Source organism: Myxine glutinosa, chromosome 1 (assembly GCF_964187855.1).
Source record: "Myxine glutinosa chromosome 1, kmMyxGlut1.1, whole genome shotgun sequence".
Taxonomy (NCBI): Eukaryota; Metazoa; Chordata; class Myxini; order Myxiniformes; family Myxinidae; genus Myxine; species Myxine glutinosa.
The window spans coordinates 367,594,549-367,666,637 of record NC_136261.1 but is presented as its reverse complement, the minus strand read 5'-3'; the positions used below and the strand labels follow the sequence as shown (position 1 = coordinate 367,666,637).

The following is a 72,089-nucleotide window of genomic DNA, read 5'->3' as shown; positions in this document are numbered from 1 at the left end:
GGTCCCGCACATCCAGGACCTTTCCGCCCGTTTGGCGGGGCAGGTCATTTTCTCAAAAGTCGACCTAATACGGGGATACCACCAGGTACCTGTCAGGCCGGCCGACATCCCAAAAACGGCCGTCATCATGCCGTTTGGCCTGTTCGAATTTTTGCGGATGCCGTTTGGCCTCAAGAATGCGGCCCAGGCGTTCCAGCGCTTGATGGATGGCGTGCTGCGCGACCTGCCGTTTCTTTTCGTCTATCTGGACGATATCCTCGTCGCCAGCACGTCCCGTGCCGAGCACCTCCTCCACCTCCGAACACTGTTCGGTCGCCTCAGCGAGCACGGCTTAATTGTCAACCCGGTCAAATGCCACTTCGGCGCGACGACCGTTGACTTTTTGGGCCACCGCATCACCAAGACCGGGGCCGTGCCGCTGCCGACCAAGGTCGAGGCCATCACCACGTTCCCGCGTCCCCGTTCCATCAAGGCCCTCCAAGAGTTCCTCGGCATGGTGAATGTATATCACCGATTCGTGCCCCGCGCTGCTCAGCTCATGCGGCCCCTTTACGAGGCCCTCCGGGGCAAGCTGGCCAAGCATGACATTGTTTGGTCCGCGGCCATGGACGCAGCCTTCGCCAGCGCCAAACGGGCCCTCGCCGACGCAACGCTGCTGCCTCACCCGGTGCTCAACGCGCCCATCGCCCTCACTACGGACGCCTCCAACTACGCGGTGGGCGCCGTCCATGAGCAATGGGTGGACGGGGTTTGGCAGCCACTCGCTTTTTTCAGCCGGCAACTCCGGCCGAACGAGTTAGACTACAGCACATTCGACCGCGAGCTGCTCGGGCTATTCCTGGCCGTTCGCCATTTCCGACACCTCCTGGAGGGCCGCCCGTTCACGGCTTTCGTCGACCACAAGCCGTTGGTCTACGCAATGGCTAAGGTCACGGAGCCGTGGTCGGCCCGCCAGCAGCGCCACCTCTCCGCCGTGTCGGAGTTCACCACGGACATCCGGCACGTCGCCGGCAAAGACAATGCCGTGGCCGACTGTCTTTCTCGGGCCAGCGCGAACGCGGTCCACCTCGGCGTGGACTTCGTGCTCATGGCGGCCGACCAGACCACCGACGCCTCGGTGCAGGCACTCCGTGCGGCGGACACGGGCCTCCGCCTGGCCGACATTCCCTTCGTGGGCACCGTCCTGCTCTGCGACGTCTCCCAGGGCCAGCCTCGCCCCATCGTGCCCGTTTCCTGGCAGCGCCGCATCTACGCCTCCATCCACGGCCTTTCTCACCCGGGCCGGAAAGCTTCTCAGAAGCTGGTGTCGGCGCGTTTCGTCTGGCACGGCCTTCGACGAAACATCCGCGACTGGGCCAACGCCTGCACGGCCTGCCAGCGGGTCAAGGTCCACCGCCACACCCAGGCCCCGCTGGCACCTTTCGCCATGCCTGAACGGCGTTTCGACCACGTCCACGTGGACCTGGTGGGTCCCCTGCCCCCCTCGCGGGGGTTCACCCACCTGCTCACCATGGTGGACAGGACCACCAGGTGGCCGGAGGCTGTGCCCCTCGCCTCCACCACCACCACCGACGTGGCGCAGGCGTTCATCGCCACCTGGGTCGTGCGCTTCGGCGCACCAGCGGACATCTCGTCCGACCGCGGCCCACAGTTCACGTCTGAGATTTGGGGCGCGGTCGCCCGTTCGTTGGGGGTCACGCTGCACCGCACCACGGCCTACCACCCCCTAGCCAACGGGTTGTGCGAGCGGTTTCACCGCTCCATGAAGGCCGCACTCATGGCCGGCCTTCAGGACGACGGTTGGGGCGACCGGCTGCCGTGGGTCCTTTTGGGCCTTCGCACGGCCCCCAAGGAAGACCTCCAGGCGTCCGCCGCCGAGCTCGTCTACGGCCAGCCGCTCCGCGTCCCGGGCGAATTCGTGCCCGACGCTACCAGTCCCTGGTCCGCCGCTCGCCAGCGCTCGGACCTCCAGGAGGCCGCCCGACGATTTGCCCCCGTGCCGACGTCCCGCCACGGTGGCCCCCAGTCCTACGTCCCCCCGGCGCTTCGCACAGCGGAGTACGTCTTTGTGCGTCATGACGCGCACCGGGGGCCACTCCGGCCGCCGTACGACGGGCCCTTCCGGGTCCTGCGACGGGGCGACAAGTCTTTCATCGTCGACTTCGGCGGCCGGCCGGACCGGATTTCTGTGGACCGCCTCAAACCGGCGCACATGGACGTCGACCGACCACCACGGTTGGCCCTTCCTCCGCAGCGAGGCCGCCCCCCGTCCACAGTTCCCCCCGCTCGACCACCCACCACCACGTCGGACCCCTCCCCACGACCCTCCAGGGGTCGCTTCGGCCGGGTCATCCGGACCCCCCTTAAATTGACCCTGCCGGTGCAGGTCGATTCTGGAGGGGCGTGTGTAGCGGTTACCGCTGGATGCACACAATCGCCTTGCACCGGCCAGAACACGGCCAGACGCGCCTCTCCCGGGCACGCCCGGACTCACTGTTCCCGGGCACGCCCGAACCTCCCGGGCACGCCCGGTCTCGTCTTTCCTGGGCATGCCCGCTCTCGCCTTTCCAGGGCTCGCCCAGAGCGTCCGGGCATGCCCGCTATCGCCTTTTCAGGGCTCGCCCAGAGCGTCCGGGCATGCCCGCTATCGCCTTTCCAGGGCTCGCCCAGAGCGTCCGGGCATGCCCGCTACCGCCTTTCCAGGGCTCGCCCAGAGCGCCCGGGCACGCCCAGCCTCGACTTGCCAGGCCGCAGCCAAACACGCCCGGGCAGGTCCAGACTCGCCTTTCCAAGGCTCGCCCTTGACACCCGGGCATGCCCGGTATAGCTTTTGCCAGGCAAACTTCCCGACATAAATGTGTATATATATTGCTGCCCGATAAACGGGCTTGTGAGAATACCTGAGCTGTTTTGTTTCAATAAAGCAACTCGGACGAATTCCGTCTTTGGTCGCGTCAATTCTTTCGACTCGCGTTGGAGCGCAGCTCCTTCACTTCCTTTAATATGCTCATTTTATTATGCTCACATTAATGTGCTTACTTGAATATGCTCACTTTAATGTGCCTACTTGAATGTGCTCACTTTAATATGCTCACTTTAATGTACCTACTTGAATGTGCTTACTTTAATATGCTCCCTTAATGTGTTTACTTTAATATGCTCACTTTAATATGCGCACTCAATGTGCTCACTTTAATACGTTCACTTTAATACGTTCACTTTAATATGCTCACGTTAATGTGCCTATTTTTATGTGCTTACTTTAATATGCTCACTGCAATGTGCTTACTTTAGTACGTTCACTTTAATATGCTCACTTTAATGTGCCTACTTTAATGTGCTTACTTTAATATGCTCCCTTTAATGTGCTTACTTTAATGTGCTCACTTTACGGTGTTCACTTTAATGTGCTCATGCTATTGTGCTTACTCTAATGACCTTCCTTTAATGGCCTCACGCTGTGTTTACTCTAATATGCTCACTTTCATGAGCACACTTTAATGTACTCACTTTAATACGTTCACTTTATTACGTTCACTGGTATGTGCTTACTTTAATGTGCTCACTATAATGTGCTTACGTTAATATGCTCACTTGAATGTGCTCACTTCAATATGCTCACTTTAATATACTCACTTTAATATGCTTACTTTGATACTGTCACGTCTGAAGCTTCCGTTAAAACAGGAACCTCGGCACCGAGTTAGACTCAGGAGATTTACCAACCGATATTGGTTTACGAGTTATCAAGTGACCACTATATTCGTCATGTGTGTGCGTCTGTCTGTGTGTCTGTCTGTCCGCAGCACAACTACCCGATGATATCATCCGATCTTGATGAAACTTGGGTGGGAGGTTGATATCATGATCTAGTTGTGTCCTGCCTAGAGTGGGCGTATTGCGCCCATTGTGAGCGGAGCCACGCCCGAAAAATATATTTTTAGGGGGTAATCGAGTTCGAGCTACATCTTCTCCGAGGGAGTTGATGGAATCTGACAGGGGTTTCGGTATTTGGTTAGGCCAATGTCATGTGTCTAGCCCCACGGAGCTCGATTTTTCATTTCCGCCCCAAGGTCAAGGTCACAAGGTCACGAAATTTAGAAAAGTCAATTTTTGATGGTTTTATTACATTGTTCGCTTCCTGATAGGGTGAAATGTCGTACATGTTTTTATATTATCACATACATCATGAAATACAAGTTTTCCAACAAATTTCAAGAATCTTCGACCTTTGAAGGTCACAAAGGTCAAATTTTCAAAGTTGTCGGAATCGAACCGAATTTTCGGTATTGTGTAGTTAACTAGTCTCATAACAGATAATACATTCCTATCTATATATGTTCAATGTCGGTTTTGACCTTCGTTATTGAATACCGCTCGCTCGTGAACCATCGTCGTCTCCTGACTTGTTTTATTATTTATTTTATTGCGTTTATTTAATTAATTCTAACTTTACTCTTCACCAAGGTGCTTCAATTGGACCGAAATAATGGCGGGAAATGGGCACGGAAACAGTAGCTGAAACACGTGTCTTACCTTTTAAAGGATTTATTTGTAAAATAAATAGGGAAGAGGGTAACAAGACGCTATAAAAAATGGAACAAACCAAGCGAGTCAAATAGACACAAAGAGGTAAATGGGGATACTCAAACTTGTATGTACGATGATTGGTAATAAATCAATTCCTAACCCACTAGGCCCCACATATCACACACATACAACAAAACAATTGTAGTTGAGACTTCCCTTATCTGGTGCGAGTGGTGCGTAGGGTGAACGCAGGCTGAAAACAGATCACTTTGGGGACCAGGTGTGGGATGATTCCGAAGCCAACACGAGCACAATGAAGATGGTGCTTGGTGTAGAATGCCAGCGATGATTCACCTCCTCCACTAGGCCTTGTGGGCCTACCCTGTCCTTTAAGCAAGGCCTCATTCCACACAAAGCTTTTATGCTCTCCTCTCTGAACAACGAGGCCTCTTCTTCTTTGTAACAAAGTCTCTCGTTGTCCTCCTTCCTCAAGCGAGATCTGTCTCGATCTCCTCCTTCACGCATGGTTCTCTCTCATCCCCTCCTACTGGGCGGAGTTCCCTGCTCTGGCCTTTCTGCCCATGGGGGCGGAACCTTTAAAAAATAAATGTTAATGGCACTTCGTCTCCATGGCACATTGTGTCACCATGGCTGACACATACAAGCCAGACAGATTGTGATGGCTAGACAGATGAGAAATTCTCAAAGTCTCTCATAAGAAGTTTGTGCCTACTAATCCTGCCTACCACATGAGGTGTTTACGCCCACATATAATAAGGTCTACCCTGTCTATAAATTACATACGCTGCCTCCTCAGCATCACATGTAACAAACAACTTAACCTGACAGGTCCCTGCTATGTGTCAATCTAACAGCTACTCGAAAGACATGGACCATACCACACTTACCATGGTCTAGCTTTGGATACCCACACCCCCTTCCACATAACAATACTGTATGCTTACTTGTTGTAATAGCTTACTCTAATATGTTTACTTAAAAATGCCTACTTTAATAATGTATTCTTACTTTAATATGCTGGAGGAAGACATGAGGCAGTTATGCCATTGCTGTTGTTTGCGATTGCTCTTCCCCTCGCACCCACCTTTGCGCATGCGCATGGTTACTCAGCAGCTGGGCCTTGGACCAAGTGGTGTTACATCATTTAACCTTTATGTGATAACCTGACCTCTTCGTTAATGGTGCCGTCTGTTTGTCTGTCTGTTTGTAAAGAGGATATCTCAAAACGTTGTGGACAAGTTCGGACGAAACAAGGTGGATAAGATTGTTAGGTGATAAGAACAAGCGAATTCGATTTTGGTTCAGGTCCGAATGCAGATCCGCCCTATCAGTGGGATACAAAATGTAAACTGTTCAACCTGGTGGAGGTAATTTGTATAGAACCTGGATCTCTACCGAGTGCCGATCCAGTTTGTATAGAATATACTACCTCCACTCAGGGCCGGGCTTACAATGGCAGGCACCTCGGCACCGGGCTCACAATCCGAAGGGGCCGATAATAACCAGGACAGATTTTTTTTAAGTGAAGAGAAGAGCGGGGTACCTTGAACATAGGGGCACCTTGAACCACAGGCCTCAATTCCCTTAAGCCCCTGTCACACCTTGACGATTTAGCCAGCGTATGCCGACGTATCAAAATTGAGTGCTGGTGTGAGTCATACGCTGGCATACGTCGACAAATTTTGTGCATGCACGAAATTTGTCGACGAGCTCGGCGTACTACGACGTATGCCAGCGTGCTTCAGCGTGCTCTTAACGTAGCCAAATTTTTCATACGTCGGCATACGCTGGCTAAAACGTCAAGGTGTGACAGCGGCTTTATAGTGGGGGGGCCAATGTTTTCCCGTTGAATTCAAATGTTAATTTGTGGACACTGGTTGGGTTGTCTTTAGGGATGATAGAAGTTGTAGAAAAAATATGTCTCCATTTTTTTCAAGTTCTTTATAGCGGCCATTTTGGATTATCAAAATGGCGTTTGTTGAAAACCGAAATTGTCATTATCTTGGCTTCTAAATGACCTAGAGTGTTAATTTTGGTGTCCAAATGTACATATTTGCGGATACTTAATCCAATAAACACACATTTATACACCTACATATGATCAAAAGGGTTCTTATGGCAGCCATCTTGGATTTTCACGCACTTATGCCAACACATATATATATATTTTTCCATCATTTTCACTTCTAAATCACATAAAGGCTGGACTTTAGTGTTCAAATGTACACTTTTAATGTCTTTGTGCAATATTTTTAGTTGGCAGTGTTCATTGTTACATTGAAGGATCTCCATCCTTGCGTGTAGCTGATTGTGAGCCAGCCATCTGACGGGCTTCTTCAGCAAGCCTACTCAGCTCTGGTGCTGTCAGAAAGAACCTTTCGCGGGCACTGGCATTCTGGGTAATGCCCACAATACCCCCTGTCACCTTCATGATCCTGTTGATGTGCTCCAGTGCATGGTCCACACCTACAGCACAGAAGGGGATTTCATTCTTATGGACACTGAAGTTCCCATCCATGAACTCTTGGTAGATCCCTGGATCTGTCATCTTCAGGGCCTTCATCTCTGCAAGGTACCGGGGAGTCAGCCTGGCATATTTCTGTTTGTCATGTGCAAAGAAGTATATGCACATCTCATCCAGTGAAGACAGGTGAAGCTCAAATTGTCCATCACGGGTGGCACGGATGAATGTGTATATCAGCATTATCATCCGCATGTAGCGTCGCACAAACTTGAACAGTGGACTCTTGGCTTCTTTCCTCTCATCAAACTTTGCCATGGCCTCCAGGACTTCGTTTGACTCGAGGACAGCTAGCATGTTGTTCTGCGCGCTTGTCATCTCCTCTCGGTTGTGTAGATGACAGCTCTGGGCAACCTGTTGTGCTGACTGGGTACATGGGCCCCTCAGATGGGGATGCTCTTGGAAGAATTCGTCCACATAGAGGTCGAAGAGGGCTTGGACAGTGGTGATGTGGGCCTCCAAAGCCCTCTTCATGTGCTTGGCTTCCAGTATTTGTCTGGTCGTTGTTGGGCCATAGATATCAGCCTCAGACCAAGCCTCGTCAAGACCACTGTCCTCTATGGCATTCCCAGCAGCCCTCAGTGCAGCCATCACAGTGTGCATCTCCCCTAGTCGCAGTACCCACTTGCCTTTGCAGTCATCTCTGGTCATCTCCAGCTGTTTGGCTCGCTCATACAGGGCCATGTCTAAGGTGATCACTGTCTTCCTATCGGGACCCATGACCATGCAGTTGATTTGCTGTGTCTGTTTCAAGACTGTTATCAGTGTTTGCCATTCATGGGCTGGTGCTGCTACCAATGGCAGGGCGTTGACCTCTGTCAGAGGCTTCGAAGAGGAGAGCAGTGAGTTGTAGGCTGTCCAAGTTGGGATATCGTGATGCTTGATCCTACTGCCAGGTGGTTGTTTTGGATCGTGGACGAGTGACCCAACAGGGTCAGCATGCTGGGGTTCTGCAGCTTGCAGCTGGTCATCTGGTGGGATGATGTCGTCTTGTACGTCCTCAGCTTCAGCTGTTCGCATGATTGTGCGTGAAAGTAGCCACACTGTGTCCGTCGCAGAGTACGGCTTGGTGACATCTGGGTTTGACCGTGTCTTGAAGCTATACGTGGTACCTGTGGCAGATTGTTTGTTTGGTGCTTGGCAAGGAACAAAGTCTGGAGCAGTCAGAACCTTGAGTGAGCGGTGTCTGGCCTTTCGGTCATGTAGTGTCAGTGTTCTATGTTCATCTGTGGAGGGTGCATGTTCCCGTCGTTGGTAGAGTGCCCAGGCTGTAGCATGGAGTGTCCGCTTCCCATCAGGTGTGTCTTCATTGAAGTCACTGTTGTCCACTGCAAAGAAGACAAACGTCCCTATGCGCATGGTTCTTGGAAAGTATACACCCTGTTCTGTCGTAGACTCTATGACTGAGTTGGCCAGCTGTGTCTCCAACCGCAAGATCCGACTATAATCAACAGACAGACCGAACCCATGCAGGAAATCCAGAAGCTTCTTGTTTCTGGTGGACTGATGGACTACAATGGCAACGGCAAGCTGCTGTGGCCATTCTAAGCGATGGCGGAATGGTGCATCTGGCTCTTTGGGCTTGTACGTGACTTGGCGTTTTGACTTGTAGCCGTACATGATGTTCTGACTGATGGTTATAACATCTCGATGAATAGTGGCTGAGCGCATAGTCTCTGGCTCAATGCTCGTGGCTGGTCCTTCCAGTAGCCAGCAGAGGAAAGCATAGAGTACTTTGGGTACATGCTTTTCAGCATCATCAGTGTTCATTTCTCCTTCAAATTGCCATGGGTGCTTGTTCTGACAAGCAATGGCACTGCGGAGAACAGAGGCACTCTCAAACAGTTGTTCGATGTTTTTTTCATTTGTCTTCGTCATTGCATCTTCGACAGCTGCATCACGCACGGCAGTGGAGAATACACAGTCTGACTCGTTTCGACGTTTTGGTTTCATGAAGTGAACGTCATCAATGTGAGAGTTGATTTTCTCCTTCATGCCTTGGGTAGTAGGTGATGGGACATTGTGCACACCATTATTGTCAAGAATCCTGGAGTAAACCGACTTCAGGTCAGACATGTTGAGAATTTCACCAGCTTGGAGTAGAGAGCGAACAAGGCTGACAAACTCAATGTCTGCGGCTATTTTGATAACATTAGTTTCTTGCAGTATGTGTTCTTTGTCATCACTTGATGTCCCACTCTTGGGAGCACGTTGGACATTCTGCACCCAGCATGGGAGATGATACTTGACGTCGATCGCATGAGCATCATGTGCACTGATGGCAGCACTCAGCTGAACTTTCCACTTGTGGTTGCTGCCTTCTTCAACAGCTTTCTTCAGCTGTTTACCTGCGTTGAACGTGCATACAACATGTACACTTTCCTTAGTGACCTCTTGACAGAAGAAACAAAGGTCTCTGTTGAATGGAGTTGATGATGAACGTGTGAAGCGAAGAGTCTCGTCTTGCGTAGAACCTGAGGTACTTGCAGCGGCAGGTGCAGAAGAAGGACGTCCACACCTCTTATGAAGATGCTGGGTGTCGCCATGTTCGCAGGCTTTCTGGTGGCGAACTCTAGCACGCTCCAGGTGAGCAGTGTTGCATGTAGATCCATAACATGCCCGGTGCCACTTTGCTTTATTGTTCCTCAAGTCAGTGGCAGTGAAACAGCTTAATCGTTCGCTGATCTGTTTGAAGTCGGCATCACCATATCGTGCCCTCTCCTGGATGAACTGGAGAAACTTTGCATATGAGCCCAGTGCTGGCTCAGTCACTAGTGCACCTTGGGGATCCTGGCACTGAATGCAAAGTGTGAAATCAGTTTCTTTCTTGGTTTTCTTGCTTTTTGGCTCCATCATAGCTCAGGGTCACGAATCTGGAACATACAAATAACAAATAACAATTAAGATAGATGTGCATTAAGTTAGATTTTGGACACTGGTTCGGCTGTGCCATAAAAACCTATTTTTATCCCTTGTAGGTTATTAAAGAAGGTTTCATTCAATTCTCTATCCCCAAAAATGTACAACTGGACACCAGAATCGAAACTCTAGGTCATTTAGAAGCCAAGATAATGGAATTTTACGTTTTCGACATCCGCCATTTTGAAAATCCAAAATGGCCGCCATAAAGAACTTGAAACAATTGGAGACATATTTTTTCTAGAACTTATATCATCCCTAAAGACAGCCCAACCAGTGTCCAAAAATTAACAAGCAATTTCACCGGGCATTTCAATCTGCTACATTGGCCCCCCCACTATTAGTATAACTCTCTTCATATAGATGTCTTTAGTGTATGATCACCTTGGGCCAAATCGATAAACTACTATAATCATTAGTGCTTGCCTTTTGGTTTTGCAAGATTACACTTATTTTTTCGATTTAAAATGGCCGAAGTAAATTTCATGGGGTAAGTTCTTTAATCCTATAGACTATAGAGTATAGATAGTAGGGTCATATCCAGAACTCCATGGTCATGGGAAAGCATAAGTTCGTTTGAGGATGGATTTTGGTACTTTGGGGTATTTAGGAAAAAATGAGCTCCTATGCCCCTCCCAAAAGTGTGGGCCAACTCCACCAGAGGGCAAAATCCAAAATGGCCGCTGGCGGCCATCTTGGAAATTACACAATTACATAACTCTTGAGTAAAATAACTTAGACATGAAATAAGTGTCGTTTTTGACTAATTTAATGACCAGGAGTCCATTCCAGTGGTTATTCTTTCATTTCATGGTCATCTTCAATGTGAAATCCAAGATGGCCGCCAACAGCCATATTGAATATATGAATATTTCACATCTTCCAAACCAGTTAACGTAGGAAGACGATTAAGGTATTGTTTTCAAGTAATTATATGGCGGGAAATTCATTCCAGGTGTAACTTGTCAACGTGGAGGTCATCTTCACTATGAAATCCAAAATGGCCACCAGTGGCCATCTTGGAAATTTTAAAAAAGTACATAAATCTTGAGTAAATTAACATACAGGCATGAATTATGGTGTCTTTTTTACTACAAATTAATTCCAGGTGTTACTTGCCCATTTTGAGGTCATCGTCAGACCTGAAAATATGATCTAGTTTGTTTCTAACTCATTTTTATGGTCATATTTGCAGCTTATTCAATTTTGAAAAGAATATAATATGTTCAGCATTAATCCAAAATGGCCACCAATCTGAGAGTTATTTACTGTTGGATTGAAGCATCTTGAATATGGACACCCAACTTGAATTTAATAGCCATCATGGTAATGCGCGCACGCTGTTTGTTCCTACATTGTATATATCACCTTACTGGTCATTTTAATCCGAGAAGAGTACAACCAATGTTTCAAATTTAAAGTTTTATGCATCGCTTTCAGATTCAGAAGTGTCATCTGATGTTTCTGAGTCACTGTCCGTTTCACAAGACGATTCTCCATCAGAATCAGAGTCGATTCCACTGCGAACAGAATGAGCAGATAGAGCTAAAGCTAGTGGTTGAGTGTATCTTACAGGACGACACTTGCCATCTACCAGCTGCCAGCCATGCTGCAGAGGAGACGGATGTTCCTTCAATTCAAAATGCCGTTGAATATATGTCAGGTAGTTGGCTCGAAGCAGGTGATGTGTCAGACTATCATGATCAGGGGGAAGGCGAATGGTGCATTTCTTTTTAAGACTTTTCCACTTCAGAGCTCGAGCCTGACTTGCACTTGTACTTTTCTTGTCGCCATACATGTACTTTAGAACAAAGGCCTTCAGATCTGAGAGCACATCAGCTTTGAGTGGCAGGCTCTCGCCGCATCTCTGAAGAAGTTGTCTGGCTTCTGGGTCTGATACCTTATCAACTACAGACTTCTTACCATGTCCATAGAAGCCAGGGTTACTGTCACAACCGCTAATGACATGCAGAGGAATGATGACATCTGCAATGTCTTTATCACAAAATGCCTTGCAGGAGAGATTATCTTGCTTTCTCCTTATACACAACAACCCTGGAACGTGATGGGAGACATATGCCGCCTGGACATATATATCGGTGTCCTGACAGTCAATGATGACGGGATCCTGATAACCTTGTGTCCGAAGTGTGGTATATGTTGATATTAGGATTGTATCGGCATCTGAGTGTCTCAACTGGAATGCATCCAGGACCTAGTCAGACAGTAGATTGCTGCAACTTGTTCCAACGGAGTATACCACTTCTCTCTCACTATCAGAAGCAGCTTTGCAGAATGCATCTTTGATGAAGTGTTGGAGTCGGATTCTATTACTGGATTTGCTGAGCTGAGACTGGAAATCGCGGGCTGATGGGAATGGCTCATCAGTTTTCATAAATACATTTGGAACCGCTCCGGTTTTCTTTCTGCTGTCCAACTCATCATCCTTGACAGATTCAGGGTGATCATATGGATCGTTGATGCAAAATATCTGTGCAGCTGTAGGATGTCGACTCATCACCAGATGAACAACTTTGTTAGCGTAGTCACCCCAGGTGTAGCAGGTTTCCTGTTTCTCTCGGTCCTCAACAGTTGGTGTAGCCATGCGCCATATTCCCATATCCACCACAGCTGTGTAAGGGGTTGTAATGTTGGTAGACTGCAATGAGAACTTCTCAACAAGCTTGCTCTTCTGTATTTTTCGGTATGTACCGTTGACATTGAAAATTGTGAGGCATTTATCAGTGACACGATGCTCCAGGATAGTTGGTAAATCAACAAAACCACCTTTTTCTGCAAGGCTGATGGCAGCTGCCATCGCTTTACCCTCCATTTCTCCAGCTCACACATTAAGATTCTCACCAGATGGTTTGGGGATTACCATACCAGCAAAATTGAGCCTGGCGTTTCTCTTGATGAGGTCGTGGATAGAGGCTTTCTTTGAGTATACTCTGTTTTAGAGGAAGTCCTCTACCTTGGTTTTGCTGTCCTGGTGAGTAGTCGAGGTCATTAACCAGCTCATCTGAGGCATGGATGCCAGATTGTAGAGTGCAGAGTGTTGGCAGGGAGAGATCGTAGGGATTGCAATCAAATTCATCAAAGCATGAAATCAAATCTTGAACAGCCTGCTCATCAATCCGTACACAAGTTGGTGCACATTCTGAATGTTTCTGCTTCTGTTGTTTGGAATGTGCATGCCACTGCGCACTGGCTCTGATACGCCCCACATTGTTTGAATTTCTCACGTTCACCAGGAGCTGCTTCTCATTCTTCAGAATGGAGTGCCACCCAGCCTTCATCTTGGAACCTTTGTTCATTGTACACTCAATCCAGAGATCTAATGCGAGGTTGGAGAATGGTTTGCCAGTCATAGATTGAGAAATTTGGAAATTTTGTAATTAATTTGTAAGTGTAATTTCCAAGATGGCCGCCAGCGGCCATTTTGGATTTTGCCCTCTGGTGGAGTTAGCCCACACTTTTGGGAGGGGCGTAGGAGCTCATTTTTTTTCTAAATACCCCAAAGTACCAAAATCCATCCTCAAACGAACGTTATGTTCTCCATGGTCATGGGAGTCCTGAATATGACCCTACTAAGATGCAGCAGAAAACTTGGGTGTGTCAATTTAAACCGACAGTGTAAGAAGATTTCACTAATGTAAAGGAAGCCAGGATATGCATTTTAAAGAAAAAAACATTGATGAAGAGGTACGATGCCATCGGCTTCATGAGAAACAAGCCCTACTGAATGTTTTAACTAAAGATGATGCTCTCGGAGTGCGAACACAACTCCGAGTAAAAGGTTTATCTACCTCAGAAACTTGTTGTAAAGAGCTGTTTAAATGAAGATCAAATATTGATATGTCCACATATGTTAAAAAGATTTTAAAAACATTTCACGGGGTGTACTTACTTTTTCCACATGCGAAATTTGCATTTATGTTTATTTAAATTATACAATGGACTACAAAATGTAAATGTTTGATGATATTTGTTATATTATATCACCTTTATCTATCAATATTGTTGAAATGAAGATCAAATAGCTGTATGTTGAAATATGTTGAAAAAGTCAAAACTTTACATGGGGTGTACTTACTTTTTCATGTGACTGTATATATATGTATATATATATATGTATATATGTATATATATATATATATATATATATATATATATATATATATATATATATATATATATATATATATATATATATACTTTTTGGCCCCCTCTCAATGGTGAACAACAGCATTATCATATCCGAATCCAGATTTTCACCAAAATCGAATCAATTCGGTATTGTTACAATCCCAACCTGTCCACCAAGTTTCGTCCAAATCCATCCATAATTTCGAAATGTCCTGGCCACTTCCGTATTGTCTACGGATAACATCGCTTAAGATTAACAACTCAAACGACGAGATTTTCTAATTTCTACAAACATACCCGGTCGATGCGTCCTTGGTGGTTGTAGTAATACAAATCGAGATGGTTTCATGCTACACCAATGGCCGAAATATCTGAGGATTTCCAGAAATTGGACAAGGTTTGTCCGAAATATCCAGGTGTGGATGAGGCCAAGAAAATATTCGCTTTTATGTTCGGAACATTTTACAGAGAGTTGTTATGAAACAACGGAGATGTACTCGTACCAGCTCTCCGACGAGCCTCGGCTATGTATACAAAAAAAACCACAAGGTATGTCCCAATAGTACGTAATTCATAGACGTAGTCACAATGTAACTGATGTTCAAACATTACGTAATTAAGAGACTAAACTTGACCCAATATATGCAGATTAAAGGATTTTGTTTAAAATAAAAATTCACCTGTGTTTTACTCAGTGTTCAACAGAAAAGTTTGCGTTTAAAATAGAAATATAACTTTTATTCTTCATGTTCTATAAAGCATGTGGTTAGGTGGAAAGAACTGGGAAGTGGCCGTGTGCTGTGTGCAAAAAGGGTGTCGGAGTGAACTCCATTCAATGCAGAATGTGCGCCGAGAGGGTTCATCAAAAATGTAGTGGTCTGAGAGGGTCATTAACCAGTGTGGCAGCTACATTCAAGTGTAAGGTGTGCACAGAGGGAGCTGCAGATGGAGGAAATGTTGTTGGATCTTGGAGACGGCGTGAAGCTGGAAGGTGTGAAAACATTTTGCTACGTCGGAGACATGCTGAATGGAGAAGGTGGATCAGACTCGGCAACGGTTGCTAGAGTGAGATGTGCATGGAAGAAGTTTCGGGAACTGAGTGGCGCGCTGACGAGGAGGGGTGTCGTTGAAGCTGAAGGGAAAGGTGTATGCTGCATGTGTGAGAAGTGTTATGATTTATGGGAGCGAGACATGGGTAATGAACGTAGAGCATCAATGAAGGCTGGAAAGGGTGGAAATGCGAATGGTTCGGTGGATGTGCAGAGTATCATTGAGAGAGAGGAAGACAAATGATGAATTGCGAAAGATGATGGGAATAGAGCCTGTGATGGATGCTGTGAAGAGGAACAGGTTGAGATGGTTTGGTCATGTGTTGAGGAAGGATGAAAGTGACTGGTTGAGAAGAGTGATGGAAATGAATGTAGAAGGAAGTAGAGGACGGGGAAGACCGAGAAAGACTTGGCCAAAGGTGGTGGAAGAAGAAATGCGGGCAAGGGGGTAAACAAGGGGAGATGCAGAAAATGGGGCCAAATGGGGCCAAATGGAGAAGATTGTCATGGGGACCGCAAGGCTAACCCCCGCTCTAGGAGGGAAAATGGCCTGAAAATTCCTGTTGTTGTTGTTGTTTGTATTCTTCATATTCAATATATAATTTTTGGTTTCAAAAATAAAAACACCGTTTTTAAATAAAGAAAGAAAGGACATTCAATGTTTATATCAACAATTTATTTTATGTTTTTTGGTTTTTAAAAGGGCTCAAATGTAATTTAACAATGTAACAGAAACAACTGGGACAAAATCATTGCCGGTGAACAAGTTCATGGGCTTCATGCAGCACATCAAAATTAGACAAACAATTGCATTCTCAAAGATTTAGATCAATCCTAACCTTGGTAGTCGATTATTTAGAATAAAAGACAAATCAAAATACAGGATAGAGTACACAAATTATATTATTTATTTATTCAAACATCAGGGCACAAAAAAAGAAAACAGGAAATATTTATATAGTTAGGAACAACTTTACTAGTCAAGAACCTTCACTAGTTAGGAACACAAGCAGAGCAGTGGAGCATCTTATACACACACCTGCTCTTGGAAACCTTTACAAGGTGAGTACCTCCTCCGTATGCACTCTTTGATGTCGAACTAAATGCGATGGACGATGGAACGCCATTCTGCACACTGAACACTTGTGGCGTTTCTTCGCCATATGCGTTTTCTGATGTTGATACAAATTTGACAAAAACTTGAAGGACTTCTGGCATTCTGAACACTGGTAGGGTTTCTCTCCGGTGTGCAGAACTTGATGTTGAGACAGGCTTGAACAAGAGGCAAATCCCTTATCACACACAGTGCACCAGTATGGTGACTTACCCGTGTGTGTTTTTTCATGTTGGGACAAATGTGATGAAGAATTGCAGACCTTCATGCATCGTGAACATTCGAAAGACTTCTTGCTGGTGTGTATTTTTTTATGGTCAGATAGATTCGATGAATGCGTGAATAGCTTGTTGCACACAGAGCACTTGTAGGGCTTCTCTCCGGTGTGTATTCTTTTATGTTCACGTAAATGTGATGAATAGTTAAAAACCTTCTTGCAAAAAGAACACTTGTAGGTTTTCCCTCCTTCATGCATTTTTTGATGACAATATAAAGATGCCGAAGAAACAAAAGCCTTGCAGCACACATAACACTCGAAGGATTTCTTTTTGTCATGTGTTTTTTCATGTCGAGATAACGTTGATTTACAAGTAAACGCTTTTTTGCACACAGAACAAATGAAGGGTTTCTCTCCGGTGTGTATTCTTTCATGTTCACGTAAATGGGTTCCCTCATTAAACAGCTTATTGCATACAGAGCACTCGAAAGGTTTCTCCAGTTGGTCGTCATCTTCATTTGCGGAATGTATTTTTTGATGTATGGATAGATGTGAAGAAGAAGTGAATCCCTTATTACACACAGTGCACCTGTGTGATTTCCCACTTGTGTGCGGTTTTTCACCTTTTTGTAAATGCGATGAAGTGGCAAAGTCTTGGTTGCAAGCCGAAGACTTTTTCTGTTTCTTACTTTTATGGCTCTCCCGTCGCAGGATCCTTTTACACCTGCTGCAGTTGCACGGCTCTCCACACGTATTCAAATACCTGCACCCTGAATAAAAAGTAGGTGCATGAAAATCTGTAAAGCTGGGAACATGGGGGCCACCAAGGCCACCAGCAGCTGGAGGTATCCAGGTACTCTCCCACTCTCATGCATTCCCAGCTATTTTAGGCAACAAAATTTTCAACCCGTCAATATTTATAGATGTAAATTCATAAATGTCAAGGTATATGGACACTACAAGTAATAATAATAATAATAATTAGAATTGCCACTTTACAACTGCTGGCATTGATGGTCGGGTAATACAAAACTTCCCACTTTGATCGGACTTCCCACTTACAGAACTGAGGGAAGATCTACTGTAATCTATATACCCCACATGGGTTGGGTACTGTACCTTATTGTATTGTTGGAAGAGCCGCAACGCCGATGCTTTCAATATTTGATGGTCATTTTAACAATCGGTTTGTTTGTGTTTCACACAAAATGAAAAATGTAAAGGTAGAGCATGGCGATTGTGATACATATGACAGGTTCGACGATATGTTCGGCGTATAAATCAAAATGGCGGTGTGTGGAGAGTCAGCCGCCGTACGCCGTAATGACATCAGACAATCACATCACCCTGTCATGTGACCAAATCCTCACCACTGATTGGTATACATTTGAGGGGACATACATACATACATACATACATACATACATACATAGACGTACAAACACTGTTCTAGATGGCTTTGCCCTATGGGCTATGCCGTAAAAATACACGAGGGGTCCTCGGGGCCTTTGGTGGTCTTACCATTTTTTCAAAACGGGTACTTTTGCTAGTTATACTATAACAGAGAATTGCCATATTTTAAAATGGTTTGTAGATCAAGCGATAGAAAAGTAATTTGCATCAGACGTTACCAAAGCAACAATAACCCAGAGCTGGTACAGAGGCAGGTAGGGATGTCAACCGTACTGTACTCTTTTGACTGACCCTCTAACACGTCTGACTACATACACTACCGGTCATAAGTTTTAGAACACCTCAATTTTTCCAGTTTTATTGAAATTTACGCAGTTTAATGTCTCAATGTACTCTTAAATTAAGCATAGAACAAATAAACAATGAGATTAAAAAAAAAAAGAAATCATAGAATCATTTTGTTTAACAAAATTTAATTTAAATTTTGGACTCAGCAAAGTAGCCACCTTTTGCAGATATAACTGCTGAACACACTCGTGGCATTCTTTCTACAATGGAAATCAAATATTGTTTGGGAAACTCTTCCCAACACTGTAGCAGAAGTTCCCACAAATGTGTTGCACTTGTAGGTTGCTTTGCTTTCACCCTTCTGTCCAGTTCATCCCAAAACAGCACGATGGGGTTTAAGTCTGCAGACTGTGCTGGCCATTCCATGATTTGAAGCCGACCGTCTTGTTCTTTTCCTCGAAGGTAGTTTTGACATCGCCTGGAGGTGTGTTTAGGGTCATTATCTTGCTGTAGGATGAACCCCTGACCAACTAGGCATATACCAGAGGGTATTGCATGGCGCTGCAAAACGCTGTGGTATCCCTTTTGGTTCAGGGTGCCAGTCACTCTGTGCAAGTCGCCAACTCTGGATCCAGCAAAAGAGCCCCAGACCATCATGCTTCCTCCTCCATGTTTGACAATTGGTGTCACACACTGAGGAACCATCCTTTCGCCTACTCGTCAGCGTACAAAAACCTGCTTGATGAACCAAAGATTTCAAATTTTGATTCATCGATCCATAAGACCTTCTTCCAATCTTCAGTAGTCCACTGGTGGTGCTTCTGGCCCAGGCAAGCCTCTTTTCTTTCGTATTTTGCCATCTTGGCAATGGCTTTCTTACTGCTACTCGACCTGTCAAACCGGCAGCTCAAAGTCTTCTCTTCACAGTTGAAACTGACACTTGCTTATTTCGACAAGTGTTAAGCTGTGCTTGAAGCTGTTGTCCTGTGAGCCGCCTATCACGCAAGCTGTTGACTCTCAGAAACTTGACTTCTGATTCTGTTATGGCTTTGGGTCTGCCAGACCTCTTCCTGTCAGAGTTTCCTCCAGTTTCCAATATACTACTTCCTGCAGTGCAATATTGTCCAAATAATGCTTCAGAGGGTGTAATAACAGTCTGTTTCAATACTGCTTTTATACAGACAGGGGGTTTGTAATCAAGTATTCAGCAGAGGTTGGGACACCTGTAGGAATTGTTTGCATCAACTTTCAAGGCTTAATTTACTTACATTGCTGCAGAACAGCTGTACGTTGTTAACCCATTACTTGTTCCCTGAAGAATGCCTTTTTTTTACAATATAACTGTGCAATTTACATTACTTTCCCGTTTTTGCCAACCTAAACCTTTTTTTTTTTTTACCTCGAGCAGTTTACTGCTTACCTTTGTACCATTTCAGGTTATTCACTGGACATTAAACTGCGTAAATTTCAATAAAAACCGCAAAAATTGAGGTGTTCTAAAACTTTTGACCGGTGGTGTAGGTCATGAAAAACATCAGTCGTACCAACACTTACTTCTAGATCTACAGGAATAATCCTTAATTTCAGGATGCATGTTCAGATGCCCATCAACATTTGTAATAACAAAGAGATGTCCATTCATATCTTCACATTATCTCTATGAATGTAAGTGCGTGTTGATAACTGATCAATTGAATCACAGCCACCGTTCATGGAGAATGTGCACATGCCGACATACACGTTCCCCACGAACGTCTATGAGGCCAAAAAAAAAAGTTTTGGTTTCTTAACGAGCTGGGTGTCAGAGTATCTACATATCACGTCATTGCCTGCAATCTGGTCACAAATTTGACTTTGATGGGACCCGTGTCCGAGACGAGACGGCCAATAAATGACACGGCTCTTCACATGCCATGCTTCCAGTACCAGCAGAGGGTCAATTTGTCCAAAGCGGCCTGAAGGACAGGCATGATGCCTAAAGCTTTCGATATTTGATGGTCATTTTAACAATCGGTTTGTTTGCGTTTCACACTGAATGAAAAATGTAAAGGTAGCGAGCATGGCAATTGTGATATATGACAGGTCCTACGATATTTTAGGCCTGAACAGCATGTAAATCAAAAAGGTGGCACATGGAGTCAGCCGTCGTACGACGTAATGACAGCACAGACGTAATCACATCACCCCTGTCATGTGACCAGATCCTTAGCTCTAATCGGTGTATGTTTGTGAAGGACATATATACAGTACATTGTTTGAGAGTCTTGACGGCTTTGCCCTACGGGTTGTATAAAAATATGCTTTCTTACAATGTTATCATTGTTGTTGTACACCGCACCTTTCCTATGCCATCTCCAGGTGCTGCATAACGTCATTGCCAAGCACCGAAGGGGGCTCGGCAATGACGCACGCTGAAAGGGAGTACTCTGTTTTCACTCTGGTTGTTACTTGCCGGAAAAGATTCCGGCAAGTATGTTGATCGGTTGGTTTGTCTGTCTGTCTGCAGTACTACGTCTACACCGTTGCATGTAGAATCACCAAACTTCACACACATTCGTCTTGCCCTGGAATAGACTGTGCCCAATTGATGACGTCATCGGTCACGTGGTTCGGCCGCCATCTTGGAAAAACCGAAAAACTTTGCACCTCTATATCTCCGAAAGTGCTGAATATAAAAAAATTGAGACATGGCTCATTGTAAAGAACTCTCCATGGGGAATAAAATATGTTAATGATGATGTGATAGGTGCCTCCATCATGACGTCATAATTCGACAAGTACAAAACTTCATCCAATCAAGATGAAATTTCTTGAGTATCATCAAGGAATAAATTAGTTTAGAAAACAAATAATGATGACATCATCGATCACGTGGTTCGGCCGCCATATTTGTCCAAAATGGCCGATAAAAAAGTACATACCGACAAGTCCTCGGTCTGACCGATTTTTCATTTGTTTGTTTGTTTTCTTGTTTGTTTGTTTGTTTGTTTGTCCGGGTGATATCGCAGACATCCTTTGAGCTAGGAAGCTGAAATTTCAGCACAATAGTGAGCAAGTACTTTGTTTAAAAACTGTATTTTTTTTGGTTTTTTTGATTAATCAATTAATTCGTTATTTAATTATTAGTGATTAATTAAGGACTAAAACATTTCCTTTCTCTTCTGGCCATTATCTCGGGCACCTTTTTGTTGGGAAGATGATATTTGGACATGCCAATGACAGTGATTTGGCTGTAAAAGAATTTTTTGATTTATTGACTAATTAATCAATTAATTATTTAATTATTCGATTAATGGCTAAAAAAAATTTTTGTTAGCTTACAGATTCTGATGAAATGGTGGTGGTTTATGTGTTCTATTAGCGAATTGATTAATTGTTTCATTTTTTAAATGATTGTTATTTATTTATTTTCATTATTATTTATTTATTTTCATTATTATTTATTTATTTATTTATCATCTGGGCAATATCTCAGGCACCTTTTGAGCTTGGAAGCTAATATTTGGACATGACAATGACCAAGTGATTTGGCTGTGAAGGATATTTTTGATTTATTGATTAATCAATTAATTATTTAAAATATATATTAATGACTTATTTAATTAGATTTCTAAAAGATACATCTTCGGATGAAGCACTGGTGGTTTCGTAATGCTATTAGCCAATTGATTAAGAAAATATTTTATCATAATCTGACCGATTTTAATTATGCAATTCATCAATCAATTATTGTATCCCTCTCCCTCCCAATGCAGTTTCTATAAGCTGCACTGCGGTATTGCCGGGCGCCAGAGGCGCCCAGGTAATGCCGCGCTGGAGGATATTTAATTACTTGGCATGGGGGCGGTGTACTTTGAATGTATCTGTACTTGTTATTACCCTCGCCTGAGGAGAGGTTATTGCATTTGAGTCCGTTTTTTTGTCTGTTTGTCCGCACAGAATAAATATGATTTTCTCTGCAACCGTTGGTCCGATTGACAGGAAATTTTCACCATAGGAGCAACTCCACCTGTATAATTTAAATAATTATGACGTCATAGGTCACGTGGTTTTGGCCGCCATCTTGGAAAAACCGAAAAGCTTTGCACCTCCATATCTCCGAAAGCACTGAATCGAAAAAATTGAGACCGCTCATTGTAAAGAACTCTCTCTCCATGTGCAATAACATCTGTTAGTGATAATGTCATGGGTTCCTCTATTATGGTCATAATTTGACAAGTACAAAACTTCATCCGATGAAGATGAAATTTCTTGAGCATAATCTTGGAATAAATTAGTGGAGAAAAAAAAAACAACGATGTCATCGGTCACGTGGTTCGGCCGCCATATTTGTTTGAACAAAAAAGCTTTAAAAACCACTGAAAATACATCCTGGCGAAGGTTTGCAATATCTGCTCTTTCTTGTTTATTTTGTAATTGGAATGCCATGCCGTGGAAGGACATGGCACGTTTAGAAACATGGCACTTCTTCTGGAATATTTGTAATTAATTATCCTAATCAACTGAGGAGATCATGACAGTCATTTTGATGGATCACATTCCACACCAGAAAGCTCCAATAGAACGCAATAAAAAAAAAAAACATGACTGACACACGCACACAGAGCCGCACGCGCACACATAGCCGCACGAGCACACAGCCGCATGCGCACACAGAGCCGCACGCGCGCAAAGACACACGAGCGCAAAGACACACGCGCGCAAAGACACACGAGCGCAAAGACACACGCGCGCAAAGACACACGAGCGCAAAGACACACGCGCGCAAAGACACACGAGCGCAAAGACACACGCGCGCAAAGACACACGCGCGCAAAGACACACGAGCGCAAAGACACACGCGCGCAAAGACACACGAGCGCAAAGACACACGAGCGCAAAGACACACGCGCGCAAAGACACACGAGCGCAAAGACACACGCGCGCAAAGACACACGCGCGCAAAGACACACGCGCGCAAAGACACACGCGCGCAAAGACACACGCGCGCAAAGACACACGCGCGCAAAGACACACGCGCGCAAAGACACACGCGCGCAAAGACACACGCGCGCAAAGACAGACGCGCGCAAAGACAGACGCGCGCAAAGACAGACGCGCGCAAAGACAGACGCGCGCAAAGACAGACGCGCGCAAAGACAGACGCGCGCAAAGACAGACGCGCGCAAAGACAGACGCGCGCAAAGACAGACGCGCGCAAAGACAGACGCGCGCAAAGACAGACGCGCGCAAAGACAGACGCGCGCAAAGACAGACGCGCGCAAAGACAGACGCGCGCAAAGACAGACGCGCGCAAAGACAGACGCGCGCAAAGACAGACGCGCGCAAAGACAGACGCGCGCAAAGACAGACGCGCGCAAAGACAGACGCGCGCAAAGACAGACGCGCGCAAAGACAGACGCGCGCAAAGACAGACGCGCGCAAAGACACGCGCACAAAGACACACGCGCACAAAGAGACACGCGCACAAAGACACACGCGCACAAAGACACACGCACACAAAGACACACGCACACAAAGACACACGCACACAAAGACACACACACGCACACAAAGACACACACATACACAAAGACACACACGCACACAAAGACACACACATGCACACAAAGACACACACACATGCACACAAAGACACACACACATGCACACAAAGACACACACACATGCACACAAAGACACACACACGCACACACACACACACACACACAGACACTTATTCATGGCTTTCCAAGCCAAAAGTATCTCAAAAGCTGGAATATGCTGATCTCGGCATTTGAAAAGATCCATCAAAAGACTACAGTTCAAAACTACAATGCCACTCGGTTGAATGTATTATACCTCCGCCAGGCTGAACAGTTTATGGTTTCTATCCCACTGATAGGCCGGATCTGGATCCGGACCTGAACCAAAATCTAATCGGCTTGTTCTTCTCACCTAACCAACTCGCCCACCAAGCTTAGCCACAAGTCGTCCACAAATTCAAATATCATGCAAGGTATCGTTTTTGGCTCCATCTCTCAAAGGTGAAGAATCACCTTCAGAAAAAAAATATATATTTATATAAATATTGTATCCGGATCCAGGCCTTCACCAAAATCGAATCGATTAGTCCTCATCACATATGCAACCTGTCCACCAAATTTTGTCCAAATCCGTCCACAATTTTGAGGTATCCTGCTCAGACAAACAACCTGACAGGGGTGAAAACATAACCTCGGTGCATCTTCTGTGGCGGAGGTAACTCCAGCTTCAAATAAAATTGCAAGCACTTCTCACAAAACGATAATCTTTAATCTCTCGGTTCTCACCTGCCCCCTGCCAGTTTGAGAATCTGACAGTTCGCACTTTGACGACCATCCACTTTTGCATAGAATCGGAAAGAGCTGGTCTGCGGGCCATTGACGTACATGTTTAAGAGTAAATATGCCTCCGTCGACTGGCATTATGTCTTCAGGTTGTCCGTCCGACTGTCTGTCTGTCTATCAATCTGTGATATGTTTTCGTTACCGCGATAACTTGAGAACGACTGAAGGGATCTTGGTCAAACTTGGTGCAGGTATGTATGAGGTAAAGATGAACCGATTCGATTTTGGGGTCACGAGGTCAGAGGCTAAAGGTCAAAGGTCATTAGGTTATAATCCTGTTACCACGATAATTTGTCAACCAGTGATGGGATTCTGACCAAATTTGATAGTTATATAGCATGATGTAAAGATGAAGTGATTAGATTATGGGGTCAAGAGGTCAAAGTCTGTAACATGTCTGTAACTTGAGAACGGCTGAAGTGATCCAATTCAAACTCGGTACAGGTATGTATAATGATGTAAAGATTAACTAACTAGATTTTGGGGTCAAAGTTCAAAGTCCGTAATAGGTCCATAACCTGAGAAAGGCTGAAGAACGGCTTCTCACCACTTAGAAAGTTTTTATCCACAGCACAATAGAATACTGCTCTCCCCTCTGCGCTGGTGCTCCTGCCTCACATGTACAGTGTATTCAGAAAGTATTCAGACCCCTTCACTTTTTTCACATTTCGTTATGTTGCAGCCTTATGCTGAAATCGTTTAAATTCATTTTTTCCCTCATCAATCTACACTCAATACTCCATAATGACAGAGAAAACAGGATTTTAGAAAGTTTGCAAATTTATTAAAAATAAAAAACTGAAATATCACATTGACATAAGTATTCAGACCCTTTGCGATGACACTTGAAATTTAGCTCAGGTGCCTCCCATTTCTCTTGATCATCTTTGAGATGTTTCTACACCTTGATTGGAGTCCACCTGTGGTAAATTCAATTGATTGGACATGATTTGGAAAGGCACACACCTGTCTATATAAGGTCTCACAGCTGACAATGCATATCAGAGCAAAAACCAAGCCATGAGGTCGAAGGAACTGCCTGCAGAGCTCAGAGATAGGATTGTGTCGAGGCACAGATCTGGGGAAGCCTACAAAAAAATCTCTGTTGCATTGAAGGTTCCCAAGAGCACAGTGGCCTCCATAATTCTTAAATGGAAGATGTTTGGAACAACCAGGACTCTTCCTAGAGCTGGCCGCCCGGCCAAACTGAGCAATCGGGGGAGAACGGCCTTGGTAAGAGAGGTGCCCAAGAACCCGATGGTCACTCTGGCTGAGCTCCAGAGATCCTGTGTGGAGATGGGAGAAACTTCCAGAAGGACAACCATCACTGCAACACTCCACCGGTCTGGGCTTTATGGCAGAGTGGCCAGATGGAAGCCAAACAGTTCAATCTTGGTCTCATCAGACCACAGAATCTTGTTTCTCACAGTCTGAGAATCCTTTAGGTGCTTTTTTGCAAACTCCAAGCGGGCTTTCATGTGTCTTTCACTGAGGAGATGCTTCCGTCTGGCCTACGTCTGGCCACTCTGTCCCTCAAATATTCCCACAGGCCACACAAGATCTGCCAGCAACCCTTTTCTGGTGAAACTGCCAAAATCAAGACTCTCTGCTCACCTTCACTCTTTCATTCCTCTTTTCTCCCACCTCTGGAACAAACTCCCTCACCCTCTTCAATCCCACTCCTCCCTACAGGTCTTTAAAATAACTGTTCACCACCATCTCTTATCTTCCCCCACACAAAACCTTGATCTTTTCTACCCCCGTTAATACACCCCAAAACCGCCTCTTTCAATCCCCAACTTATTTTCTGAAAGTCCTAGTAGTGTTCATTTGTTTTATACCATGTCTGCCTCCCCTCTCCCTTCCACAGATCTACCGACGTCCCTGTTCTCCACTGTTCTGCTTGCATGCTTCCCTCCCCTCCCCCCCCCCCCCCCCCCCACCCCTCTTTTGTCTCCTGCTCCCTTCATTGTATGTTTAATGTGTTAGCTCTTACACGAGCCTCGATTCTGTAAACAAGTGATCCAATTCAAACTTGGTACAATTATGTATAATATTGGAAAGATTAACCGATTATAATTTGGGGTCAAGAGATGAAAGGTCAAAGTCTAATAGGTCTATAACTTGAGAACGGTTAAATTGATGCAATTCAAACTTGGTACAGATATGCATAATGATGTAAAGATTAACTGATTTGATTTTGGGGTCCCAAAGTCAAAGGCCAAAGGTTAATGTCAGGTAAAAATGTGATAACTTGAGAAAGCTGAATGAATTAAAATGAAACTTGGTACAAGTATTATAATCTATATAATAATACCGTAAGGACTCGACTTTGTTATCCCTTTTACGCCGCACCCAGTGACCCGATGCCCACGGCACAAATGGATTTACGATCTACGAACCGCGCTCTTTGCTTATCACGTACAGCCATACTCGAAAAATCTGAATTAGCCGACGTTGGGACCCAAAAGCATCCGATTAACTGCCGATACGACGCCATCGTATTGGCGTCTGCTGGGCGAAGGCGAAGCGAACCGTCCGCTGATTGGACAGTCGAGTGGTGTGATCATGGGTGGTGTGAACCAAATGGTCTTTTTATTCCCTTGAACATTTTAAATTAGGATATATAAGGAAACGTCTTTATCGTCATTTTAATAAAGTTAAATGGAGTGACGTTGGGATACTCGGGGTGCGTTGCATAAATCCTCGTAACTCAGAGAGGTGTAGCAGGTGGCGAGACCTAAGGAAGCTTAAAGATAACGAGCTGAAAACAGACGAACGATATGTCAATCTCTTTCTACACCGAACGGAAATAAAAGTATGAGAGCGGGAAGGCATGGCCTGAGCACTTCGAACAGAGAGGACTGATTGGACTTAACATAAGGAGAAAAAATTGGAGCTTAACGGAAGAACAAGATCCCATGAGCGCTCCCCTATGCCATCCATAATGGTACACTCTATCCATACACCACATCCTCCCTTCCGTGGATGTTCCACGGGTTTCACGTCTTTATCGTCATTTTAATAAAGTTAAATGGAGTGACGTTGCGATACTCAGGGTGCGTTGCATAAATCCTCGTAACTCAGAGAGGTGTAGCAGGTGGCGAGACGTAAGGAAGCTTAAAGATAACGAGCTGAAAACAGACGAACGATATGTCAATCTCTTTCTACACCGAACGGAAATAAAAGAACGAGAGCGGGCAGGCATGGCCTGATCACTTCGAGCAGAGAGGACTGATTGGACTTAGCTTAAAGAGAAAAAATTGGAGCTTATCGGAAGAAGAAGATCCCATGAGCGCTGCCGTCACTTATCGAGGTGTGTTGAGGTCTGAAGAGATGAGGTGGTTTCTAGGAGCGATTTGCACCTTTTTGCTGCTTGAGGTGAGTTCGGTTCGTGTTTTGTGACTCGTAGATTTATTATTCAAAACACGGTCACAGTGGCGTCAGGCACTGTGACCGTGTTTGTGACTCATATTCGCGATTACCACAGAAGCACATCGACGGGGAGTATCTTATATAATAATAGCGTAAGGACTCGACTTTGTTATCCTTTTACGCTGCACCCAGTGACCCGATGCCCACGGCACTAATGGATTTACCATCTATCCCCTATGCCATCCATAATGGTACACTCTATCCATACACCACATCCTCCCTTCCGTGGATGTTCCACGGGTTTCGGCTAGTGATGTAATAATGTGGGTGGAGGCATATCGGTCTATGTTGTGACGTCAGAGTGTCGTTGGAGTTTATGTTTCTTGCTCTTCCATAACCGGTGGGTACCCTGGTTTAGAATAGGTACACCGTATCCCTGCGTGTCGTAAGAGGCGACTAAAGGGGTTGGCGTCAGGAAGGGCATCCGGCCATAAAAACATTGCCTCAAAAGGAGAACCATGACAATTACGACTACATATGGGCAGGGTACAGCCCTAAGTACCCGGTGGGGGACCCCACTCCCCCTCGTCAAAACTCAAAGTGGGGAACCCGATCGAAGCAAGGGTCGAAATCATTCCATTTATGATGACGAAACGTCTGATGCACGACGTGGAGATCGGTTTCTGAGGTTTGGGACATGGAATGTAGGGACAATGACAGGGAGATCAGGAGAAGTGGTGGAAGTATTGGTCAGAAGAAGAGTGGACATATGTTGTGTGCAGGAGACGAGATGGAAGGGAAGTGGTGGGAGAATGGTGAAGGGTAGGCAGGGAAAGAAATACAAGTTTGTGTGGCAAGGGTGCCCGGAGGGCATGCATGGCGTTGGTGTCCTGTTTTCTGAGGAGTTTGTAGACAGTGTGGTGAGTGTGACTAGAGTGAGTGATAGGTTGATGATGGTGAAAATGATGATTGGAAAGCTCTTGGTGAACATCATCTCGGGATATGCTCCGCAGGTTGGTCGGAGCGATGAAGAGAAGGACAAGTTCTGGTGTGCTATAGAGAAGCTGATGGAAAACGTGAAAGATGAGGAAGTTGTTGTGGTCGGAGGAGACCTAAATGGACATGTGGGAAGGAGCATGGACGGTTTTGAGGGAGTTCATGGGGGTTACGGATATGGTGTGAGAAATGGAGAAGGTGAAAGGATTTTGGAGTTTGCTGTTGGAGATGATTTGTTGATTTGTAATACTCAGTTCCAGAAAGAGGATAAAAAGCTTGTTACATACACGTCAGGTGGGTCGTCGACGACAACGGTTGACTACCTGATGGTGCGTAGGCGAGATAGGGGGCACCTCCGGGACACAAAGGTGATCCCGGGGGAGGAGGCTGTTTCACAGCACCACTTGGTTGTCTGCGACATAAGGGTGAAAGGTGCGAAGAGAGCTCGGCGGGTGAAGTACCAACCGAGAATGAAGGTGTGGAGGTTGAAAGAGGTGACAGTGAGGGAGGCATTAAAAGAGAGGCTGAGTATGGTAGAGGGTGATGTGGTTGAGCTTGAAAGTGGTTGGATGTCAATGAAAGCTCGTCTGTTGGGAGCCGTTGGTGAGGTATGTGGATGGACAAAAGGACCACCGAGGCACTCGGAAACATGGTGGTGGGATGATGAAGATGGAAAGAAGATTGACGAGAAGAGGAAGAAGTTCAAGGAGTGGCAGAAGGCGAAGGGTATGGGGGCAGAAAAGGCAGAGAATGAAAGTTATAAGGCAGCCAAGAAGGCTGCAAAGAAAGAGGTAGCAAAGGCACAGGAGGCATGTAGGAAAATGTTCGGAGAACGCTTGGATTTGGAAGAGGGTCAGAGAGGTGTGATGTGATGGGGGTGAGTTGCATGAAGGATGAAGTGGGACAAATCGTTGTGGACCCAGATGGAATTAAAGGAAGATGGAAGAGATATATGGAAATACTGTTGAATGCAGAGAATGAATGGGATGACAACATGGAGAGTAACCCAGTTTTAGGACCGGCAGAGAAGATAACCGAGAAGGAAGTTGAGGAAGAGATAAAAGCAATGAAGAGTAGAAAAGCGGGATGGCCGACGGGAGTTGTAGGAGATATGTTGAAGGCAGCGGGAAATTGGGGTGTGAAGAGAATGACAGAGATCTGCAATCTGGTGGTGAAAGAAGGCGCATTCCAGTGGATTGGGAACTGAGTACCCTCGTCCCTCTATACAAGGGGAAAGGTGACCCTCTGGACTGCGGCTCATATCGAGCGATAAAGTTATTGGAGCATGGAATGAAGGTATTGGAAAGGGTGTTGGAGAGGAGGATAAGGAAGAAAGTGAAGATTGACGAAATGCAGTTTGGATTTATACCAGGAAGAGGAACGACGGACGCACTTTTTATTGTGAGGCAATTGCAGGAGAAGTACATGGAGAAGAGGAAGAAGTTGTTTCTTGGGTTTGTTGATCTGGAGAAAGCATTCGATGGGGTTCCACGTGAAGTTGTGACATGGGCATTTAGGAAGTTCGGAGTGGAGGAATGGTTGATCAGAGTAGTGATGGCAATGTACAAAAGAGTAAGCAGTAAGTATAAGTATGAAGCGGTAAGCAGTAAGTACACAGCGGTAAGTACGGTAAGTACGAAGGTAAGTACACAGCGGTAAGTACGAAGGACGGGAACAGTGGTGAGTTTGAGGTGAAGGTGGGAGTGCATCAGGGGTCGGTACTAAGTCCACTACTATTTGTAGCTGTGATGGAGGTGCTGGCTCAGAACGTAAAGGAGGGTTTACAGTGGGAGTTGTTGTATGCAGATGATCTGGTGTTGATTGCAGAAAGTATGGATGGACTGAAGGAGAAGATGAACAAGAGGAAGGAATGTATGGAGACAAAAGGTCTGAAGGTGAATATCGGAAAGACGAAGGTGATGGCAAGTGGTAAAGCATGTGGTGAGGTGGAAAGAACTGGGAAGTGGCCGTGTGCTGTGTGCATGAAGGGTGTCGGAGTGAATTCCATTCAATGTACAATGTGCGCTGAGTGGGTTCATCAGAAATGTAGTGGTTTGAGAGGGTCATTAACCAGTGTGGCAGCTACATTCAAGTGTAAGGTGTGCACAGAGGGAGCTGCAGATGAAGGAAATGTTGAGTTGGATCTTGGAGATGGCGTGAAGCTGGAAGGTGTGAAAACATTTTGTTACCTAGGAGACATGCTGAATGGAGAAGGTGGATCAGACTCGGCAACGGTTGCTCGAGAGATGTGCATGGAAGAAGTTTCGGGAACTGAGTGGCGTGCTGATGAGGGGAGTGTCATTGAAGCTGAAGGGAAAGGTGTATGCTGCATGTGTGAGAAGTGTTATGATTTATGGGAGCGAGACATGAGTAATGAACGTAGAGCAGCAACGAAGGCTGGAAAGGGTGGAAATGCGAATGGTTCGGTGGATGTGTGGAGTGTCGTTGAGAGAGAGGAAGACAAATGATGAATTGCGAAAGATGATGGGAATAGAGCCTGTGATGGATGCTGTGAAGAGAAACAGGTTGACATGGTTTGGTCATGTGTTGAGGACGGATGAAAGTGACTGGTTGAGAAGAGTGATGGAAATGAATGTAGAAGGAAGTAGGGGACGGGGAAGACCGAGAAAGACTTGGCTAAAGATGGTCGAAGAAGAAATGCGGGCAAGGGGGTTAACAAGGGGAGATGCAGAAAATAGGGCAAAATGGAGAACATTGTCATGGGGACCGCAAGGCTAACCCCCGCTCTTGCAGGGAAAAAGGCCTTAAAATGCCTGTTGTTGTTTGTTTGTTGCTCTTCCATGAGCTTCGGTCTTATCGGAAAATGAAGATAAAATTGAGGGATGGTCGATTGTACCAGAAAGATTGATAATACACAACCAAAGAGTAACTGGAACAGCAGCTGCTCTTTTCAACCACCAGGTTTCCTTGGAAGAGTAATTTATTTAATTAAATACATGAACCACAGGTTTTGAAGCACAAACTACACATTTTGAGCTTGGCCATCAAGGTATTCATGCATGCCCACTTCAACACAAATCCATTTCACAAATATATTTGTTTGCAAAGGAAAAACAGAAAATACTTCATACCTCGTTCTACATCCACAGGGTCCAAATGTTCAGGCTCAATTGTCACTGTTCTCACCACTCCTGAAGAGAAATTGCAAATGTGTTTACAGACAACATTGACAAAGTTTATGAATTTTTTTTTTTTTTTTTTTGTATAACAAAGTCGAGGCTCGTGTAAGAGCTATTGCATTAAAAAAAACAAAAAACAGAAACACAAATAAAATATATAATAAAGGGAGTGGGAGACAAGAGAGGGAGACAGAGGGAAGCACAGCAACAGTAGAGAACAGGGACAGTGGTAGATCGGTGGAAGGGAGATGGCTGGGGCGGGGTACACGGGATAAAACAAATGGACACTACTTGGACTTTCAGGAAAGAAAACTGAATTTGAAAAATGTGGATTTGGGGTGTATTAACGGCGGTAGAAAAGATCAAGGTTTTGGATGGGGGAAGATAAGAGATGGTGGTGGACAGCTGCTTTGAAGACCTGGAGGGAGGAGTGAGATTGACGAGCGTGTGGGAGTTTGTTCCAGAGGCGGGGAAAAAAGAGGAATGAAAGCGTCTGAGGGCATAGTCCAGAATCACAGAAATGTTGCTCCGTGATATACTTTTCGCCGAAGACTGCGCACCCGGCAGTCATAATCTCCAAAGATATGCAATTTATTGTCAACTCATTTCAGAAATCTGCTTGTCGCAATGGCTTTGCGATTAGCCTCAAGAAGACCGAGGCCATGCTTCAGCCGAGGCCAGAAGCAGACCAGACTCTGCCATAAAGCCCAGATCGGTGGAATGTTGCAGTGATGGTTGTCCTTCTGGGAGTTTCTCCCATCTCCACACAGGATTACTCGAGCTCAGCCAGAGTGACCATCGGGTTCTTGGTCACCTCTCTTACCAAGGCCTTTCTCCCCCGATTGCTCAGTTTGGCCGGGCAGCCAGCTCTAGGAAGAGTCCTGGTTGTTCCAAACTTCTTCGATTTAAGAATTATGGAGGCCACTGTGCTCTTGGGAACCTTCAATGCAGCAGAAATTTTTTTAGGCTTCCGCAGATTTGTGCCTCGACACAATCCTGTCTCTGAGCTCTGCAGGCAGTTCCTTCGACCTCATGGGTTGGTTTTTGCTCTGATATGCATTGTCAGCTGCGAGACCTCATATGGACAGGTGTGTGCCTTTCCAAATCATGTCCAATCAATTGAATTTACCACAGGTGGACTCCAATCACGGTGTAGAAACATCTCAAAGATGATCAAGAGAAATGGGAGGCACCTGAGATAAATTTCAAGTGTCATCGCTAAGGGGATGAATACTTATGTCAATGTGATATTTCAGTTTTTTCTTGTTAATAAATTCGCAAAACGTTCGAAAATCCTGTTTTCTCTTTGTCATTATGGGGTATTGAGGGTAGATTGATGAGGAAAAAAAATGAATTTAAACGATTTCAGCATAAGGCTGCAACATAACAAAATGTGAAAGGGTCTGAATACAATATCTATATATCTATATATATATATATAGATATATATATATATATATATATATATATATATATATATATTGTTGTGGATATGAGGATTGTATTTTTTTTATTGTGTGTTTTATTAATATTGCTTTATTCTGGACCCTCCTGCCTCCAGTTATGTATAAAGGTCAAAGGGCGTCCCATAATTAGTCCATAAAGCATACACGTCAGCCAATCATAGATTTCCCCCTGGTTGATAGTTATATCTTTATTATGTGTATTAGGGTAAGGCCTTGTCTCCCATTAAGATGACACTCCATTGCACCAAGTGAAATAGAGTAGATTCCTTTCACATTCCCCCTTCATCATTGCCAAGCCTCGATTGCCAATTACATCCCCTCCAAAACCACCATTGAACATGTGCTCGGGTCGGGGAAGAAAGGCGTGCCCGCCCGTCGTCATCAAGGGCGGAGCCAGAGGGTCGCGCGACCAACCAGGGCCGAGGTGAGCACACCGATGGGCGTGTCCTGAAGGCCGGCGGCTTGATCGCCGGAGGCGCTATAAAAGCGCGCGCGCAAGGACGTTGTGGAGTGGAGTAGTTGCTGAGTTGTGTAAAAAGATCATCCAGAGAGAACCAACTGTAGGAGAACCAACTGCGAGAGTACATTGAGATCATCCAAGGAAGCTTTGTACACAGCAACGGCTGATCAAGTGGGCCGATGGTTGTTCCGGAGCTGGTGCTTTTCCGAGCAGAGTCCGAGGCTGGCATGTGAGCAAAAGAACATAGAGAACATTAAGGAGATCATCATCCAGGGAAGCACAAAGCCTGTTGTAGTCCTGGCAAAGCACGCGACGTCCACAGCAGCAGCAGCAGCAGCGGCGGCCACAGCAGCAACAACACTCAACAGCCGCTTGGGGCCTGGACGGCGGTTTTGAGCAGGGCCGCGAAGGAACGGCGGCTGCCAAACGCGCCGATCGTGCTGCAGGACCCCTAGGACCTTCCTTTCCCTCCAGCCATCCACCTCCTGCCTTTCCATCCTTTTGGTGTACGTGAGTTTGTTCTGTTTGTTTTGTCCCTGGGTAGTTAATTAAGCTCGTATAAGCTAGCGTTGCACTGTCTCTAAAATCTTCTGTATATTATTTTCTTATCTTTCCTTCTCCTTGGTTATTTTTGGGTGTAAATAGAAATAAATTATATTCGTATTTCCAACCTTTGTCTTCTTCTTCTTCACATCCGCGTCGCCTTAGTCTTTTCCCTATTGAATATCTGTGGCGCGATCCGGCCAACGTTCGGGGATCGGGTTAATCGGGGTAACTGTTAGGCCGCGGTGCCATCCGCTCGGCAAACCAACATCCTTATCCGCGGGCCGTAACAATATATATATATATATATATATATATATATATATATATATATATATATATATATATATATATACACACGATGTTTGTGGTCGACGCTGTGGGTCCCGTGTTGGACAACACAGTCATCGCACAACCCATAATCCTTGGTGAGCAGGCCAATGAAAAGAGATTTGTCAAAAATGACGACTCACACCATCTATATATATATAAAACACAGTTTGCTTGTTTGTGTGTTACCTATAGACTCCTAAACGGAGGCTCGCGTACTTGATTTTTGGCATAGACATGGCCCACCTAAAAATGACCTCCGATGACAAGATCCATTTTTTTATTTATTCATATTTAACTTCGCGCATTTCAGCGAGGAACATTATACACTGAATTGCAGCCTGTTCTACAGCAGCGCGCTGATTCGCTCAGAGCGATCACGTGATGTTCCATCCTCGCCGCCAGACGTGCTCACGTACTCAATTTTTGGCATAGACATGGCCATTGGGCCTGGGAAGGACATGGCCCACCTAAAAATGACCTCCGATGACGACATCCATATTTTTTATTCATATTTACCTCAGCGCATTTCAGAGAGGAACATTATACACTGAATCTCAGCATGTGCCAGAGCAGCTCGCCGATTCGCTCAGAGCGATCATGTCATGTTCCATCCTCTCCGCCAGCCCACTGAACTGAAAATATATAGAATGTCCATTGCCATTCACACCACACAGGTGAAGATGCAGCTACCGGGCGCCATCTTGGTTGGCACTCGATGCTGGGCGATGATTTCCGTCATGTATTTGCACGTAATTCAGAGCGCAAAGCGATTGCGTTTTTTCACCTTTTGTGTGATCGTGTTTTGTGTCGATTTTGTGCGATATGAATTCAACTTCTTTGAATGAAACAGCTGTGAAACGTCTTTCCACAAGACTTCCGTAACCGATTGGAGCAGTTTATTGCCGCACAAAATGGCATTTTAACAGTTGTCTGGCTTTTAAAATCTGGGACCCGTTCAAAACAAACGAGATCCGCGAAGCGAGTCAGTCGAGTCGTGCTAACCAAGATGGCGACACGGCGGCTACACTTTTCACTGAGTATGAGCGTTCTATATATTTTTAATTCAGTGCGCCAGACTCGCTCACGTACTTGATTTTTGGCATAGACATGGCCATTGGGCCTGTGCCAGAGCAGCTCGCTGATTCGCTCAGAGCGATCACATGACGTTCCATCCTCGCCACCAGACTCGCACCATATATCACGGTGTAATTTGTGCGAGGCTTTTGTCCGAGTGAGCTTGAGTCGAGAGGGCGAATGTACGGGTTGGGAATTTACGGGTCTCCCTTCCCCCGCCCGGCAACGCCGGTACTGGAGGGCGTCATAGGATCAGTGAGTCTCCGAAATCCACTTCGTGCTGTTGTCGCGAAGATGCAGAACGATGTCACGATTGTTGTACTGCTCTCCTACCATGAGAACTGCAACGTCATTGTTGACTGGCCCTCCCCTCCCCTTCCCTTCCCTTCCCCTCCCTTCCCCTTCCTCCTCCTCCCCCCCTCCTCCTTTCCCCCCCTTCCCTCCTACCCCCCCTCCCCTTCCCTCCTCCCCCCCCCCTCTCCTCCCCTTCCCCCTCCCACCGTTCCGTTCCCCTCCCCTCCCCCGCCCGGCAACGCCGGGTACTTCTGCTAGTCATCAATAATTCAGCCTTCACCTTTGGCACAACCAAGGACCAAAACATAATAACTGTGATTGTGTAAAGGCACAGAAAGGATGTTGGGCAGGATAGCTTAACATGTGAAGGTATAGAAGAACCACCTTTAGAGGCCATTTTTCCCTGTAGAGCGGGGGTTGGCCTTTTTTGGGCACCATGGGTCCCCTTTTTGAAGCAATGTTTTACGGCCGGATGCCCTTCCTGCCACCAACCCTGTTAGTCGACTCTTGCGACGCACAGGGAATTACCAGTGAACTGGTGCTCAATTTGCCGACCTCGGAAGGATGACAGGCTGAGTCAACCCCCCTGGTGTTAATTCAGCGATCGACCGGGATTCAAACCCAGGATCCTAGGATCCCGAGCCGGCACCCTAACCACTAGGCCAACACCAGGCTATCTTAACATGTGAAGGTATGAAGGTATAAATTGCTGATGGAGTAGTTTACCATTACGCCTTACCATCCTCTTGGTCTATTGCCTCCTCTTCCAGACCACCTGAGTCCTCATCCTCTATCACCACTCCTGAAGAGAAATTGCAAATGTGTTTACAGACAACATTAACAGCAAGTTTTTGAAATTGTGTTTTTATTTTATTTTTATGAATAACAAAGTCGAGGCTCGTGGAAGAGCTAATGCATTCAAAAAAACAAAAAAACACATGAAATATATAATAAAGGGAGTGGGAGACAAGAGAGGGAGAGAGAGGGAAGCACAGCAACAGTGGAGAACAGGGACAGTGGTAGATCTGTGGAAGGGAGTGCTGGGGTGGGGTACACGGGATAAAACAAATGGAAACTACTTGGACTTTCAAGAAAGAAAACGGAATTTGATAAATGTGGATTTGGGCAACGGCGGTAGAAAAGATCAAAGTTTTGGATGGGGGAAGATAAGAGATGGCGGTGGACAGCTGCTTTGAAGACCTCAAGGGAGGAGTGGGATTGAAGAGGGTGTGGGAGTTTGTCCAGAGGCGGAAAAAAAGAGGAATGAAAGCGTCTGAAGGCCAAGTCCAGAATCACAGAAATGTTATGTTGCTCCATGATCCACTTTTCGCCAAAGACTGCACACCCATCAGTCATAATCTCGAAGATATGCAATTTGTCAAATCATTTGTGCAATCTGCTTGTCGCAATGGCTTTGAGATTAGCCTCAAGAAGACAGAGGCTCTGCTTCAGCCGAGACCAGAAGAGTTATACCATCCCATCCATTACAGGTCAGTCATGTGTGTCCTTTGGAAGATCGACACATTGCCTTCGGCATGAACGTGACATTTGCCTGGACACCAAGATAAGTGTCTGCAGTACTGTTGGCTTATTGACAATCCTGTATGGATGCAAATCCTGGACATCCTATCGTCAACGTATCAACCACCTTGATCAAAAACATGTGATGCCTTCGTAAGATTATTGGCTTCACCTGGGGAGAAAGAATACCTAACGCCTCAATCCTAGATTGTTGTCGTATCCAAGGAGTATTTCCTGATGCAAGCCCAGCTTCGCTGGTCAGGACACCTCACACACATGAAAGACCATAGAATCCCAAAAGCGCTTTTCTATGGACAACTTAAATTTAGTAAACGGTCACATGGTGGACAAAGAAAGCGCTACAAGGACATCCTTAAGTCTGAACTCAAGTCTTGTGCCATCCCAGTTGTCACCTGGGAACATCAGGCCACAAACAGGTCAGCTTGGCATAACATTTGCTGCAAAGGCCTGGACCACTTTGAATGTGGGAGACTTGCCATCGAGAGACAGCAGAGGCAAGAGAGGAAAACCTGCCAATGTCCATATCTGCAAGGACCAGTATGTGTATGTATGTATGTATATATATATATATATATATATGTATATATGCGATGCTTGTGGTAGACGCTGTGGGTCCCGCATTGGACTACACAGCCATCGCACATCCCATAATCCTTGGTGAGCAGGCCAATGAAAAGAAGAGATTTGTCAAAAATGACGACTCACACCATCATCAATAATTCAGCCTTCACCTTTGGCACAACAGAGGACCAAAACATAAAAACTGATTAAGTGAAGGCACAGAAAGGATGTTGGGCAGGATAGCTTAACATGTGAAGGTATGAAGGTATAAATTGCTGATGGAGTAGTTTACCATTATGCCTTACCATCCTCGTGGTCTATTGCCTCCTCTTCAAGATCATCCTCTATTTTGATGAGGTCCTCATCCTCTATTGTGATCTGCAAAATTTTAAATCCTTCCATCTTTTCACCATCCTCGGCACAATCACCTGCAAAAGGAATACCAGAAGCGCAATCAACACTGTCGGACTACAAGCAAGCCTGTTCAGTCTTGGGGGAAAAAAAAATTGGTTAACAAATTCCAAAATTCACCAAAACAACAAACACCATGACCAAGGAAAAGTTTTATTATATGAACAATGGCAGTTTCAATGGTAAAATTACACCAAGGGTAGGTTGTGTTACATTGTTTAGATTTCAGTATGAACTCAAGAATGCAGCCTTGGAGGGACATTGGAGTTTTTATGAATAACTAGCAGAGTTACCTGGCGCTACCCAGAAAATAAGTAGTCAGGTGTGTGTAGTGCAGGGGTCGAAATTATCGACGGCATCGACGGCAAAGGCCGGCGTGCCCAAGCTATTTGCCGTGCTGCCCCCCAACTTTTCATGATCACTATGGCAGAGAGTTGCAGTGCCCTTTTTCTTCAGTTGCTGCTGTGCCCTTTTTGTCAATAAAGCATAATAATAGAGACCAAAGTATGAATAAAGTAATGACGAAAACAACAAACTGACTTCGTCGGCTTTCGTTTTCTCAGTGCATGTCGGAACATTAGCGTAGTAAGCATATACATTGTCTGGGCTACCTCGTTTCCCGTTCTCTTACTGAATACAGAACGTTGCAGTCCTACTATCGTCCTTGGGTACGGGAAACGAGGTTCAAGGGCATCCCATAATTTATATTGGCCCCGCCTACGACCATTCGTCATCCAGCATAATCAATGAAACGCAAAGCATTATGTGCTACTATGAGCGCATAAATTACAGCGTGGCTATTATTGCCGATGTTTGCACACCCACGTCGTTGCCTACCAACCGCGCTGTATTAGCGGGGGTAATACTCATGGTTGGGACGGCCTTCCGATTGCCTCCGTCCCGACTATAGGTATGTTACACCCTCCGTATGCTTTTTGACGACCTGGGCTCTGGTGAGAGAGAAGATACAACTGCAACGGTGTCTGCCACCATGAAGGGGCGCATCAAAGACTTGAAAACCCATAAATTTGCATTGTATCTGGCAGTGTACCAGGACTTGTTGCAAGAACTTTCAGTTCTGTCGAATAGATTCCAGGCAGAGGACATCCCCATCACCTCTGTGAGAGCCAGTGTTGAGGTTGCTGCTCTTGCCCTGAAGGCACAACTGGAAACTCCAGGCACTCATGTACAGAAGTTTGAGAGGGAAGTGCAGGAAGCCAACACTGACTCTAACACTGAGGATGGGGACAATCAGACCAAGAGGCTGAAGTACAGGGATCTGGAGCTTTATGGTCCTAGAGTACCATCTGTTGAGGAGTTTCAGGCTGGACCCTTGAAAACTGTAGTTGACAAAGTGATTGATTGTTTGGACAAGAGATTTAACGAGTTCTATGAGAATGAGGTCCTGATTGCGTTTGAGGTGTTTGACCCCAGCAACATGCCAAAGGGCAAGGACACCCTTGCTGCCTATGGCAATGCCAAAGTCACTTACCTTAGCAATCACTTTCAGCAAATCATTGAAAGAAATGGTTGTGATCCAAGTCAAATACAAAGAGAATGGCTGTCCTTGAAGCTTGACATCAGCAGAAATCATGGAGAGGAGTCCAATTTCCTAGGTCTATGGAAGACCATTCTGACAGAAAAGGGCCACAATACCCTAATATACTTCATCTGGTGCAGATCTGCCTTGTGTGCCCAGTGGCCACATCACATGTAGAGAGGCAGTTGTCAGCAGTGAAGCGTATTCTTGGGGATTGGAGGCTAAAACTGGGGTTGGGTATGCAGGAACACCTTCTGCGCATCAGCACAGAAGGGCCCGACCCCGACGACTTTGATCCTACACGAAGCGTTGCCAGGTGGCATTCTATGAGTGCATTTGGACGTAGGCCTGATACTACACCCCTCTCCCCCAAGGGTGATTGAATTGTAATCATGTATAACTGACTCAAGACTGAGTCAGTATTGAGTAAAGATGATGTCTGATGATGATGATGAAAAAAGTTCAACTCTGTCAAACAAAAGTTAAACTTTGTTACATGGACATGATGACAATGCAGTTCTGACTGAGTTGAGTTGAGTTTTGAGAGAAATCAAATCTGAAACTGTTATTGAGATTCAAATTCTAAAAATACATTATTAAAAAGTTTAAGTTGATTTACTTGTTCTGTCAAACAAAGGTTAAACTTTGTTACATGGCCATGATGACAATGCAGTTCTGAGTTGAGTTGAGTTTTCTGAAACTGTTTATATTCTAAAAATACATTATTAAAAAGTTTAAGTTGATTTACTTGTTCTGTCAAACGAAGGTTAAACTTTGTTACATGGCCATGATGACAATGCAGTTCTGAGTTGAGTTGAGTTTTCTGAAACTGTTTATATTCTAAAAATACATTATTAAAAAGTTTAAGTTGATTTACTTGTTCTGTCTAACATTTCCCTGCCTGTTTAAGTTACCGACACACTTTGCCTTTGTGCCCACAAGAATAATTCTAGATTGCCTTGGTGCCCCCCAAACCCAAAAGAAAATGCCTTGGTGCCCAAAAAAATTTGAAGTCATCAAAGGCTAACATTGCTGTGCCCTCCCTACAGAGTAATTCGACCCCTGGTAGTGGGCTTTTTATAGTCAGAGGAAGCTACGTCCCCAGTCTATATCTGATGCGCCCATGTTTTTTGTTGTGAAAAGGTCCCCCCATGTACCCCCTCTCCCCTCTCTAAGTCACTTCCTTAGCCTTTCCATGAGGCACAACCGAACAAACAGAAGTTTACAAATGGGGTTTTATAGATTTAAAATACAACATATAACTAGAACGGCACTCAGTAGAGAGCATACCTCCGCCTGGTTGGCCACAGCACTCAATGGTGAAGAATCACTTTAAAAATTAAACTAGCCGGATCCGGATCTTCACCAAAATCTAATCATTTCGTCCTTGTCCCATACGCTGCATCTCTGCCAAATTTCGTCCGAATCGGTCCACAACTTTTTGAGATATTTTGTTCACAAACAAAGACAGATAGACAGACACAGGGGTGAAAACATAACCTCCATCCACCTTTGGTGCGGAGGTAATTAGAGTTGGATGACTTGGACAAATAACCTGGAATGACTGTGCAGAAATTATACGATATTTTTGGGTGACGGATAAAGCATTACTCAAAGAAGTCAGTTATAACCCAAAGGAGTCGGACAATAGCCTTCAGCCTGTTAAATATCTCGGTCATGATTGAAACAATGAGAGATGAAGAAGAAGCAAAACTTGTATCGATTATGGTTTGGACTTGAAATAAATATTGAGCCACAAGGGGAATAAAAAGGATTCTGCCATGGAAGCTCAATGAGTGAATAATACCGGGATCCATCGGAGAATGAAACAATTTGTGGAGGAAGAAGAACCGGGATATCCAGGTGATGCGCTCATGATTCTAGCGAACAGAGTCGATTGATGCGTTATGGAAATGTGAAGCGTCGGGGAGCCCGTATCCGGGGATGGCAAACCAGGCGCTCTGTCGTGATGTCATGCTGCTCCGAACGGAGCGGGAAGGTCAATCTAGCGAGTGTCACCAGAAACCGAGTACGGGCGGGATCGCAAGGTGGAGGGATAAGATCACGTGGTCAAGATTGCACACGTTGAGTTAATGAGCTCAGGAAATTTGACTTTCTCCTCCAATTAGATTCTGGAGGATGCGAATTTCTTTACAACATCTATAGTATGCAATTCACATTTGAGAGAATGGTCGTGAAAGCGGTGGGGCTTTGGTACGCACGACGTCACTTCCGCCAAATACGGCGATTTGAGAATACACCGTATTGCTTGTGGCTGTCATTTTCACATCACACGACCTTTCTTTCTTCTCCATACCTTTTGTGTTTGGCTCACATAATGGGTAGATAATTCCAAACTTGCAATTAATTTCCGCCGTGCAGCACATATAGAGACAGTATTGGGAGGGAGAGGTGTACAATAATTGATCACGTGACTATTGTCACGCTTCTTCACTTCCAACATCTGCCGTGTATAAGGCGAGTGGATTCTCACAGAAACGTCGGCTCTACCCACTTGGAAATCCAGCTTTTTCCAATTATAAACTTTTACTGATATATTTATTTGACTGGATGAATCATAACCTGCATCAATTTCTTTTAAAAAGAGGATTGTTTAGAAAGAACATGGGAGGGTTTGAACATGGGAGGGTTTGCCATGCGGTGCTTTTGGAGAGAAATAGTGAGTGTGAGATTTGTCAGTATTGAAAGACATATCACAAGTATTTGACCATCTTGTGATTTATCAAGGTCTGAATCGAGGGAAGGTGCGGCACTGCGGCAGCCTGCCTGTCTGAAGGATGAGGGATGTCAAGGCAAAGAGTGGAGTCATTAGCAAATAGACAGAGGATTTTCCAGAGAGTCAGAGATCATTGATGAAGATCAGGAATAGGACTGGGCCCTGAATACTGCCTTGGGGCACACCAGCCTTGACAGGGAGAAGAAATGAAGAGATTCCGTTGAAAGCCACACGTTGGCTATGACAGTAGAGGAAGTCCAGCAAGTCATGTGTGGAGTTGGCCTTGCATGCAATGGGCAGAGAGCTTGGAGAGCAAGACAGTATCAAAATAAGATACATGTCAAGAGACCAATCTGATCTCGTGTTTGACATTAAGGGCTTCCGTCCATTGTTGTGCGAGAATAAGCCGCATGTGCAAGGTGGAGAGACCTGGTCTGAAACAAAATTGGTGATCTGAGACGAGGTCATGGGAGAAAAGGAAGGGCTTCATATCAACTGCAATGATTGCATGCAAGCTGATAGGTCTTGTAGTTGAGGGATCCGTTTTTGCACATTTTCATGAAATGCAGTGATGTTGGCTGACTTCCAAGCAGAGGTAATATGACCGAGGGCAAATTATAGGGTGTAAATGGCAAAAGAGAGAGTCCAAGCGCAGCAGAGCATGATTTTAGGACTTGCGAGCTGATGCCATCCGGTCCAAATGCTGAAATCAGATTTAAAGGGTGCCAGAAATTTCTCCACCTTCTCAAGTGCAAAGGGGAGGGCCAGAGAAAGACAGCGCAAATGTGACTGCCTCCAACGAATGTCAGGACTGAAAAGAGACCAAGATGGCGAGAACGCATCTTTGTCCTCCAGCTCTCGACTGCAACAGGCTGATGTCACACTCTGTCCAATCATCCAGCACTACTCAATCATCACATCGTGCCTCCACCAATCACGAAGGCCAGGGTGTGGCCTCCTCACAATGAGTCGTCGGGGGGCGGAGTCCAGTTGTCGTTCGGGAATGTTCAGATGACGTCGTGGTTTCCTTGCCGAATGGCAAATGCTGTTTCTATCGGCCCTGGCGACGCTGTGAGCGAATGAGTCATTTGTCATAGTTGTTGTTTGGCGGGCTTTTATTGTAATGAAGACGGAGGGAAGATCACAGGGGCAAATTACACACTGGGGAATTAATCTTTCAGGCCGAGAATTACTTAGCACAAAGCACGCTCCTCATGGCGACATGCAAACGCTCTTACCCAGACAGACGGCCTACTTACGTACAGAGAGATGGTTTCACGTGGCATACAGAGCATTATAATCTACACATTCTGAACTTTATTAAGCTACCCCCCACAAATGTAACAATATAATAAAGGGTGTCGGAGATCAGACGGGGGGGGGGGGGGGGGGGAGAGAGAGAGAGAAGCACAGCAACGGTAGAGAACAGGGACAGTGGTAGATCTGTGAAAGGGAGATGGCTGGGGCGGAAACACAACTTGGACTGTTGGACTTGGCGGAAACACAAAACACATGGACACAACTTGGACTTTCAGGAAAGAAAACGGCATTTTAAAAAATGTGGATTTAGGGTGTATTAACAGCTGTAGAAAAGGTCAAGGTTTTGGATGGGGGAAGATAAAAGGTGGCAGTGGACAGCTGCTTTGTAGACCTCGATAGGCCTCAAGCTGAGGTCTGAAATAGTGCCAAAAAAATGAGTTTCGTTCCGAACTCGTGGGACTACGATTTCTATGCATTTTTTAATTGTATATAACATGCCTGACCTTGTGTTAAAAGTTTAACTCTGAAATCCTGCCAGTTTCCGTGAACGACCACGTCAAACTAGGTCATGTAGAGTCAAAAAGGAGGATTTTTAGCTCCGGTGCCGACTTTGCGGCGTGGTATCTCCGTCAGTACATACAATTCAGCCTAAGAATTTATGCTAGGCACAGACCTCCAATGGTTCTGTGGCCCTGTCAGTTTTGAAGGCTCTTACTTACGCACGCATCATACAGCGGAAATGTAAAAAATGGACTTTTGTCGTACGTACCTACTCTAAAATTCAATGAATTTCTCCGAAATTAACCCAAAATATTTTCGAAACCATCAGAGATATCCTCTCGAAAATGGGTAAGCTTGGCATATGGAAGGGATACTGCTTATTGACGACGTTTCGTGGTTGTCTGGAAAACAACGGATGAAGGGGGCGACACTAAAAATGCCTCCAGATGCATATGGGGACCGCATGATGACCAGGGATAGCATAGTGAATGTAGAGTAGGGAAGCTTGGTATTATGGTCGGTGGTATGAATACATGAAAATCCATTGATACAATAAGTATCAATCCATAGATAATAATAAGGCACACACCTGAAGTAAATCGCATGATAGTTTATTCACCGTCGTGTCAATACGCCAAGATACAGGCTTCGATGTATGCGAAAATTCTGAATGTCCACGGGCTCAAGTAGCACAAATCTTCTTAAAATTTCAAGGCAATCGGATGAAAAGAGGATTTTAGAAATTCGACAAAGTTGGTGAACTTTGGCCGATGTTGACCTATTGACCTTTTGATCCCAAAAACAATAAGCTTCTTACTTTTGACCAACTCTACCATTTGGTGAAATTTCGTGAAGATCGGTTGAAAATTGTGACCTGCAGGCGCCTGACAGACACAGACAGACAGACAGAAAAACAGACAGACAAATAGACAGAATAACGCACAAGATCAAGCAATATACTTGAAAAATCTCAGGTAGAATTAATCAGCAATTATTTCGCTCAGGTAGAACAGCAAGGTGATCGTGAGTATTTTATTATTAAAATTAGTATACAGTGCACGTTTTTATGCTTCCGCAGGACGGTTGTCCGTCCGGTTGTCCGTCCGGTTGTCGGTCCGTACCAGACTTCCGTTTCCAGAATAACCGCTTATGTGATTGGCTTATTGGTATGAACTGTAATAATTGGTATGATAACAAAATTGGTATGAACTGTAATGCAAAGATGAACTGGTTCGATTTTGGGTTGAAAAGGTCAAAGGGACCATGGTCATGTGACCTTTAATTTAAAATCTTGGTTACCACAACTTGTGGACGAGAGAAGGGATTTCAATCAAACTTGACAGTAAATATGGCGGATGCTTCTTCATGGTGGTCGAACCCTTCCCGCTCCCCCCCCCACCCCCCCAATGCAATTCGGGGGCAAAATCTTCCCCATTCTGTCCTGCTGCCCGGATTCGTCAGGTCAGCACTTTATTAGGGTCAGAGTGCCGATTGGTCCCCATGGACCGTCCCTTTCCCTCTTGTCCCTGTTTCTCTCTTTCTCCAACTCTGACGTGGCCCTGACTTCGTGAAGGTGGGTCACACCATCCTCAATGTGGGGGATCTCTGGGTCGTTTCTGGGAGATCGATCCGCTGTCTTTGTGTCACGGGCTTGTTCGAGAGAACTGTCCGAAGTGATACAACAACAACCAAATTTGACACCACAATGGCCTGCTGTGCAAAGATGGACAGATTAAATGTTTGGGTGTAACAGGACTTGTGCCCTTTGAAAATATTTTTGCAGATCATAACTCGAGTTTGAAACATCTGAGGTTTTACCTCTGTCATGTGACCTTTAATCGAGATCAAACGTAAACAGTGGGTTGACCGAACGCAGGCGGACGCATATCCAATATCACCCACCGATGCAGACATTGTACAACAGAGCTCGTTTTGTCCCACCCTGCACAATAACTTGGGGTATAATTAGCAGTGTAGGTGGATCCTAGACTCGTGGACGTAGATCCTAGACTCGTGGACGTAGATCCTAGACTCGTGGACGTAGATCCTAGACTCGTGGACGTAGATCCTAGACTCGTGGACGTAGATCCTAGACTCGTGGACGTAGATCCTAGACTCGTGGACGTAGATCCTGGACTCGTGGACGTAGATCCTGGACTCGTGGACGTAGATCCTGGACTCGTGGAGGTAGATCCTAGACTCGTGGAGGTGTATCCTAGACTCGTGGACGTAGATCCTAGACTCGTGGAGGTAGATCCTAGACTCGTGGAGGTAGATCCTAGACTCGTGGAGGTAGATCCTAGACTCGTGGAGGTAGATCTTAGACTCGTGGAGGTAGATCCTAGACTCGTGGAGGTAGATCCTAGACTCGTGGAGGTGTATTGTAGACTCGTGGAGGTGTATCATAGACTCGTGGAGGTGTATCGTAGACTCGTGGAGGTGTATCGTAGACTCGTGGAGGTGTATCGTAGACTCGTGGAGGTAGATCCTAGACTCGTGGAGGTGTATCATAGACTCGTGGAGGTGTTGGCGAACTCGACGTTGACCAGATGCTGGTGTCTGTTGGCAAGATTGTGACACTCACCGTCCAATTGCAGCCACGTCTGCAGGCATTCACGATATTTACTCCATCTAAGAGGCGTAAACGGCGAAGTTATGTCATTCACGACGTGTTCAAAGTGCATGAAGCACTTTAAACGCGATTTTCCCGAGGCCATGACTAAACATTCAGCGCGACATGGGCGCCGCCATTTTGTATGTCATGTGACCCAAGCAAGTGTTCTGATAGGCCTAGATTCAACATCAGTGCCTTCGATGCAAGACAAAGTAGTGCGACATAAACGCGTGGAAAACTTTCAAACTGGCAGGATCTGTTAGTTAAACTTTTTGTATGTGCTACAACTCGGCACGTACTCAGATTACCAGTGATTATTTTTTAGTCTCTCTGACCTCGGAACGGGATTGAACGATACACGATGTCAGTTTGAGGCCTACGAGGGAGGAGTGGGATTTAAGAGGGTGTGGGAGTTTGTTCCAGAGGCGGGAAAAAAGAGGAATGAAAGCGTCTGAAGGCAAAGTGCAGAACCACAGAAATGTTGCTCCGTGTTCTATTTTTCGCCAAAGACTGCGCACCCGGCAGTCATAATCTCAAAGATTATACAATTTATTGTCAAATCATTTGCAAAATCTGCTTGTCGCAATGGCCTTGCGATTAGCCTCAAGAAGACCGAGGATAAGCTTCAGCCGAGAACAGAAGGAGTTATACCATCCCATCCATTACCATCAATTACAGGTCACTCATGTGTGTCCTTTGGAAGATCGACACATTGCCTTCGGCATGAACGTAACATTTGCCTGGACACCAAGATAAGTGTCTGTAGTACTGTTGGCTTATTGACAATCCTGTATGGATGCAAATCTTGGACATCCTATCGTCAACGTATCAACCACCTTGATCAATCCCATATGTGATGCCTTAATAATATTTTTGGCATCACCTGGGGAGACAGAATACCTAACACCTCAATCCTAGATTGTTGTCATATCCAAGGAGTATTTCCTGATGCAAGCCCAGCTTCGCTGGTCAGGACACCTCACACGCATGGAAGATCATAGAACCCCAAGAGCGCTTTTCAATGGACAACTTAAATTTAGTAAACGGTCACATGGTGGACAAAGAAAGCACTCCAAGGACGTCCTCAAGTCTACACTCGAGTCTTGTGCCATCCCAGTTGTCACCTGGGAACATCAGGCCACAAACAGGTCAGCTTGGCATAACATTGGCTGCAAAGGCCTGGACCACTTTGAATGTGGGAGACCTGCTATCGAGGGACAGCAGAGGCAAGAGAGGAAACCCTGCCAATGCCCATATCCGCAAGGACCAGTCTATACATGGGATGTTTGTGGTAGACGCTGTGGGTGTCGCATTGGACGACACAGCCATCGCACAATGCACAATCCTTGGTGAGCAGGCCAATGAAAAGAATAGATTTGTCAAAAACGACGACTCACACCATCTTACTATAAAATAGGCGTAGGTGATTCTGTCCGTCTGTCCGGGGGTGTGGCTTAGTCCGTTTGCAGAGTAGCTCCACCCATTCTTGGAGAGGCTTCATGTAAACAAATATCCACCATTTTATTACCTCAAATGGCTTTGAGGCCTGTTTAGTTCGGCCCATGCTGTCTTTCTCTCTCACACAGGTTTATTTCAATTCTAATTCGATATATCATTTCATTTTTAACAGTCGCAAACATCGTTTTAGACTCGGTTGAAAAAAAACGGGAAGAGAATCCCATGAAAGTTTCCGTTTATAGAACGAAATGAATTCTCAAAGGCCTGTAAGCAGAAGCCCATTCATTGAGTCACCCTCATGATTTTATCGAATTCACCATCTGATTTAATTTTTATCGATGGTTTTAGACTCGGTGTCAGAAATAATTGCGAACATTCACGCACGCACACACGGGAAATTGCCGAGATATATTTATAAAAATCGCGCCAAGATGATACACGAAAATACACCGCCTAAAATAACAGTCGGGGAAAATTTCGACATATCTAAAAAATTCGCTTTTTATTTTCTGTTAAGATATATGACTTTTACGTTTTATGACAGTCGGCACAAAAACGACATATATATATCTTCGTTCTTATTTCATTCAACATTATTATCCGGAAGTAAAATATGTGTCAGGAAATTACCGAGAGATATTTCTTGGTTTTTTTTTTTTATTAGTTATGTCCGCATACACTTTAAATAGGTTTATTTGAAATCTTTAATTTTCACAATGTAATTTACTTGCCATTTGTCATTTGATGATTACGAGACACTTCCTCTTGAGGATCGTGACAATTCATGCGTTGCGTGGAAACTTCCATTTCCAAAATGAATGCGACGGTCGATGAAGAACGCAGACTTGAACAGGATGCAGCAAGAAAACTAATGAGACGGGCGAACGAGTCCGTCGACGAACGTCAATGTAGACTTGAACAGGATGTAGCAAGAACCGCACAGAGACTGCACGAGACGGGAGAACCGCACAGGATGCTGCTGCAACAACGATGAGGAGGGTTGGAGAGGCGCGAGGGGTTGGAGAGCGAGGAGCGAGGAGTTGGAGAGTGAGGAGCGAGGGGTTGGAGAGCGAGGAGCTAGGGGTTGGAGAGCGAGGAGCTAGGGGTTGGAGAGCGAGGAGCTAGGGGTTGGAGAGCGAGGAGCTAGGGGTTGGAGAGCGAGGAGCTAGGGGTTGGAGAGCGAGGAGCTAGGGGTTGGAGAGCGAGGAGCTAGGAGTTGGAGAGTGAGGGTCGATTGGAGCGGAGAGTGAGGGCCGATTGGAGCGGAGAGGAGTGCGAGGAGGTATTGGAGAGGAGTGCGAGGAGGTATTGGAGAGGAGTGCGAGGAGGTATTGGAGAGGAGTGCGAGGAGGTATTGGAGAGGAGTGCGAGGAGGTATTGGAGAGGAGTGCGAGGAGGTATTGGAGATGAGTGCGAGGAGGTATTGGAGAGGAGTGTGAGGAGGTATTGGAGAGGAGTGTGAGGGGGTATTGGAGAGGAGTGTGAGGCGGTATGGGAGAGGAGTGTGAGGGGGTATTGGAGAGGAGTGTGAGGGGGTATTGGAGAGGAGTGTGAGGCTGGTATTGGAGAGGAGTGAGGAGGTGTTGGAGAGGAGTGTGAGGAGGTGTTGGAGAGGAGTGTGAGGGGGTGTTGGAGAGGAGCGAGTGGTTGGAGAGTGAGGAGCGATTGGAGAGACGAGTGAGGAGCGATTGTAGAGGAGAGTGAGGAGCGATTGGAGAGGTGAGTGAGGCGCGATTGGAGAGGTGATTGAGACGCGATTGGAGGGGAGTTTGAGGATTTGAAGACGAGTGAGGGATTTGAGAGGAGCTTGAGGGATTGGAGAGGAGCGTGAGGGATTGGAGAGGAGCGTGAGGGATTGGAGAGGAGCGTGAGGGATTGGAGAGGAGCGTGAGGGATTGGAGAGGAGCGTGAGAGATTGGAGAGGAGCGTGAGGGATTGGAGAGGAGCGCGAGGGATTGGAGGAGTGCGAGGGATTTGAGGAGTGCGAGGGATTTGAGGAGTGCGAGGGATTTGGGGAGTGCGAGGGATTTGAGGAGTGCGAGGGATTTGAGGAGTGCGAGGGATTAGAGGAGTGCGAGGGATTTGAGAGAAGTGCGAGGGATTTGAGAGTGTGAGGGAGAGGAATGTGAGAGGAGTGTGAGGGATTGGAGAGGAGTGTGAGGGATTGGAGAGGAGTGTGAGGAGGTGTTGGAGAGGAGCGAGGGGTTGGAGAGGAGCGAGGGGTTGGAGAGGAGCGAGGGGTTGGAGAGGAGCGAGGGGTTGGAGAGGAGTGTGAGGGGTTGGCGAGGAGTGTGAGGGGTTGGCGAGGAGTGTGAGGGGTTGGCGAGGAGTGTGAGGGGTTGGCGAGGAGTGTGAGGGGTTGGCGAGGAGTGTGAGGGGTTGGCGAGGAGTGTGAGGGGTTGGCGAGGAGTGTGAGGGGTTGGCGAGGAGTGTGAGGGGTTGGCGAGGAGTGTGAGGGGTTGGCGAGGAGTGTGAGGGGTTGGAGAGGAGTGTGAGGGGTTGGAGAGGAGTGCGAGGGATTAGAGAGTAGTGCGAGGGATTGGAGAGTAGTGCGAGGGATTGGAGAGGAGTGCGAGGGATTGGAGAGGAGTGCGAGGGATTGGAGAGGAGTGCGAGGGATTGGAGAGGAGTGCGAGGGATTGGAGAGGAGTGCGAGGGATTTGAGAGGAGTGTGAGGGAGAGGAGTGTGAGGGATTGGAGAGGAGTGTGAAGGATTGGAGAGGAGTGTGAAGGATTGCAGAGTTGTGTGAGGGATTGGAGAGGCGTGCGAGGGATTTGAGAGGAGTGTGAGGGAGAGGAATGTGAGGGATTGGAGAGGAGTGTGAGGGATTTGAGAGTGTGAGGGAGAGGAGTGTGAGAGGAGTGTGAGGGATTGGAGAGGAGTGTGAGGGATTGGAGAGGACTGTGAGGAGGTGTTGGAGAGGAGCGAGGGGTTGGAGAGGAGCGAGGGGTTGGAGAGGAGCGAGGGGTTGGAGAGGAGCGAGGGGTTGGAGAGGAGCGAGGGGTTGGAGAGGAGCGAGGGGTTGGAGAGGAGTGTGAGGGGTTGGCGAGGAGTGTGAGGGGTTGGCGAGGAGTGTGAGGGGTTGGCGAGGAGTGTGAGGGGTTGGCGAGGAGTGTGAGGGGTTGGCGAGGAGTGTGAGAGGTTGGAGAGGAGTGCGAGGGATTGGAGAGTAGTGCGAGGGATTGGAGAGTAGTGCGAGGGATTGGAGAGTAGTGCGAGGGATTGGAGAGGAGTGCGAGGGATTGGAGAGGAGTGCGAGGGATTGGAGAGGAGTGCGAGGGATTGGAGAGGAGTGCGAGGGATTGGAGAGGAGTGCGAGGGATTGGAGAGGAGTGCGAGGGATTGGAGAGGAGTGCGAGGGATTTGAGAGGAGTGTGAGGGAGAGGAGTGTGAGGGATTGGAGAGGAGTGTGAAGGATTGGAGAGGAGTGTGAAGGATTGCAGAGTTGTGTGAGGGATTGGAGAGGCATGCGAGGGATTTGAGAGGAGTGTGAGGGAGAGGAATGTGAGGGATTGGAGAGGAGTGTGAGGGATTGGAGAGGAGTGTGAGGGATTGGAGAGGAGTGTGAGGGATTGGAGAGGAGTGCGAGGGATTGGAGAGGAGTGCGAGGGATTGGATAGGAGTGCGAGGGATTGGATAGGAGTGCGAGGGATTGGATAGGAGTGCGAGGGATTGGATAGGAGTGCGAGGGATTGGATAGGAGTGCGAGGGATTGGAGAGGAGTGCGAGGGATTGGAGAGGAGTGCGAGGGATTGGAGAGGAGTGCGAGGGATTGGAGAGGAGTGCGAGGGGTTGGCGAGGAGTTGGCGAGGATTGCGAGGGGTTGGCGAGGAGTGCGAGGATTTGGCGAGGAGTGTGAGGGGTTGGCGAGGAGTGTGAGGGGTTGGCGAGGAGTGCGAGGGGATGGCGAGGAGTGCGAGGGGTTGGCGAGGAGTGCGAGGGGTTGGCGAGGAGTGCGAGGGGTTGGCGAGGAGTGTGAGGGGTTGGCGAGGAGTGTGAGGGGTTGGCGAGGAGTGTGAGGGGTTGGCGAGGAGTGTGAGGGGTTGGCGAGGAATGTGAGGGGTTGGCGAGGAGTGTGAGGGGTTGGAGAGGAGTGTGAGGGGTTGGAGAGGAGTGTGAGGGGTTGGAGAGGAGTGTGAGGAGGTTTTGGAGAGGAGTGTGAGGAGGTTTTGGAGAGGAGTGTGAGGAGGTATTTGAGAGTGTGAGGAGGTATTGGAGAGGAGCGTGAGGAGGAATTGGAGAGGAGTGTGAGGAGGTATTGGAGAGGAGTGTGAGGAGGAGTGGCATTGGAGAGGCGTGAGGGTGGAGAGGAGTGAGGGGTCACATATTATGTGAAATAAAGAAAGTGTTCATTACACCATTTTAACCATTTTGTAAAATTTAATGTGCAGCATCTAAATCAAGATGTCCAAATGTCACACGTCCATACGCGTGGGATTCCCACGGGTGACCCCACTAGTCTTACTATAATTCACCAAATGTCCGTCTGTCCATCTGTCCATCTGTTCGAAGGCATCGCAAAAACGGCTGAACCGATCGCAACGATATTTTGGGTGGGTAATCCTGGGATCTCCTGGAGGAAAACAGGTTATTGTAGCGGTTACCGCTGGATGCACACAATCGCCTTGCACCGGCCAGAACACGGCCAGACGCGCCTCTCCCGGGCATGCCCGGACTCACTGTTCCCGGGCATGCCCGAACCTCCCGGGCATGCCCGCTCTCGCCTTTCCAGGGCTCGCCCAGAGCGTCCGGGCATGCCCGCTATCGCCTTTCCAGGGCTCGCCCAGAGCGCCCGGGCACGACCAGCCTCGACTTGCCAGGCCGCAGCCAAACACGCCCGGGCAGGTCCAGACTCGCCTTTCCAAGGCTCGCCCTTGACACCCGGGCATGCCCGGTATAGCTTTTGCCGGGCAAACTTCCCGACATAAATGTGTATATATATTGCTGCCCGATAAACGGGCTGGTCAGAATACCTGAGCTGTTTTGTTTCAATAAAGCAACTCGGACGAATTCCGTCTTTGGTCGCGTCAATTCTTTTGACTCGCGTTGGAGCGCAGTTCCTTCATTATATTGTTTTTCCAATTTTTCCAAACACGATGGAATAATATTTACCGATATGAACAGTGATGTGGCTTTTATTGAAATTCTACAAATACTGTTTAGATTTTGATTTAGAATTATGAACCTGCTGCGAATGCGGAAGTGGACAGATTACGGAAATGCGTGGGTTTGATAATATCCCAATACAACCGTCATTCGTAATGTTAAATCGTTAAACTTTAATCGTGTTAATCATTTTGTTAAAGTATCAATTGATGATTGGAATCGAGTAAATACAATTACGATTTTGAATTTGTAATTGTATTCACCCAACCGTACGGAACTTCACATCAGGATTTAAATATTTGTTTATGTCACGAATGTTGTTAAAAGTTTATTTTTTGTATTAATGTTATTTAATTTGTGATTGGAGTTATGCTGTTTGGAATGAAAAAAGATATCGAGTTCAAGTGAATGACGTAAACGTGAAACGCAACAAGATCAACGTGAAACAAGTGTGAACGTGAAATTCGCGGATCGCCATTTGCAGATTCGCCACGGACCCACGATCGATGTTTCGATATGTGAACAAACGGGTACGTTTTTCATGGAAGTCCTTCACGAACTTGCTGTCCATGTCTGACGTACGAATGATGGTGCTACAGGAATGTGGAATTTATTGGTTTCATGCTTTAGCATTCGCCGTTTCTGCATTGTCTGTTTGCTTCTGGCCTCCCACCCGTGCGTAGCACAGGTACCTCACTAGTCATCAATAATTCAGCCTTCACCTTTGGCACAACCGAGGACCAAAACATAATAACTGTGATTATGTAAAGGCACAGAAAGGATGTTGGGCAGGATAGCTTAATGTGTGAAGGTATGAAGGTATAAATTGCTGATGGAGCAGTTTACCATTATGCCTTACCATCCTCTTCGTCTATTGCCTCCTCTTCAAGATCATCGGAGTCGTCTTCCCCTATTGTGATTGGCAAAATTTCAAATTCTTCCATCATTTCACCATTCTTTGCACCATCACCTGCAAAAAGAACACCAGAAGCTCAATCAACACTGTCAGACTACAAGCAAGCCGATTAAGTCTTCAAAAAGAAAAATTGGTTAACAAATTCCAAAATTCACCAAAACAACAAACACCATGACCAAGGAAAAGTTTTATTATATGAACAATGGCAGTTTCAATGGTAAAATTACACCAAGGGTAGGTTGTGTTACATTGTTTAGATTTCAGTATGAACTCAAGAATGCAGCCTTGGAGGGACATTAGAGTTTTTATGAATAACAAGCAGAGTTACCTGGCGCTGCCCGGAAAATAAGTAGTCAGGTGTGTGTAGTGGGCTTTTTATAGTCTGAGGAAGCCACACCCCGAGTCTAAATTTGATGCGCCCATGTTTTTTGTCGTGAAAAGTTACCCGCCATAGACCTGCTCTTCCCTCAGCTGTCCATGAGGCACAACCGAACAAACAGACGTTCACAAATAGGGTTATATAGATTTCAAATACAACATATAACTAGAACGGTACTCAGTAGAGAGCATACCTCCGCCTGGTTCGCCATAACACTCAATGGTGAAGAATCGCGTAAAAAATTCTACTAGCCGGATCCGGATATTCACGAAAGTTGAATCGAATCGTCTTTGTCACACACACCTGTCCACCAAGTTTCGTCCAAATCTATCCATAACGTTTTGAGATATCCTGCCATGTATCGTTTTTGGCTCCATCTCCCAATGGTGAAGAATCACTTCAAATTTCGTCGAGCCAGATCCGAATCCGGATCTTCACCAAAATCTAATCATTGTGTCCTTTTCACATACGCTACATCTCTGCCAAATTTCGTCCAAATCCGTCCACAACTTTGAGATATTTTGTTCACAAACAAACATACAGGGGGGAAAACATAACCTCCGTCCACCTTTGGTGCGGAGGTAATTAGAGTTAGATTACTTAGACAAATAACCTGGCATGACTCTGTGCAGAAATTATATGATATTGTTGTGAATATGAGAATGTTTTTTTATTTTGTTGTGGTGGTAAAATGTTGTAAAAGGTTGTTGTAAAAGGTTGTTGTAAATATCACCCCTCCTCCCTCCGTTGTGGTTGTATAAAGGTCAAAGGGCGTTCCCGTAGTTAGTCCATAAAAAAACATACATGCAGGACACGATATATCTTTTCTTTTGATAGTTATCTCTTATTCTGTGTTTTAGGATAAGGCTGTGTCTCCCATTAATTAAAAGTACTCCATTGCACCAGTGAAAGAGAATAGATCCCCTTTCATTCCCATCCCCAAAAATCCCCATTTCCTTCACATCCCCCTTTCGTGATTGCCGACCCTTGATTGCCATATTACATCCCCTCTCGTCATTGATGAGCCCTCGATTCCCAATCACCTCCCCTCCAATAACCGCCATTGACCACGAGGCTCGAGTCAGGGAAGAAAGGCGTGTCTCCACCTCGTCAGAGGAGGGGAGGGGCGCGCCCGCCCGTCGTCGTCCGGGGCGGAGCCCGAGGGTCGTGCGACCAGCCAGGGCCGAGGTGAGCGCCCCGATGGGCGTGTCCAAAGCGCCGGGGGCGTGATCGCTGGGGGCGCTATAAAAAGGGCGCAACCGGAAGTGGTTAAAAAAGAAGAAGAAAGAGAGATGCACTCTGGGTTGGAAAAAGAAGGGTTGTGAAGAGAGGAGGAGTTGGTTGCAAGGAGTTGGTCACAGTCGGTTGCCAGAGAGAGGAGTCGGTGGTGAGAGGTGAGAGAAGCAAGAAAGAGTTGAGGGTTGAGGGACCAGACCAGTGAGACAAGTCCTGGGAACGCAGCGGACGGAGGCCGCCGCAGCAGCGACACCCGGCAACCGCAAAAGGGGGCCTGAACGGCGGTTTGGAGCAGGGCCAACAAAAAGGAACGGCGGCTGCCAAACGCACGATTGAGCTGCAAGACCCCCCCCCCCCCCCCCCCTGGACCTTTCCTCTCCCGCCAGCCATCCACCTTCTGCCATCCCTGGCATTCCCCGCGTGAGTCAGCGTTCTGTTTGTTCTGTCCTGGGATATAAGTTAAGTCTGTAGGTAAGCTAAATTTGCACTGTGTCACCTGCGTCTTGTGCTTGTAAATAAACGTGACATCTGTCTTTTTGCTTGTGTGTAAATAGTAGGAATAAATGTAGTAGTATTTCAAACCTTTTTTTTGTCTCCGTTTTCCTCTTGCATTGCGTCGCTTTTGTCTTTTCCCTCATTGAGCAGCTAGGGTGCGATACAACCAACGTTCGGGTGGAATCGGGTGAGTTTTGTTAGGTCGCGGTTTTAAACCACCGCTCGGTCTATAACATCCTAACCGCGATCTATAACAATTGGTTGTCAGGAGTTGGATTCGAACCTGGGACTAAATTTATTTAGCCCAAATTTTGGACACCAATTGTGTTAGTACTATAACAATTGGTGTCGGGGAGTGAGATCGACCCGGAGCGCGCTTCACGCGCTCAAAATTATAAAATACCGAAATTTGTTTTGTTTTAAAGGAAAAGCCCGAATTTTGAAATCGCGCCATGGCTGTCCAAGGCGACGGGATGCCGGTGGGAGAGATAGAGGGGTTAGAAGTAACCCAGGACTTCGGGGAAGAAAGGGAGGAGGAAAATGGCAATGTGGTTGCGGGAATATCAGGCGCACAGAATGGCGCCCTCGCGCACGTGGTTGAGGGGGCCACGGTCGCGGCACCAATGAGCGCGGCCCAAATGCAAGCCTTCATGGCCCAATTCATGGTGGAAATGCAGAAAAAAAACGACAGTATAGTACAAATGCAGGCGTCCCTCAACCTGCAGAGTGAGCAAAGGAGGGCTGATAGTGAAAAAATGGAAAGCAGAATTATGGGGCAAATGGGGGTAATGAGGGACGAAGCGAGGGGTACTGGTGAGGGGTTAGACAGGAAATTTGGGAAGTTAGACAATAATTTTGAGGAGTTAGACAAGAAATTTGGGAAGTTAGACAATAATTTTGAGGGGTTAGACAACGGGATAAAAGAGGTAAAGAATGGGTTAACGGGGGTGGAAAACAGAATGGCTGCCCAGGAGAATCAGTTAGAGGGGTTGAAAAATGGGTTAATGGGGTTAGAAAATAGGATGGAGGACAAATTGCGGGAAATAGGGGAACAATCCGCCCGGGAAATCGAACAGATGGGGAACCAGATGGAGGAAATACGACGAGGGGTGAGTGAGGAGGTCTCGGGGCTACGCGAGGAGGTAAAGCGAGGCGAAAAGCGTATAGAGAAAGAGGTAAGGAATAATACGGCTAAGTTACAAGGGGGAATAGAAGATCTGACGGAGGAGGTGGAGCAGCTGACAGAGGGACAAACTAAGTTAGTGGAGCAGGTTCAAAAGAACACTGCGGTACTAGGAGGGTTAAAGGCGACACAAAAAGAAATTAAAAACGAATTAATAGCGACGCAGAGGCAATGTCAGATGGTACGGGAGGAACTGACAATGAGGGTGGAGGAGGTGACAGAGATAATGGAGACAAAGGACCGGCAGGTGAGGATGCACATAGAGACGGTCACGGTAGCCTTAGAGGACGAACTTGAGGGGACGCACCGAGAAATAAAAGAGGTTAAACAAAAACTAGAGGAAGTGGGAGAAGAGGTGAGTGAAATTAAGAAGGGACGGACAGAAACTAAGAGGGAGATAAAGGAGGAAGTCATGGAATATGTACAAGGTCTGTGTTCAAATCATGATGTGATGCTCACTAACCAAATAAAAAGTTTGCAGGTGGCAGAGGAGGTGAGACGAAGTACGGAGGTGAGTGGCAATGTATATGATGTGAGGAAAGCTTCAGTCGGCTTGGGGATTGGTTTGGATCCGGGTGTTCGTGAAAGGCCGTTGGTGAAGTGTGTGACAGGTCAGGTGTGCGGAAAAAGAGGTGTGCGAGAATGTCCGACCATGGGGTGTGTGAGGAAAAAGTGCACGCCGAGGAGTGAGTGTGCCGTCAAGAGTGAGTTGGTCGGAGCGCGTGTGCGAGGGGGTACATGGAAGCGCGGTGTGGTGAGTGTTACGGAGGAAGTAACGAGAGAGTGTACACCTGTGGTGAGTGTTACGGAGGAAGTAACGAGAGAGTGTACACCTGTGGTGAGTGTTACAGAGGATGTAACAAGAAAGCGTACGTCTGTGGTGAGTGTTACAGAGGGTGTAACGGGAGAGTGTGCGCGAGAAAGGTGTGTAACGGACAGGTGCATGAGGAAAGAGTGCGTTGTCAAGAGTGGAGGTGAGAGTAGTGAGAGTGAAACGGAGCGTGAGTTGGTTGTGACAGGTGAGCGAGGATGTACACCTGGGATGGAAGGATGCACACCTGGAATGGTAGAGCGTGAGTGGGAATGCACGCTGGAGTTGGTGGTGAGGCACGTGGTTGGGTGTGCGAATGAGGGCACACCTGTGATTGTCACAGAGGAGGTGACCGAGGAGGGGGCGCGAAGCGGTGTATTGGTGAGGTGTGCGAGCAACGAATGTGTGCCAAAGTGTTCGGTGGTCAGGTGTGTGACCAAGGCTGTGAGTGGAATGGGTGTACCTGGGTGTGTAAGAAAAGGTACGAGGAGAATGGGAACGGCTGCATGTATGAGCAAGAAAGAGGTAGCGTATGCATGTAAGCCTGCAGGTGAAGCGTCGACGGTAACCGGGTTAAAGGTTAGGTCGACTTTTAGCCGGATCGGGCCCTCGGTGCGTGCCGGGCTTCGCGTGCCGCGAGAACCAGCGGAGATCCGAGCCACGGCGGGTTCGAAAGGACCGCCGTGCGCGATCCACGCTGGGCCTCGCGTGGAGCGGCCGCGTCCGGGCTCCACTAGGCGGAGCGGGCAGCCCGATAGGAAGGGTCGTCATGGCGACCACTTTCTATTGAGACGTGCCGGCAGGTCGAGATCGGGACATTGGATGGCTCCACGCCGAGGTGGTGCATGGGATCTCGGCCCGGGTAAGCCTCCGTCCCTGCCCCGAATGCGGGACGTATCCAGCCGCTGGCACAAAAGAACCCGCGTTCATTGCTCGGCTGTACGAAGCCGGGCTGTAGATGTGAATTGGCGCACCGAGAGGATGTAATAAGTAGACGGGTGATGGTGATAGTGATAGTGATTTAAAACGAAATTTAGAAAAGTGAATAGAATTGGCAGTAAATGGAAAATTTTTGAATTGTTGGATTTGGACGAGCGAAATTGGTAGAGACCCCCGATGTGGTGGGATGGCAAATCCACCATCCTTCCCATGTGGGGGCAAAGGAGCTATAGATTATGGGGTGTATGGCAGTGAAAACTAGCCCGGGTGGGTTAGGTTATATTGATAGGGCCCTAGAAGATGACATTAGGTGACGTTAAGGTTAGTTAGTGACTGATACCTGTAGTGGGGACGCAGGTAGATTAGTGTGGATGATAATGACGTGGGAGCGCAATAGTTTAAAGGGACGACTGGGAAGCGCAAGTTTCAGAGGGGAGTAGTCAGCTGAGATGATGCCGTGTGTGTGAGGATTGAACAGGTGTGATTGCACAGGTGTGCAACTGAACAGGTGTGTGGAGCAGTGTATGAGGGAGTAGTGGTGATTGTGTGTTGTGTTGACCAACTGGTCCAGGAAGAGGAGGAGGGTGCAGGTGGCACCAGGTAGGATTGCACAGGTGTGCAACGACAGGTGAATGAAAGACAGGTGTATGGAATAAATGGTCTGGAGGATTGGAATGGATGGTCGTGGAGTGAGAATGGTGGAAATTGTGGAGTGGAGTGGATGGTGCGAAGGTGTGAATGGGGGAAGAGTGGACCCCCATCACGGATACCCGGGGCGGGTAGTGTAAGTGTTAGGTAGAGGGTACAGGTAAATTGTGGTTGGATATTGGCATCTGTGGTGCGAGGTGAAAGAATGGTATTTGGATGGGTGCATTAGTGTTGTGGAAATGGCTGGGCGTGTAGCCTGTTAGTGTGTGTAGTTGGTTTGGGCACTCCACCACTGTAAGGATGTCGGCCAGGTGAGGCCGCAGGTGGGCTCTGGGAGCCGGTAGTAGTTGTTGTGGATGGGGCCCGAGGATCCGGAGGACGGACCCGGGTAGCCCAGTGCCAGAGGGCACCATGGGGTGACAGAGCCAGGAGAGGGGCTGCCCCCAGTTAGATAGGTTAGGGTGAGGAGCTAGGTAAGCTCGGGTGGCAACTACAGTGGTGGAGGTGTGCAGGTGGGTAGACCTGTTGGGAGAGCTACACGTCGCGGCCCAGAAATTGTGCGAGGGCACCGGGAGATGAATCGGGGGAGTGAGACCCCAAATTGAAAAGCACCACAGTTTGGCCAATGGGAATTGGGTTTTAGAACCCATAGTGTAAGAGGGCCAATGGTTTGGCCGGAGAAAGACCCCGGGTAGTGTAAAGTGTGTTAAAGTCATTTAGAGGATAGTTAGGATGAAGGATCTCCTCGCACCATCTGCACCCACTCACCGGAGGTGACATGTAACTCCACACCATGCCATGTTTTATTATTTTTTATTGTGCAAATGTTTGGAATGTGAGACGCATCATGACGTGGGTGTGACATTGTGCTTTGATGTTCCATCTCTGCCTCCTTATGAGGATTGATGATGAATTGATGATGGCAAATTTTTGAAGTAGAGGGATTGTGGTGACGAATTTGATATAGGGGAAATATGGGGAAGACGTGACAGTAGTGACGAATTGGTAATGTGTAGGTTTTGTACATATGGGGTAAGGGCAAGGGTGGGCTAGGTAACAGGGGGGTGACGTACGGTAGGGACGAGCTTTCTCACTTCGCCCTCCGTACGCATTTCGCCTTGCATTGCCTTTTTGATGTGTACCCTTGAGACCTTACCCCTCGCTCATCTGTCTTGTCCCCCCTTTTTGTCTCCCACATGAGGACCTGAGCGCCGTTGGGCGCCGAGGGGAGCGTGCGTGGGTCGGCCATTGTGCGCCCGAAATTCCCAGAACCAGCTGTCTGCATCGATGCACCACATTATGGACCACATGTCTGTGGCCGAGCACCACCTATGGACCCCATGGGTTGGGGCATGGCCCCTCTGCTGGAACCGGCCATGAGGGCCCGAAATCTTGCTGGCGGACCTTGGCCACAGGGCACCGATGCCCCACAGGTGAACCACACATAGTCGGCCCTGTGGGCCATAAATAAAGCAAATAAATAAAATGGACACGTTTGGGCAAGCTTTATTGCAAATAGGCCGCCAGTAAGCAAAGCAAATGAAAATGACAACAACTGGAAGAAATAATGATAACCAGCAGAGGGAGCCGAAGAGCAAGAGACACCTGCAGGGTTGGGTTTGTTGGTTTTATTTTATTCATTGAACAATGGGGACTGCACCGATTGGTGCTTGGGTGTGTATTGGTGCGGTTTTGGGTGCTTTAATGGTGCATTGATGCAGAGCAGACTGTCCTCCCCCCAGAAAGAACAATTACAGGTCCTGGGTTAGTTTTGTAAATAAAATTAGCGTCAGTGTAAATAATGCTCCCCACCGTCAGTGTATAGTTTGAAGACCATTCCGCAATTCGGTTAACTGTGGGCGTAAGTCTGTTAGGCAGGGTGCAATGGAGCAGCGGGACACATTTATTTATGTTTTAAAACTGTCGCACTCAGGGTCAGGTTAAAAGTAGAGGGAACTACACCTACATGCCACACTAAGGTAAAAGTAATAGGCCCGGGACGTGCCTAAGGGGAGGAGGGTGCAGTGTTGTGAATATGAGAATGTTTTTTTATTTTGTTGTGGTGGTAAAATGTTGTAAAAGGTTGTTGTAAAAGGTTGTTGTAAATATCACCCCTCCTCCCTCCGTTGTGGTTGTATAAAGGTCAAAGGGCGTTCCCGTAGTTAGTCCATAAAAAAACATACATGCAGGACACGATATATCTTTTCTTTTGATAGTTATCTCTTATTCTGTGTTTTAGGATAAGGCTGTGTCTCCCATTAATTAAAAGTACTCCATTGCACCAGTGAAAGAGAATAGATCCCCTTTCATTCCCATCCCCAAAAATCCCCATTTCCTTCACATCCCCCTTTCGTGATTGCCGACCCTCGATTGCCATATTACATCCCCTCTCGTCATTGCTGAGCCCTCGATTCCCAATCACCTCCCCTCCAATAACCGCCATTGACCACGAGGCTCGAGTCAGGGAAGAAAGGCGTGTCTCCACCTCGTCAGAGGAGGGGAGGGGCGCGCCCGCCCGTCGTCGTCCGGGGCGGAGCCCGAGGGTCGTGCGACCAGCCAGGGCCGAGGTGAGCGCCCCGATGGGCGTGTCCAAAGCGCCGGGGGCGTGATCGCTGGGGGCGCTATAAAAAAGGGCGCAACCGGAAGTGGTTAAAAAAGAAGAAGAAAGAGAGATGCACTCTGGGTTGGAAAAAGAAGGGTTGTGAAGAGAGGAGGAGTTGGTTGCAAGGAGTTGGTCACAGTCGGTTGCCAGAGAGAGGAGTCGGTGGTGAGAAGTGAGAGAAGCAAGAAAGAGTTGAGGGTTGAGGGACCAGACCAGTGAGACAAGTCCTGGGAACGCAGCGGACGGAGGCCGCCGCAGCAGCGACACCCGGCAACCGCAAAAGGGGGCCTGAACGGCGGTTTGGAGCAGGGCCAACAAAAAGGAACGGCGGCTGCCAAACGCACGATTGAGCTGCAAGACCCCCCCCTTGGACCTTTCCTCTCCCGCCAGCCATCCACCTTCTGCCATCCCTGGCATTCCCCGCGTGAGTCAGCGTTCTGTTTGTTCTGTCCTGGGATATAAGTTAAGTCTGTAGGTAAGCTAAATTTGCACTGTGTCACCTGCGTCTTGTGCTTGTAAATAAACGTGACATCTGTCTTTTTGCTTGTGTGTAAATAGTAGGAATAAATGTAGTAGTATTTCAAACCTTTTTTTGTCTCCGTTTTCCTCTTGCATTGCGTCGCTTTTGTCTTTTCCCTCATTGAGCAGCTAGGGTGCGATACAACCAACGTTCGGGTGGAATCGGGTGAGTTTTGTGAGGTCGCGGTTTTAAACCACCGCTCGGTCTATAACATCCTAACCGCGATCTATAACAATATTTTTGGGTGATGAATGAATGAATGATCGTTTTAAGGCCATTTTCCCCGCTATAGCGAGGGTTAGCCTTGCGGGCCCCAAGACAATCATGGTTCTGTAGCGGTTACCGCTGGATGCACACAATCGCCTTGCACCGGCCAGACCACGTCCAGACGCGCCTCTCCCGGGCATGCCCGGACTCACTGTTCCCGGGCACGCCCGAACCTCCCGGGCACGCCCGGTCTCGTCTTTCCCGGGCATGCCCGCTCTCGCCTTTCCAGAGCTCGCCCAGAGCGTCCGGGCATGCCCGCTATCGCCTTTTCAGGGCTCGCCCAGAGCGTCCGGGCATGCCCGCTATCGCCTTTCCAGGGCTCGCCCAGAGCGTCCGGGCATGCCCGCTATCGCCTTTCCAGGGCTCGCCCAGAGCGCCGGGGCACGCCCAGCCTCGACTTGCCAGGCCGCAGCCAAACACGCCCGGGCAGGTCCAGACTCGCCTTTCCAAGGCTCGCCCTTGACACCCGGGCATGCCCGGTATAGCTTTTGCCGGGCAAACTTCCCGACATAAATGTGTATATATATTGCTGCCCGATAAACGGGCTTGTCAGAATACCTGAGCTGTTTTGTTTCAATAAAGCAACTCGGACGAATTCCGTCTTTGGTCGCGTCAATTCTTTCGACTCGCGTTGGAGCGCAGTTCCTTCATTGGTGACCTACCGACATGGATACGGCAGTGATGCTTAAACTGCCTACCTTCTGGGAGGCTCACGCGGCTGTTTGGTTCGCTCAGGCGGACTCTCAGTTCGCCCTGCGAGGCATCACCGCGGACGACACCCGCTTCCACCATGTTGTGGCGGCGCTCGGTTCCGCCACCGCGGCCCGCGCCTTGAGCCTCCTCGAGCACCCGCCGGCTGCTGACAAATACGACGCGCTGAAGACACTCCTCCTCGACGCTTTCGCCCTCTCACCGGCAGCACGCGCATGGCGCCTGCTCGCTCTGCCCGAGCTCGGCGACACGCGCCCGTCAGAGCGCATGGACTATATGCTCTCGTTGCTCGGTGAGCACTCTCCGGATTTTCTGTTCCGCGAGCTGTTCCTTCGCCAGCTGCCTCACCCGGTACGCCTCGCCCTGGCTGGCACGTTGATCACGGATTCCCGCGCCCTCGCCAGGGAAGCCGATAAGATCTCCTCGGCGGGCCAGCACATCGGCGCGGTTACCTGGAGCCCGCCGCCGTCCGAGGCGACGCCCACGATGCCCGAGCGCCCTGCGCGGTTGGAGGCCGAACTGCCGGTGCAACTGGCGGCCGCCACGCCGCACCGCCCGCTTCCGACACGACGGCCGGGGCCTCCACCTGACCGGGCGTGGTGTTATTACCACGCCAGGTTCGGACACAAGGCTCGGACGTGCCGGCCCCCGTGCACTTTCGGCAGGTCGGGAAACGGCCGGGCCGGCGTTCATTCCCAGCCATGAGCGCCGGCCACTCGGGCAACTTGCTGTTTATTCGGGACAAAGCGTCTGGGCGGCGTTTCCTGTGTGACACCGGCGCCCAACTGAGTGTCATACCCGCCTCCGAGCAGGACAGGCGGGACGCCGTTTGCGGCCCCTCTTTGGTCGCTGCTAATGGCTCGGCCATACGCACTTTCGGCCCACGCGTCGTCACCCTCTGCTTCGGCAGCCAGCGTTTTCAATGGACTTTTGTGACCGCCTGCGTCCCCATGGCTTTGCTGGGCGCCGACTTCCTCTGCGCGCACGGGCTGCTGGTCGACGTCAAACGTCGTCGCCTTGTCAACGCCGAGACCTTCAGCTCCCTGGCGTGCACGATGAGCAGCTCCGCGCCGACCGAACTGGCGTGCGCCCTCCCGGCAGCCTTGCACCGGCCAGAACACGGCCAGACGCGCCTCTCCCGGGCATGCCCGGACTCACTGTACCCGGGCACGCCCGAACCTCCCGGGGACGCCCGGTCTCGTCTTTCCCGGGCTCGCCCAGAGCGTCCGGGCATGCCCGCTATCGCCTTTCCAGGGCTCACCCAGAGCGCCCGGGCACGCCCAGCCTCGACTTGCCAGGCTGCAGCCAAACACGCCCGGGCAGGTCCAGACTCGCCTTTCCAAGGCTCGCCCTTGACACCCGGGCATGCCCGGTATAGCTTTTGCCGGGCAAACTTCCCGACATAAATGTGTATATATATTGCTGCCCGATAAACGGGCTTGTCAGAATACCTGAGCTGTTTTGTTTCAATAAAGCAACTCGGACGAATTCCGTCTTTGGTCGCGTCAATTCTTTCGACTCGCGTTGGAGCGCAGTTCTTTCAGTTCCCTGTTTTGAGGCAATGTTTTTATGGCCGGATGCCCTTCCTGCCGCCAACCCTTGGTCACGCTCTTACGATGCGCAGGGACACGGTGTACCTATTCTAACCGGGGTACACACCGGGATCATTCATCCCAGCAAGCTGGTACTCAATTTCCTCTGCCGTCTGGGTCTGGGAACTGGGTGATGGATAAAGTATTACTCAAAGGAGTCAGTTATAACCCAAAGGAGTCGGACAATAGCCTTCAGCCTGTTACGTATCTCGGTCATGATTGAAACAATGAGAGATGAAGAAGAAGCAAAACTTGTATCGATTATGGTTTGGACTTGAAATAAATATTGAGCCACAAGGGGGAATTAAAAAGGATTCTGCCATGGAAGCTCAATGAGGGCGAATAAAAATACCGGGAGCCATCGGAGAATGAAACAATGTGTGGAGGAAGAAGAACCGGGATAATCCAGGTGATACGATCATGATTCTAGCGAACAGAGTCGATTGCTGACGGGAGAGGAAGTCAAGTAAGCCATGTGTGGAGTTGGCCTTGGATGCAATGGGCAGAGTTTGGAGAGCAAGACAGGATCAAAATAAGATACATGTCAAGAGACCAATCTGATCTCGTGTTTGACATTAAGGGCTTCCGTCCATTGTTGTGCGAGAATAAGCCGCATGTGCAAGGTGGAGAGACCTGGTCTGAAACAAAATTGGTGATCTGAGACGAGGTCATGGGAGAAAAGGAAGGGCTTCATATCAACTGCAATGATGGATTCCATGAACTTGCTGATTGCACGAAAATCGATAGGTCTTGTAGTTGAGGGGGATCCGTTTTTGCACATTTTCATGAAATGCAGTGATGTTGGCTGACTTCCAAGCAGATGTAATATGCCTGAGGGCAAATTATAGGGTGTAAATGACAGAAAGAGGGAGTCTAAGCGCAGCAGAGCATGATTTTAGGACTTGCGAGCTGATGCCATCCGGTCCAAATGCTGAATCAGAGTTAAAGGGTGCCAGAAATTTCTCCACCTTCTCAAATGCAACGGGGAGGGCCAGAGACTGAGAGACGAGGCAACTATACAGGAGAGGTGATTTAAAACAGACCACATCAACATACCTGCGATGCGAGTGCAACATGCCTTGTCCTTCCGCCTCACCGTGAAATATTCCAATAATGCTTAGCGCTTTCTATTCCACAGAATCCAGAGGATGTGATGCTGGAGTCCCAGCCTCGACGGGAAGATGAATTTTTTTTTTTTTTGTATACAGAATCGAGGCTTGTGAAAGAGCTAACATTTATCACAAAAAAAAAAATCAAACAAAATATATATATAATATAAAATCAAAAAACAAAATATATAAAAAGAGGGAGCGGTAGACAAGATGGGGAGAGAAGGGGAAGCAGACAAACACAACATTTGAGAGCAGGGACATCGGGAGATGTGTGGGAGGGAGAGGGCTTGGGGGGAGGAGGTGTGGGAAGGGGAGGGGGGCGGTGGGAGAAGTATAAAACACAAGGACACCAAGGACTTCCAGGAAAGAAGTTCTCAATTTTTGAGAACAAAAAATGTTCTCAGGATTTGCCACCATTCGCGGATTTTGCTTCGCTATTTGCGGTTTTTGTTCCTCTCCGTTCTCGGATTTTCGCGACTCGGAAACCTAGTCCCCCTTTTTCCATTGAAACAATGCCTCGCTAATCGCAGTTTCGCAATTCGTGGATTTTCCAGGAACATATCCCCCACAAATAGCGGGGTCCCACGGTATATATATATCTCGACAAAGGAAGGAAAGTCTGCAGCTGGCTTTTGAGGCCAGTTTTGCTACCTGAACGACTAAGAAGACGCCATGACTGACGGTGAGGCCTAAATATTCAAAAGACAAACTCTTCCAGCAACTTACCATGTGAATAGATCAAGATAGGAGGGTTCGTTTGACGATCCTTTTAGAGCAATAAGGTGAGATTTCATTCCTGCAAAATGTCAGGGACATGGTCCCTTTGTTAAACCAGAATTAAACGAGAACGGTAATCGGTAAAGCGCATACCTCCGCCAGGCTGAACAGTTTACGTTTTGTATCTCATGGATAGGCTGGATCTGGATTCGGACCTTAACCAAAATGCAATTGCTTGTTCTTGTTACCTATCCGACTGATCAACCTATCGTTGTTATAATCCATCCACAACTCTGAGATATTTTGTCAGACAGACAGAAAAAGGGTGAAAGCATAACCTCCGTCCACCTTCGGTGGTGAAGGTAATAAGTTTGAAATCCACAGAGAGCGAGAGAGACGCAGCTGCTGAAGTCGAGTGTGCATCAATGGGATGGGGTCCAGTGTGGAGTCCTAATACCTCAAATCCCATAATAATGACATCATCAACCACTACACTCAAAGTAAGCATTATAATATTCATAAAATATGCAAATATTAATTATATCATACTTTCACACTTTCCTCAATTAAAACAACTTATGATGAAATCTGAATTATTTAAATAGAGAGGTGCTAATTAGAGTACAAGTTTAACTCTCGATGGAGTGTAAGATTATTAATTATTGTGATAGATTATCCGAGAAAAACGAACCACGTGATCTCGAAACTTCGCGATTTCTCAGCTGCCGATTCGCCATCAGGCATCACTCAACCACATCGCCTGAGGAGAAACGTAAAGCACATTTCGGGGATCTTCGATCATTTATCTTCACATTATGTTAACATGATAAATATTTATACAATCATTTTGGTTTACACAGAATTTTGGCAAAAGTAGTTTCTTCAACAATCCTACCAAGTAGAAGTACCAGGGCCGAATCGAATCAAATTCCAAGTTACGATTTTTGGATCGTCATTACGTTCAAGCCGATTTAAATTCAGAATTATTATAAACACAAAACACGAAGTTATCCATGTAATGAAACTGATGTATAATAAACACGAAACTGATGTAATGCTTGGAGCAATCACTGTTAAACCCAGAGAGTCCGCAGACAAGCCTTACCCCATGCAGTCCTGAGGCAAAGAGGACCTGCGCTACGTCCGTAGGCGGTAATAATTGATTGGTCGTGTAACGTAAAATGCCGTAAGGTTTTGTCCAAGTCATGCTAAATAAAATGGCTTTGAAAGTGGCAAAACTTATTTTCCGCAATGTTAAAGTATATAATTCAATTGAAATAAAATAAAGATAAAGTAATAGAGTTTACCGCCGTTGCCGCAGCCTCTTTTACATCGCCCTATTATCCCATCCCTGTGCAGCGGGAGACAGGTTTTTGCAATCACGTGTGTGTGTGTGTTCTTGTGTGTTTGTTTGTTTGTATATATATATATATATATATATATATATATATATATATATATATATATATATATATATATATATATATATATATATATATATATATATATATATATATATACATACATACATACATACATACATACATACATACATACATACATACATACATACATACATACATATATATATATATATATATATATATATATATATATCTATATGTAAAGGAGGAGTGTCTGTCTGTCTGGATGTCCGCTTATAACTCAAGAACTACACATCGGAGAAAAGTTTTAGACACAGATTCGGAATCAGCAAAAAATTCCGGTGGTTATAGGCTACTTTTTATTTTAATATCAATGGTTTAAAAAACCGGGCCAACTGCAATTCCACGGTGTAGTTTGTGGCAGCGAAATTGCCCCTTTCCGATCCCATGACGCATTGCGGTTCCGATTCGCGATAAGGTCTATGTGCTATCACTGACACTTTTCCACCTTTTCCATACCTTTTAATCAGATTTACCTTATCGTCCATCGTAACTACATTACGCTTGGAAACACTAGCATTATCCTTCTTCGGACCCATGGCTAACACAGACACAGTAAAGGAATACTGTACGTCGCCTCTGTTTTGAATGAGAATCAGCGGTTGCGCGTACGTACAGTATACTGTACGTACATATTTATATTTTTTTAATGTGCTTTTTATTGTATTTTAAATTGTTTTTTAGCTTCTTTTATTGTTAATTTATGTACTATTTTATTTATTTTAAATATATTTTTAAGGAAAACAAATGTTTTCACGTCCGTAGGAGTGACGTAAAGTCACACATAATGACGTTCGCTGCCCGGTCATGAAAGAAATTATGATTCTCTTGACAAAGTGACATGCAGATCAGGCAGTAAACCTCCCAACTGAGTTTCTCAACAGTCGTCAGCCTCAATTCTAAAATCCTTAATTTTCATCCTATTGACTTGAACTTTGAATAGGATTTACATATCGGCTTACTGAATTAAACCACCAACTATTTTTGAGATCGGCGTAGGCCAAAAGGTCAACGTAGGCCAAAGGTCAACCACTTTTGTTTTTAGTTTCTAAAATCCTCAATTTTCATCCGATTCACTTGAAATTTGAATGGGATTTACATATCAGTAAACTGAATTCAACCAACAATTATTTTTGAGATCACCATAGGCCAAAAGAGCAACATAGGCCCCCCCCCCCTTCCCACGCCCCCTCCCCCCAAGCCCTCTCCCTCCCACACATCTCCCTGCTCTTAAATGTTGTGTGCTCTCAAGTGTTTGTGTGCTTCCCATTCTAATGTCTTCCGCTCCCTCTTTTTATATATCTTGTTTGTCTGGTTGATTTGTTTGTGAAGTAAATGTCAGCTCTTTCACGAGCCTCGATTCAGTATACAAAAAAAAAAAAAAAAATTCTAATTTCTAAAATCCTCAACTTTCATCTGATTGACTTGAAATGTGAAGAGGATTTGCATATCAGGTCACTGAAATTGAACCACCAATTCTTTTTGAGGTCAGCATAGGCCAAAAAGTAAACATAGGCCAAAGGTCAACAACTTAAGGTGAAGTTTTTAAAATCCTACATTTTCTTCCAATTGACTTGAAATTTGGATAGGATTTGCATATCGGGTCACCTAATTCAACCACCAATTATTTTTGAGGTCTAAAGGTGAAAATATCAATATGGGCCAAATTTCTAAAATCGTCAATTTTCATCTAATTGACTTGAAATTTGAAGAGGATTTGCACATCAGATCACTGAATTAAACCACCAATTATTTTTGAGGTTAACATAGGTCAAAAGGTCAACAACTTATTTCAGGAATATTTCAAGACATATTTCTGTCGCAGGGGCAATCAATGAAGGTTGTAGGCCTGAACTTCACAGAACAAGTGTTTGCCCATGGCCAGCTGTACGTGGGCTGCTCGAGGGTTGGAAAACCAAGCAATCTTTATGTCTTGGCACCACGTAAGAAAACCAGAAATGTTGTATACCCAGAGGTTTTGAGAAATAGAAAATTGAAAAAACGTCATGTAGGAAATGTACTGTGATATTGCTCTAAAATATACATGTTCTTTTCATCATATATTTGTATTATTCTTATTCAACCCGGGCGAAGCCGGGTACCTCAGCTAGTATATATATATATATATATATATATATATATATATATATATATATATATATATATATATATATATATACTGTATATATATATATATATATATATATATATATATATATATATATACACACTCAACCCTCGGCTATCGCGAACTCGGCTATCGCGTTTCTTTGCTGTCGCGGCTACCTAAAAAACTGCACAACACACGACTATCGCACCCCAAATACGCGCTATAGCGCACCGGAAATGGTGGAAAGGGTGCTACGTCATCACCGAGCGTGGGGAAAGAGAAATCAAGGGAAATCAAGAAGAGGAAGAACTTAACTTACGCTCAGAAATTCGAAATTGTGCAGTTGATAGACAATTGTGAAACAAAGCGAAGTGTTGGAAAGAAATTTGGGATAAATGAGTCAAC

The 72,089-nt window shown here is 46.6% G+C and overlaps 1 protein-coding gene across 2 annotated transcripts; it reads right to left on the bottom strand.

The window, feature by feature from the left end:
• Positions 1 to 15,848: 15,848 nt before the first annotated feature.
• Positions 15,849 to 69,286, bottom strand: LOC137414781 (uncharacterized). Of its 2 annotated transcripts, XM_068100281.2 has the most exons (7): positions 69,235 to 69,286; positions 68,821 to 68,889; positions 54,861 to 54,971; positions 38,679 to 38,801; positions 37,010 to 37,072; positions 32,053 to 32,112; positions 15,849 to 17,290 (listed from the first exon to the last, which is right to left on the bottom strand). In XM_068100281.2, exons 2-7 carry the CDS (start codon positions 68,864 to 68,866, stop codon positions 16,245 to 16,247), a joined length of 1,449 nt encoding a protein of 482 aa, XP_067956382.2. In that variant the 5' UTR covers positions 68,867 to 68,889; positions 69,235 to 69,286; the 3' UTR covers positions 15,849 to 16,244. The 2 variants fall into 2 exon arrangements, with proteins under 2 accessions (XP_067956382.2, XP_067956387.2); XM_068100286.2 differs by lacking the exons at positions 54,861 to 54,971; positions 68,821 to 68,889; positions 69,235 to 69,286 and adding an exon at positions 42,132 to 42,411.
• Positions 69,287 to 72,089: the final 2,803 nt, after the last annotated feature.

What these genes read in the sequence shown, in the direction of transcription:
- LOC137414781 (XM_068100281.2), bottom strand. Translation starts at nt 68,866, where the DNA reads ATGGCGAATCGGCAGCTGAGAAATCGCGAAGTTTCGAGATCACGTG. An exon ending in CGAAGTTTCGAGATCACGTG is followed by an intron (nt 54,972 to 68,820) that starts GTTCGTTTTTCT and finishes TTCTTTTTGCAG; the next exon opens with GTGATGGTGCAAAGAATGGT. An exon ending in CCCTGTGGATGTAGAACGAG is followed by an intron (nt 17,291 to 32,052) that starts GTATGAAGTATT and finishes CTTTTTATTCAG; the next exon opens with GGTGCAGGTATTTGAATACG.